Consider the following 69,542-nt stretch of genomic DNA (forward strand, 5'->3'; position numbering starts at 1 on the left):
TGAGAATCTAAGAGGCCCCATGAAATGAAAAATGCATGTCGTAATCTTGTGTCCTGGGGTTTATCGTTGCCAGCTGTTGCATGTACCATGTTTTTATGTCTTGTATAATTTTCTCTTCTGCCATGGTGTCATTTCACGAATGGCCCTGTTGGTCTATCCATCTGCCCTCCACTGTGGTCCAGAACTAAATATCTCAACAACTATTTCATGGATTGCTATGAAATTTGGTGCAAATACTCATGGTCTCCAAAGGATGAAGCCGAATAACATTGGCGATCCCCGTTGTCGCTCCTTCTGTCAGTAACGTGAGATTAACATTTGGGGTTTTGAGTGAAACCGTTGGACAGATTGCCAAGAAATCTGGTACAGCCATTCAAGGTCCCCAGAGGATAACACCAAATAACTTTGGCGATCACCAGACGCTTCTTCTGGCGGCACTGTGAGATTAAGATTTGTGGTTTTGATTGAAATGTCTTTCAACCGTTGGACGGATTGCCGAAAAATTTGGTTTAAACATTCATGGTCTCCAGAGGATGGAGCCAAATAACTTTAGGGTTCCCCGTACTTTCATCCACCTGCTAGCAAGGCTGTAGACCTTTTTTCTCAGTCTGTCCAGCTAAAGATGTCTTTGATAAACAGGAAAATGGAAGGACTTGTTTTTCATAAGCCTAGGGTTAGGGCAAAGCTTTTGTAACATTTTTAATTAAATGTTTTTGAGTAAATAAATTGTGAACCAGAATCTGATAACCAGAAAGATTATGTTCATTCTGCAAGAATTACCCTTAAGACCATTCATAATTGATAAGCTCAGCAAATTCTGAGTCTGTATCCAAATCCCACGATGCCTTCTGAAATCATTAAATCTCCAGTGTCACAACAATGTAAGAAACAGTGTTTTTGTTTTCTACTGAACTTTCGACCTCAGCGCCGCTCTGTAAGGAATCAACTCCTCTCACAGCATGGTTGTTCAGGCCGAATCTAGTGCAGTGCATTAAAGTATAGAAGGTTTCATGTGAAAAAAGGAGCGCTCATAGATTATTCAGGACTCTGCTTTGAACTTTGACCAATGCGTGCTGACTTTTTGTCACTTTTCCAACTCTATTTTCGCTTCTTCAGCTCTGCTGTTCTTTATAATAATGGATTATAAAAACCTCATTCAATACAGTTTAAAGCATTATAACCAAGATAAATAACCGCTAGATTCCAGGGTGAGGAAACGTGTTGTTTCTTTTGTGTAAGTTGTGTGACCCAATCCTTAACAATAGCTTCGATTTTCATGTTCTGATGTCAAGTAAAAGCCAAAGGCGACCTGGAATGGAAGAAATTCTTCTAAAGTTAAAATACACAGCAGTAAGTTAATGGGCTAAAAGATGCAAAACCGCTGATATGGTCCTTTCATTTAAAGGTGTACCCCTTTATATCTATATAGGTATATTTGTGAGCTCCTTATTGAGCCAATTAGAGTTTATATAATAAATTATTATTATAATATGAGGACATTTGTAGAAATTGGGCATATTTTTTTATAATTTACACAGAAAAACACAGAATTTAATCATGTGGGTGCGGGGGAGGGGGAGCCAGGATGAGCATCTTGTAATTTATCTTCCTCCCAAACACACAGATCAGTGATGTCTGAGAAGTACAGAAGAATAATTAATGTTAACTTCAACAAGGCCCATTAACGTCCTCTGAGGAACTGCAACATTAAGGCTATTGTGTTTTTGAGGTTTTCTTATAATAATCACACATCCACGCTTCATTAACGAGCTGCAGAGCCACACATATACAGTACACTTGTGTAATAGAACCACAATAGGCAACAGTCATGTGACTCTATGAGGCTGCACAGGTTACGCCCCCTTAACACAAACGGTCTTCGGCAGCGCCGGGGAGCGCTTTGAATGTGACGCGCTAATTTAACGCCGTAGCACACACCGGACGTATCACACCGACAATGATTATGAGGCCCCACCACCTCTCCTACATAGGAGCCACCTACACAGAGCTGTTTGTCACTATTGCTTTAAATAACGGAGGAGCAGCATGATGATCTCACTTCATGTTTTTACCCTTTTACTGATTATTTGATCTTATGAGTATAATGATGATAAGTTGAAAAGCTGTTAACCTCAAACTTTTAGCAGCAACCGGACAAAAAAACTCTCCCGTCTGACTTCCTGTTAGTCAACTCTCTCTCTCTCTCTCTGTCTGTCTCTCTCTGACTCTCTCTCTCTTTCTGTCTCTCTCTCTCTCTGTCTCTCTCTCTCTTTCTGTCTCTCTCTCTCTCTCTGTCTGTCTCTTTCTGTCTCTCTCTCTCTCTCTCTCTCTCTCTCTCTCTTTCTGTCTCTCTCTGTCTCTCTCTGACTCTCTCTCTCTCTCTCTCTCTCTCTGCCATTAAGGTGTCCGCTGGGAGTTTGGAGTTTGGATTGAAGCGAGAAACGATGAGTACAAATTGATTTCCTGTCACGAGATTGCACACCACAAGATGCACACAGATGCACATTCACACACCACATTTACTTCAAACGGCAGTACAAGTACGAGAACACAAACACTGTATGCATAAACATAATCACATCTTCTGTCACACACACACACACACACACACACACGGTGGCAGGCAGAGGGTGGTTTTGTTGGCTGAACATTAAAAATGCATCAGAAGCCAATTATCATCCGTCCGAGGCTCCGTGAGGGACGGAGAGAGACAAGAGGAGAGGAGGAAGTGATAATGTAAGAAAAGAAAAATGAGCTAAACATTAGCCGTGTAAGATGTACACAAATGTTACACAATGAATGCCAGTGTTTTTAGATGCTTGTTATGAACCGGTGCTGACATTTAACAGTTGAAAGTTGCAATCTGCTCAAAGAACAGCTGGTCTGAGTTTCAGTTTAGACCAGAGGTCCCTGAGCTGGAGGTCTGGCCCCCCTAAAGCTGAGTTTATGGTCGCCGTAGTGAATCACGGCCTACGCGTCGTCTACGAAAGCTCTGCAACTTTTGTGACTTCATGTTATTTTAAAGGCCCTATAGAGACGGGCGTTTAGCAGCTGCTAAAAATGCCGTGATGCACTGCATTGAATAATCGTTGTGCAATTCTCTTTTAATTTAAACTGTGTGAAAAAGTGTCTGATCCACTGGTCTATCTGTGAACATGGCCGAATGGAAGAAGCTGGTCATGTGACAGTAAAACTAAAGACAGATAACCCATGAGTAAAGCTCCACCGCTTCCTGTACGCAGATATACACCGAGGACAGCACACAGAGAGACAGAGAGACGGACGGACAGAGAGACGGTCTACCTGGACGTCATGGATCACCTGCTGATGTTGCTGCTGTTGCTGTGGAGCTCAGGTAGGACTCTGATTTAGAGAAGATGTGTTTTATTACAATATTACTGTTTTATCTTTGAATCAGAGAAGAAACACACACACACAAACACACACATGCTCAAACACATTCACAGACACACTCACACACACACACACACGTACATACACACACACACATGCTCAAACATACACACACACACACACACATACTCAAACACACACTCGCTCTCACACACACGTACACACACACACACACACACATGCTCAAACACACACTCTCTCACACACACGTACACACACACACACACATGCTCAAACACACTCACACACTCTCTCACACTCACACACGCACACACTCACACACACACACTCACACACACACACTCACACTCACACACTCTCTCACACACACACACATAGAAGAAGCCAGTAACTCAAAAATGTTATTGCAATTCCACAAAACAGTTCAAACAATGGAGTGAGGTCGAATGTTCACGTTTGTCAAGGTTATTGCGATCAAATAAAAAGAGTCAAAATGATTCCGTGATGAATTAAAGTCGTTCATTATTGACTGCATGAACTACCAGCTGCCATGTTCAAATAAAACAGCTCAAAAGTTTCCTGAACTTTGTAAAATCATACACATTCAAGTTAAAATCCCCCAAATTGTAATGGAATCATAAGTTATTGATCATATCTTTGGTCCATTAATATTTGTGCAGTCGATGGTGTCGTCCACCACAGACTCAGACTCAGGAAACGATGCAGCGTGTGATCAGTGAGGCGCTGATCTGATATCAGCCTCACTGTTTCCTGTTCACTCACACGCATCAGAGATGTTGGGATCTGACAGAAGCCTGTTTGTTTATTAGCAAGTATGAACATTAAGTTATTGACATTAATATAACTATTAGTATCAATAGGATTATTAACATATATTAATAATAACGGGGCACCAGCCTGGGATCAGTGGATTAAACAGTCAAAGTACTATTCTACATTCAGACAGTGAAGGTTTGAATCACATCACACTAATATTACAACACACAACATAATCACAGAAACTGCTCCTAAAATATAACAGTTACTTTATTTAACAATACTCATTAAAACCCATAATATAAATCAACAAACATCTATTATACAACTACACGCATACTAATATATAAGGACAGGTTTAAAGAGTCTAAAGGAGACAAGGACAGGTTTGAATACTTACAGAAACACTTGTGAGATTTGTTCAGATGGGTAAATATTGTGTAAATGTTGCTGGTTAATAGTAAATGAAGATGGCACACAGCTCAAATTGAAAGTTGTCGGGTTCGCCTGAAAAATAAGCAATTCTTTTTTTTTTCTTCTTTTTTTTATGAGGCCCTGGCTAGCCTACAAACTCTCCCAAATCACAGCACAACAGGTCAGGAGTCTCTGCACATTTTGACCTTGATAGAGTAAAGAATACAACAGTTATAGAGGTTTCAATACAGAGAATTCAGGCGAGGCCATCATTTTGGAACCAGCTGTTCCATTGTACTTTTATATACTATATAACTATATATTTCACTTGATTTATCAATAATATTGTTCAAACATCCAAATCCAGCAGTTTGGCATCAATTTGAGAGCCAGGGTCCTCAGAGCCTGTAAACCATGGATCCATTCTGTGTGTGAGTGGTGCTTTCTGGGCCTATGATTGGTCAAATTCAGACTATGACACCGTTTTAGAAATGTCAGAGTCTCAGGGAGACACTGGGCGTAAGCTGGTGTTGATTGACAGAATCGTTAGCCAGTAAAAATCCAAGATTCGCCTTCATGCGCCGTGCGTAAAACTGATTCGCCGAAAACTCAAATCCCTACCCCCCGGTCCCCCAGGCTTGTTTTAATCCCCTTTCACCAGGAAACAGTTAAGAAAACACCGGATTTAAATAGCAACACTGTAGTTTAGCCGTGAACGTATTATTGAACCTTTTTCTTTCTGATTCTTCTCAAAGTAAGGAGCTTTCACGGTTGTTCTGCTGTTGAGTGGCTTGGTGATGTGTTGCTTGTTGGCTTGGATCTCTGTAAAGCTTTCACGGAGAGGAATTCTGAAGATATCTCTGGATTCGTGGTCGAATTCTCTTACTGTTGGACGTATTGGTCAGCCACGCTAGTTGTTAGCTCTTTGTGCGAAGCTCGCCGACTCATGGCGAAGAATACGTGATATTGTGGAAAACCTTCTTAGTTAGTTATAGTATAATGGTGTATGATTGTGTTTGCAGTGTGTAAAATGGTTTACATGATTAAGTTGCTCAGGATTTCTTTGTTAATTCGGTATATAGCATGTGTGTAGCATTAATGATATTTATTCATGAAAAGTCCATTCTACGAGATTCGGAACCGAGCAAAGCCCAAATGGGGCTCGCTCGGGTCCAGACAGATAAAGAGTCTCAGCACAGGTTCAGCCATGAGGCAAGAGATGCTACACAACTGTGCTGTAAATTGTGGATTTATAATACCTTTACTTATAACAACTAATATGTGTCAATTTCTCCAGGACTCCAGGCTGAAGGAAATCACACATCAACAGGTAAACAGAGAAAGAAAAGAGAAAGAAAGAACCAGCATTCATGTGTTAGTTTATATTTTATTAATTAAATTCATTTCTTTTACTGACAACTCTCTTGTTTCTGTTCAGAAGCTGTCAGGTTGGTGGAAGGAGACAGTCGCTGTGCAGGAACACTGGAGGTGAAACATGAAGGAGACTGGAGACCAGCAGATGACTATGACTGGACCCTGACGACAGCAGCTGTAGTCTGTAGAGATCTGGACTGTGGCTCTGCTGTTTCTATCAGACAGAGAGAGGAGTCCTCAGAGAGACCTGTGTGGATGATCAACCCTGACTGTGTTCAGTCTGGATCTGCTCTGAAGGATTGTGTATCATCAGATTCCTCTTCCTACATCCTGGATCTCACCTGCTCAGGTAAGCCCATGAGTGACATCATCAGTGACATCATCTCTGACAGTAATGTCTGCAGGTGGACACACACATGCAGCAGCTAGAATGGCAGCAGACTTGTCTTTCATCTTCTATCATCTCTCCAGACTCGGTCAGGCTGGTGAACGGGACTAGTCTGTGCTCAGGCAGACTGGAGGTGAAGTCTAACCAGTCTAACCAGTCTAACCAGACTAACCAGTCTAACCAGACTAACCAGTGGTGGTCCTCAGTGTGTGAAGAGGACTTTGACCAGCAGGATGCAGAGGTGGTCTGTAGGGAGCTTGACTGTGGCGCTCCTTCAGTCCTCCAGGGGGCGCTCTATGGAGAAGTGGAGGCTCCGATGTGGACCAAAGAGTTCCAGTGTGGAGGCAATGAGTCTGCTCTGCTGGACTGTAGAAGCTCAGGCTCAGATAGAAACACCTGCTCACCTGGTAAAGCTGTTGGACTCACCTGCTCAGGTAGAAGAGGAGCTGCAGCTTTGATCTGGTTCATTTCTGTTCGACTGAAACTCACTTTGTTCTTTTACTGACGACTCTCTTGTTTCTGTTCAGAGCCTGTCAGGTTGGTGGGAGGAGACAGTCGCTGTGCAGGAACACTGGAGGTGAAACAAGGAGACTGGAGACCAGTAGGTGACCGTTACTGGAGCCTGAAGACAGCAGCTGTTGCCTGTAGAGAGCTGGACTGTGGCTCTGCTGTTTATATCAGACGGAGAGATGAGTCCTCAGGAAGATCTGTGTGGAGGATCTACTCTGACTGTGTTCAGTCTGGATCTGCTCTGAGAGAGTGTGTAACATCACATTACTCTCTCTACATCGTGGATCTCATCTGCTCAGGTAAGCCCATCAGTGACATCATCTATGACATCATCTCTGACAGCAATGTCTCCAGTATGTTCCTTCCTCTGTCACAGTGACAGTCAGTGGGTTCCCATTGGACTGAACTGTAAAGTTATCCAGGACAACGACATCCTGAAGTGTAGAGAGGTGGGCTTGTTTCTGGAAGCTTCAAACCTCCATAGACTGCTGAGCTCCACCTGAGAGGACTCACCTGTCTGTCTGTCTGTCAGACCTGTGACATCACGTCCTTATTCAGGGTCCATCTTGTTCAACGGAGGGTAAATGTGAACTTTGATCATCTCTCTGTGTTTACAGACCTGCTGCTTCAGCCAATCATCACTGTGTCCTCCATGTACACAGCCCCCTGCTCCGAGGCCCAGCAGCAGGAGGAGCCCCCTGCTGGGGGGGTGCTCAGGAGCTCCAACTTCACCATCCTCTGCTCCATCCAGCCACAGTACCCAGGAGGCTCCTTCCAGCTCACCTTCACCTCCTCCAACTCATCACACAACTACACCCAGCCAGCTGTCAATCACTCTGCCCACTTCCTGTTTCCTGCTGCAGAGTCCGCCCACCAAGGAAGCTACAGCTGTGTTTATCAGCTCTATGTTTTTAAACATAACTTCTCCTCTGAGAGCCGTCTGCTCTCCATCTCTGTCTTAGGTAAGCTGACTGTTTACATGCAGGTTTAGTGAAGATGATTGGTCCAACGTCTGTTGTTCCAACAGTGAATATGAAGTAAACATGAAGAGTAGTCAGTGAGTGTAGATTCAATTGCATTTGATTTCAGGGTCAATGGGAGCTGTTGGACTCATGATGGTGTGTGATGTGATGACTGTCCATGTGTTTGATCAGATCCAACACCTCTTCCTCCATAGACTGCTGAGCTCCACCTGAGAGGACACGTCTGTCTGTCTGTCTGTCAGACCTGTGACATCACGTCCTTATTCAGGGTCCATCTTGTTCAACGGAGGGTAAACATGAACTTTCATCATCTCTCTGTGTTTACAGACCTGCTGCTTCAGCCAATCATCTCTGTGTCCTCCTCAATGTACGGGGTCTCTGAGGCCCAGCAGCAGGGGGCTCCGGTGCTCAGGCGCTCCACCTTCACCATCCTCTGCTCCATCCAGCCACAGTACCCAGGAGGCTCCTTCCAGCTCACCTCCACCTCCTCAGCACACAACTACACCCAGCCAGCTGTCAATCACTCTGGCCACTTCCTGTTTCCTGCTGCAGAGCCCGCCCACCAAGGAAGCTACAGCTGTGTTTATCACGTCTGTGTTCTTTCTCATAACTTCTCCTCTGAGAGCCGTCTGCTCTCCATCACTGTCTTAGGTAAGCTGACTGTTTACATGCAGGTTTGAAGATGATCAGCTGACCACAGAGTCCATGTTGTTGTGTTCTGTTGTGCTCTGGTGATGAAAACGGGACGTAGGAGATGACATCATTGTAACAATGTAACAAAAACACAAACCTTCATTCTGACTAGCTCTATAACGAATAAAGAATTTAAACTCTGTATGAAAAGTGACATCATCTGTCTTTAGACCGTCGAGTTCATGGAAACTACCATCATGTTGGTCTCTTTTAACCACGACCATGATTGTTCCAAGGCAGCGACATCTGGTACTGAAAAGTGAAGCCAAAGCTTCATGTGTTAAAGCTGCATTCTCTCTAGTGACCACCAGGGGGCGACTCCTCTGGTTGTATAGAAGTCTATGAGAAAATGACTCTACTTCTCTCTTGATTTATTACCTCAGTAAACATTGTAAACATGAGTTTATGGTCTCAATCTCTAGTTTCAAGTCTTCTTCAATACAGCATGATGTTCATTTAGTAAATGATGGTCCATTTAGAGTCAAACAGACCATAAAGCAGGGGATGCTTTAGGGGTGGGGCTTCACAGTGATTGACAGGTCTCTACCAGAGACGTATACGGCGTCTCTATGTCACTCCTCCTGAGTCCAGATATGGTCACTTCCTGTTCACTGGTTGTAAAAACAAAGATGGCGACGGCCACAGTCCACAAACCAATGAGTGACGTCTTGACGACTCCGTCCTCTTCTTCTATAGCGTCTGTGGTTCAAACAGTGAACAGGAAGTAAACATGAAGAGTAATACGTGTCAGTGATTGTAGATTTCGGGGTCAATGGGAGCTGTTGGCCTCATGATGTCGTGTGATGATGACTGTCCATGTGTTTGTTCAGATCCAACTCCTCTGATCATCAAAGCGGTCGTCCTGCCGCTGGCTCTGCTGTTGGTGAACGTTGCCCTTTACGTCTACTGTAAGGTACGGACACACGTCTGTTGTTTAGACCAGCCACTGACATGAAGCTCTCGCTCTGTGTTCAGTGAACTGAAGACAGGACTGTGCTGTCATGTCTCTGCAGGCCAACAGGGGGCGGATGCCGTGCAGACAGGAGAACACTGAGCTGGTTCATTATAACCTGGGTGTTCCTGCAGCTGAAGAAGAAGAAGAAGAAGAAGGAGCTCAGGGAGCAGAGTAGCTCCTCCAAGGAGCTCATCTCACATCCAGATGATTTCTACCACACAACCACCACCAGCTCCCTTTGATACGCATGTTCCCTTAACCCAGAAGGCTGAATATGATCTCACATTATTATGGTCTGTCTGACTCTCAACAATGTGTTGGTCTCTCCACACGTTCTGACTTCCTGTCTGTGGCTCTCAGCTCCAAGCCCATTGGTTCCTGCTGAAGACGTGAATGTTTAAAATCACCTCACAGATATAAAGTTTCATTTAAAAGTAGACTTGAGATCAGGTTTACCAGAGTCCAAGCAGGAAGCAAAGACTATGAGGAACAATGTTAATGTGAGGTATTAGAATACACATGAAACATTGACTTCTATCTTCTACATTCTGCAGAACGAGACTCAATGTTCACAATCTGCTGTTTGTCCTTTAAAACATAGAATGAGCTTCATGACTTGACTTCAGCGCTCCTTGTGGTTCAACTACTCTTTTATTGTAGTGAGCAACATTATGGCAGCAGGACAACATTTAGCTTAAATATAATCATTATGATACAAATAGGAACAACAGCACGTCTGTGATCAGCTCCTAAAAAGTCTTCATTTGTGATTCAGAAATTGTACTACGTTGCTCATCATTGTACTTCATGATTTTACTTTTAAGGCTTTTCTTATTTCATAAGAATGTTGTTATGAAGGATTTTGCATATTTTTTATAATCAAGTATTTTGCTTACATCATAAGAACATTGTAATTATTGATTTTGCTTGTTTTTTATAATTAAGGATTTGGGATATTTCAAGAATTAAAAAAATGTTTAACTCTGTAAATTGACTTAATTTTGTAACAAAGGAATTGAAATAAAAACTATAATAAAGGATTTTGCTTAAATCAAGAGCGTTTCGCTTGATGTTGTAATAATGAAATTACCTTTTTCATTCAAATGCAACTTTTCTTTTACTTTATCAATTTACATTATTATTTAATTAAGGATTTTCATTAATAAGAATTTTGTAAATATGGATTTTTACTTATTTTTATTATCAGGATTTTGCATATTTCGTATGAATTTATTATAATTCTGTAAATAACGATTTCATTCCTTTCATAAGAACATTGCTTATTGTGTGTGCTCTATATGTTCACTGCACACACACTTCACACTCTGAATACTTCATCTGACTCAATGACAGAAAGTCACTTTTCTCAACATTTTACACTTTCATTGTGTTTATTACATTCCACTTGAGTACTAAAGCATTCCCATCAAAATATGGTTTAAGTACTGAAAGTAAAAGTATTCGTTATGCAGAATGATAACATATTATCTTTGTGTTATAATTATTGATGCAACAACGTGTTCATCACTTCCATGTTGCAGCAGGTGAAAGTGGAGCCACAGACTTCATATAAGACATGGACGTAGGGTGGTTTGTGGATGTTTTGAAGACTCCAGTTCAGCATTTTGTCCGTCTCCATCTTGGGTTTTTGCAACCAGTGAACAGGAAGTGACCATATGTGGACTAAGGAGGAGTGACGTAGAGACGCCGTGTACGTCTCTGGTAGAGACCTGTCAATCACTGTGTTTACACAATGTTTACTGAGGTAATAAATCAAGAGAGAAGTAGTTATGTTCTCATAGACTTCTATGCAGCACGGCTCTGCAGCAGACGACTCCATCAATTCTACGTTATTCATCAGAACGTTATCAATGAGAAGAGATGAGAATTGGAAATGATAACTTTGTTAATTCGAGGCTCGCAAACCAACAACATCAGTAACATCTGCTTCAAAGGGACTTCAGAAATGTTTGTCTTCAAAGGATTCAGCCTGTGTGTGTGTGTGTGTGTGTGTGTGTGTGTACTATTACACATTGATTGTTCAAGTCTTTATCTGCTATCAGCCTGACGACCCGCGGGGTTTCTCTTATTTCCGAGGCTCAGAATCTATTTGAGGCGTCTCTTTATCTCCACACATGCGCGACGAAAGCTTCTGTCAGAAAAAGCTAATTTATTTCAAATCTCTCCACAAATAAAGCGTTTCACTTTAACCAGATTCAGTAAAGAAACATGACATTGTGAGCTCCTCAGAGAAACTGTGACGTCATGAGTGATTCATCTGAGACCAACAGTCATGTGACCACAAACCAGAGACACTTTGACTGAACTTCAGGAAGTGAACACGGAGCAGAGCGGATGTGAATAACTTCATAGAACATGAAGAGACTCCATTTCCTCCATCGGTAACACTCGTGGACACTTAGATTCCATTGTTTTCCAATTTCTGTAAAATACGTTATCAAAGCAATTCAACATGCATTTGTTTTTATGATTGATGTCGTTGTAACTGTGTTGTTCTGCACTAAAGACACACGTTTGAATTATCTCCATGTCTCCATGATTGTTCTGTTTCCATAGAGATACAAGACTTTTATATATTACAGTGAAAATCAAGGCCACAGGGAGACGAATGAGACAGAGAGAATAAATAAAAACCCTGAAACTGTGTGAATGAACCGCTGGAAAGAGAGGAACACTGATCACGTGGCTCCATCTAGTGATGGTTGTGTGTAACGACACAAAGAGAGCAAGACGTTTAATTACTGGTGTTTGGCTCCTTCACGTTATTTTACTTTTTGTGCTACTTTATCCTTCTACTGCCCCACATCTCAGAGGCCAATGTTGTACTTTTTACTTCCTTCCTTCTTCTCCTCCTCCTCCTTCCTCCTCCTTCCTCCCCCCTTGTATTTGTTACATTTTTTTAATTATATATAACAAATTCAAGATTTAATTTAAGAGTTTTCAACGAACTGGCAGTGAAATAAACCCTTTAGAGAGCGTAGGGCAAAACGCGCATTGTCTTGTTTTTGTCCTAACTGAGGTGCCGTTTCCTTGTAAACAAGCGACACGGCGATTGGCGCCAATTCTCTAAAACAACCCGCCTCCTCCTTCATTTTCTCTGAGCCCATTGGTTGACCAGACAGTTCCGTCACATGAACCCGGAAGACAACAAGCTCCTCCGTAATTCACCCAGCGCTTCTCCTCTGCGTCTCTTTCGTACGTTTTGAACCGTTTTTTAATGTAATGATCTTTATGAACAGACGGTTTACTAACCAGAGAGCCTGAAGACACGAGTGGACATTTATTAAAGGTTCTATGAAGGTTCGTCTGCAGCCGTTTAGCTCAAACGTTAGCCCGGAAGTAGAGACTCTACGTCCGTTTGGTAAGTTGAGAGGATGTTTCTCTCTTTGTGTACATTAGTGTACTCTAGTGTACTGTAGTGTACTTTAGTGTGCTGTAGTTTGCGTTTCACCAAACAGTTAACAACTTTAACCAGAACAGAAGGTAGACAGACTCTTCCTTCGTCCTCCTCCTCCTCCTCCTCATTCTTCTTATTTTCCTCTTCCTCCTTCCTCCTCCGTAGCCCAGTTTGAAGCTTGAATGTAATGCTAAGCTAAAGTTAGCCCCATAGACAGACGATGATAAACGAGGTCAGACCTTCGATCAGCAGGTGGTGGATTGTAACTAAGTACATTTAAAGTTACTCAAGTACTTGAGTACACATTCAAGGTACTTGTACTTTACTCGGGTAACAGTATTTTTCTCGTGTCTCTCAGGCCGTCTGTAGATGAACCTCCTTCCTTCTCCTCCTCCGTCTGTAGATGAACCTCCTTCCTTCTCCTCCTCAGTCTGTAGATGAACCTCCTTCCTCCTCCGTCTGTAGATGAACCTCCTTCCTCCTCCTCCGTCTGTAGATGAACCTCCTTCCTCCTCCTCCGTCTGTAGATGAACCTCCTTCCTCCTCCTCCGTCTGTAGATGAACCTCCTTCTCCTCCATCTGTAGATGAACCTCCTTCCTCCTCCTCCGTCTGTAGATGAACCTCCTTCCTCCTCCGTCTGTAGATGAACCTCCTTCCTCCTCCTCCGTCTGTAGATGAACCTCCTTCCTCCTCCTCCGTCTGTAGATGAACCTCCTTCCTCCTCCTCCGTCTGTAGATGAACCTCCTTCCTTCTCCTCCGTCTGTAGATGAACCTCCTTCCTTCTCCTCCGTCTGTAGATGAACCTCCTTCCTCCTCCTCCGTCTGTAGATGAACCTCCTTCCTCCTCCGTCTGTAGATGAACCTCCTTCCTCCTCCTCCGTCTGTAGATGAACCTCCTTCCTTCTCCTCCTCCGTCTGTAGATGAACCTCCTTCCTCCTCCTCCGTCTGTAGATGAACCTCCTTCCTCCTCCTCCGTCTGTAGATGAAGCTGTGACCTCTGACCTCCGGTGAAGACATCATGGCGTCTCCCAGCAGCTCGTCTCTGCTCGTCTTCAAGCGTCTCTCTGTCCGTCTGGTGGACTGTCTGAAGACACCAGCCGAACCCAGACCAGCTGAACCCAGACCAGCCGAACCCAGACCAGCTGAACCCAGACCAGCTGAACCCAGACCAGCCGAACCCAGACCAGCTGAACCCAGACCAGCCGAACCCAGACCAGCTGAACCCAGACCAGCTGAACCCAGACCAGCCGAACCCAGACCAGCCGAACCCAGACCAGCCGAACCCAGACCAGCCGAACCCAGACCAGCCGAACCCAGACCAGCCGACCCCAGACCAGCTGAACCCAGACCAGCTGAACCCAGACCAGCCGACCCCAGACCAGCTGAACCCAGACCAGCTGAACCCAGACCAGCTGTGAGGCCGGAGCCGGCAGGTGAGCGTAAACACGTCACACATTGACCTGCAGTCAACCATCATCAGTCACACCTGCTCTCTGTCACACGGGGGCAGGTTGTTGTGGTTTCTCCTGCTCTCTGTGATCTGGATGAATATATTTGAGTGAACAACAATACTCGTGTGTTTTAGTGCTTCTACTTTACTTTACTCGACTTAAACACGACGTGTTTACGATCCAATCATCCACGTGTGATGATTCAAGATTTACTTTATTAATGTTCACTGAGTGAGTTTAAAGGAAACAGATGCAGAGCTATCCTAACGTCAGCCTCCTCCTTCTGCTTCCCCCTCCTCCTCCTCCCTCCCTCCACATAAAGCCGTCAGTAGAACTTTGATGGTTGACGGTATATTTTGTTCCTTTGACATCATTTCTTGCATGTGAAATTCTTTTTAATAATCCAGTGTATGAGTTGTGCTTCATGAATCCTCTTTCCTTTCCTTTCCTTCACTCAGGCTCCTCGGTCGACCCCTCTGTCCTCGCTCTGAGGGGTCTCTCCCTCCGCCTGGTGGACTGCATGAAACCTCCAGGACTCAACGGGCAGCAGAGTCCCGTCGGCATCAAGGTGGAGCTCAAGGAGGAGGTGGGCGACTACTTCGAGAACCCAGAGCCGGACCGGTACGCGGACTGGTCCGACACCGGAGCGCCGATCAACCTGTTTAAAGTGGAGGTGGAGGACTCCGAAGACCCCGGCTGGGGGGGCACCAGAACCAAAGGAACAGATGAACTGCAGCAGAGTCGCGTGGCTTCAGAGGGGACCCTGTTCGTGTTTCAGGAGGACCGGGTGGCGTGGCTCATACGGGACTACCAGCTACCAGAGTCGCTCGGGGATCCGGAGGAACGTCGGCAGGAAGCAGAATCGCAAAACGTCTCCACGCCGGAGGAACAGGAAGCTGAAGCTGTAGAAGCCTCCGAGCCGGGAGGTGGAGGTAAACGTTTCTACTTATGGACGAGAAAATATTGACTTTTGACAAGCTGGAAGTTTATTTCTGCCTTTTATTAACTGAGTTGAACTCTTCTCCGGCCATCTAAAGATCGAAACACACATCCCGGCTCAGTGTGGTAGAAATGAGACTTTTAACTTTGTGTTTTTTTGCTTTTCCGTGTCTTGACCCGACCGATGATAACAAAGCGACGGGGAACAAACGGGAAGCTGCGTCCGAACGCCGACGTCTCCTCTGTGAGGATTGTGGGAAATCCTTCGCAAAGAGGAGCAACCTCACCAGACACCAGTCGCACCACTGCGGCGCGAAAAGAGGTACGACGAGTCGGGCGGAGCGGGAGACGTATTCACGCAACGATCGCAGAGACACTGTTAAATTTAACTGTGCGTTGCGTTTCCTTTCTCTCTCTCGCAGAGAAGAACCAGAAGGAAGCAGCGTCCGAGCGCCGACATCTCCCCTGCGAGGATTGCGGGAGATCCTTCTCGAAGAGGAGCCACCTCATCAGACACCAGCTGCACCACTGCGGAGCGTCGACGTGTACGGCGAGCCCGCCAGAGTCGGAACAGGCGGAGCAGGAGACGTGTTCCTGCAGCGAGTGCAGCCTGACTTTCCGCACCGAGCGCCACTTGAGGCTGCACGTGCGCCGCGAGCACCACGACGGCAGAGAAACACCCGAGGAGGCTCCGCGAGAGAGACGTCACGCCTGCGAGCAGTGCGACAAGAGCTTCTACTTGCTGCACACCCTCCGGCAGCACCTCCTCACCCACACGGGGGAGAGGTGTCACAGCTGCGAGGTGTGCGGGAAGCAGTTTGGGAGGGAGGGCACTCTGAAGCTGCATCAGCTCACCCACACGGGGGAGAAAGCGTTCACGTGCGAGCAGTGCGGCAAGAGCTGCGCCAGGAAGGGGGACCTCAAAATCCACATGCTCAGCCACTCCGAGGAGAGACCGCACGGCTGCAGCCGCTGCGCCAAAAGCTTCAAGCATCTGGCAAAACTGAAGCAGCACGAGCGGGTTCACACGGGCGAGAAGCCGTACCAGTGCGAGCTGTGCCCGAAGCGCTTCAGGGTCCAGATGTCCCTGGCGGCGCACCTGTACACCCACTCGGGGGAGAAACCCTTCAAGTGCAACATGTGCCCCAAGGCCTTCAGCGGCAGGAACAACTTGAAGAAGCACAAGATGATACACACGGGGGAGAAACCGTACCGCTGCTCATACTGCGCCAAGGGCTGCCGGCTCCTGCAGCACCTGATCGTCCACGAGCGCGGCCACACGGGCGAGAGGCCGTACACGTGCGACACGTGCGGGAAGGGTTACACCAACCAGTCGGCGTTGAAAACGCACCGGTCCACGCACGAGGAAAGACCGCCGAGCCGGGACGCCGCCGAGCCCGCGGTGCCGGCCGGTCCCGAGACGCCGGAGAAACCGCACCGCTGCTCCCAGTGCAGCAAGTCCTTCACCCAGGCCGTGAGCCTGAAGAAACACTGGCTGATCCACTCGGGGGAGAAACCGTACGACTGTATAGAGTGCGGGAAGCAGTTCAACGACAAGAGCAACCTCGCCAAACACGCGCGCATCCACACGGGAGAGAAGCCGTTTAAGTGTGAACACTGTCAGAAGGGCTTCAGGCTGCTGCAGCACCTCTCGAGCCACCGACTCACACACAACAAGAAACAGTAGAGACCGTGGATCTCAGGTTCTGGTTCTGGATCCTCTTGTCCACGTGACGTAGACATTGAACCTCTTGGTCTAAAATCTCTGTCTAAAGATGAAGCCACTACCAACAACAAAACACAATACACCAACAGACGCCTCTGAAACTCAAATGTCCGGCATAAACTTAGTTTTTTTGGTATATTGAGATGTAACGTGTGGATATCGGTGAGGTGGGGCGGCTGCGCAACAGCGCCCAACCCAGCAACAGCCTGTTTTAGGGTTCAGGGTTGGTTTAGTTGTTTTATTCTTGTGTAGAATGAACCTTACATTGGTGAGCTTTAGAGGTGCTGAGAGGCAGATTGGTTTGTTTTGGGACAGAGGGCTAGCTTATCTTCTCCGGTCTTCATGCTAAGCTAATGGTTCCTTGTAGACCAGCTGCTTTAATCAAACAACAAAGAGATCTGTATCTGTTAATATGGATCATCAATGAATTCATGTTTGTTTTGTCATTTCTCCTTCTATTGTGTATTTTTCAGTACAGATTGACTCAAAACAATCGGGAGCGAGTTGAACTTTTTAGAAATTATAGACAAAAATATGTTAAAAAGCCAAAAAGATTATTTCATTAAGTCTTTAGATCTCTACAAAGGTTTGCTAGTTTGTTTTGTCGATTTCTTTTGTAACAAAATTAATAATTTAACACACAAAAAAACCTTTTTGGTGTTGATAATGTGAGTCAAACATTAATTAAACACATTCACCTGCCTGCTGCTGATTGGCAAACGATGGAATATATATATTTATGAAACATATTCACACGTTTCAGCCTCTCTGTGTTCACTTCCTGAAGTTCAGTCAAAGTGTCTCTGATTAGTTGTCACATGACTGTTGGTCTCAGATTACATTACATTTACAGGAGCAATTCTTCCTCTAGTGGAGCCTGAGCCGGGGATCGAACCGCCGATCCTCTGGTTGAAGGACGGCCCTGCTGTCCATCACAGAAACCATCAGTCATGACTTCATAGTTTCACTGAGGAGCTCACAATGTAATGTTTCTACACAATCATGTTAAAGTGAACGCTTTATTAGAGGAGAGATTTATAATGAGAACATGAAAAATAAAATGTTTTGATGAAACATGATCACACGTGTTCTAGTTTTTGTGATTGTTTAAAGAAAACGTGCTTTTCAATCTGTTGGTTTTAGTGATTCTTTGTTTGATTATTGCTTTTATATCATTTTTATTAACAGCAATAGTCTCCAAACTTTCTCCTGAAGGGATATTTTATAGATATTTCATATTATCTTCAACACATAACTCATAAACACTACAACTGTCACAAACGGTGAACACAACAACTGCAGGAAGTTTGTGTCAAACGAGCGATTTGGATGAATTCTCATCAGATTGTTTCCTGTTATTTTTATGACTTTTTAATACAATTCTCTGCTTTAAGTGTGTTTTTTTTCAATCAAACATTCTTTAATTGACGCTCTGTTCTTCTATCAGCTGTTTGGTCCTTTAACCTCTCCGGCCCGCTGCACGGTGCAGCTTTAAACACCGTCGGGGCCGCTAGGCGGCGCTGCTGCTGCTGCGTTCTGCTCAGCGAGCTCCAGCTTCGTCACATCTCAACCAATCGCTTGGAGTTGGCCTGAGGTCCAGACCTCCTCGGGATGCTGTGAAGACTTTGATCTTAACGTTTGAGCAGAATAACGTGACCGCGATGAGAATGTGAGATATAAATACTATATTTCAGCTTTAATGATGATGTTTCTTCTCGTGTGTATTTATTAAGTTTCTGTCCTTCCGACCCCGCGCTTCATCACGATGCTTCGTATACAAGTGAAGTAATTATTAAGTAAGTATTTGTCGTCAGAGGCTCGTGACTGTTTGCTTTGAGGGAACATCTGTATCATCTGCCGGTAAACCTGCGGTGAGCGAGCTGTGTGTTTGAGAACACGCAGTACAAATACACAAACACGACTTTGACCCGATGAGTCACGGCGCGTCAGGTTGAACTCGGGAGGCTTCAAATGAGGCGACGGCGACGCCGGAGGAGCATTCAGCAGCCGGAGAACGAAGAGCAGCAAGATGCAGAGACTCAACCTCCTCGTCTGTGTTGGTGTGATGTGTGCGGCTTCATCTCTGGTGAGTTTAAATACGTCCAAACATCTCACGAGTTACTCAGAAATCTGACGCATCTCGTTGAAAAATGTGCTTTTTATTTCACAAAGCTGAATCTGTTTTTGTGTGATTTAAACTTTAATATTATTAACCTGCTCTGTGTCACTTGATTTAATCGTTTAGCTGTTTTTAATAAATAAATTACCCAATAAATGATTAAATATGCCTTTAAATGTACCAGAAATACTAAAAATAGTCATTAATGAATCTATAATGTATTTACCTTTGTAGTAATTCCCCTATTTATATCATCTATTTTATTTATTTATTTATTTATTTTTGTTAAATTGTAAATGTATTTAACTTTTAATAGATTTTTTAATTAATTAATTTTTAAATATGTATTAATTATTTATCTGCAATATTATTCATAGTGATAATAATATTAAACATTGTGGTTTTCACATTAAATCATTTTATTTCTCTGTAATTTAATTTATTAGTATAAACAACATATTTTCAACCCGGTTCTTAATATATCATAGATGCAATCAAATTATAAATATATTATTATATAACGTTAGTAACTTAAACACAAGTCATCTCTAAATATAAAAGTGTTTAAATGATATTTATACACATGACGCTGCATTTAGCAGCAAGTAGGTTTATTTACTCCTTAAAACCAGATTCATATACTGAGTCACAGCAGGTCAAATATATATATTAATATATATTAATATGTGTTTATTCACTGTTATTACTCTCATAAAGCTGCTAGCATTGAACCACTGCAGTGTAACGTGTTCGTCCTTCTGATCCGTTTCTTTTGCTCACGGTCCTCCGAAACTAAAGCAAACTAAACGGAGAAGAATCCTGAACTAAAGTCTCTGTTGTGTTGGTCTCTGTTGGTCTCAGGCCGCCGTGTTGGACCCCAGAGGAGCCCGGCCGGTGGAGCAGGGCACCAGGTCGGATAAATGTGCCCCCGAGAAGGAGTGGCCTTTCTGCACAGACGACCAATGGGTGAGCGCTCCGTCACAGACCTGGTCCTCTGGTTTCTGTTCTGCTTCCACCTGCAGCCGGAAAGACTCATTGTTAGAATATTCATAGCCTTATAATAATATTTGTGACTAAGCGTCTCCCCCCCCCATCAGGGCCCTAAGTGTCCGTCGGGCTGCAGGATCCAGGGTCTGTTGGACCACTTTGACCACAGTGCTCTGAAGAAGATCGAGAAGATCCGCAGCCTCCTGGATCAGAACAAGGCCAAGCACCGCTCCACCGACCAGGTGTCCAAGCAGACCTACGACTACCTGAAGGACAAGCTCACCATCGACGCCGGTCAGTCGTCTTCTTCTCTTCCCAACGTAGAAACCTTCCTTCTCCTCCACGCCGTTAATTAACCCTCTAAACCCCAAAACACGCCGGCACGATGGAAAAGCATGTTTTCTTGAAACAAAAATCACCAAAACTGCACCGTTCATCACAGCCAGAGGCTATAAAAGAAGAAGAGAGAGGAGGAGAGAGGAGGGAGGAGGAGGAGAGGAGGAGACAGGAGGGGAGAGGAGGGGAGAGGAGAGGAGGGGAGGGGAGGAGAGAGAGGAGGGAGGAGGGGGGAGAGGAGAGGCTGGAAACATGTGAATAGTTTAATATATAAAACACGTGGAGCCTCCATTTTTTTCCCAACGTTGGTCAAACTTGTGGAAACTTAGAAACTTGTTGGATGTCGGGGGGGAAATGAACATTATGTTTAATTTACACGGAGGCTTCTTACTAGAATCGATATGACATGTGAAGTTAACATCAAGTGCTCCGTCTGCAGGGAACGATAACAACTACTACAACCTGGCCCAGACTCTGCGTCAGAGAATCACAGACATGAAGATCAAGATCGACCGGCAGCTGGGGATCCTGGGAGCCCTGAAGGACCGGGTCAAAGACCAGGTGGTGGAGATGCAGAGGCTGGAGGTACGGAGACACGGAAGGGACAAAAAACACGTGTTGACACTCAGCTAACACTGTAATAACTGAGATTTACGGCTTTTAGGTTATTTTACCTCAAAACGTCGTTGCACCTCAAACATTTCACGGTTAAAAACGTTTTTTATTTGATGTTTTTTATGATTCTTGTAACTGTTTTGTGAAGTGTTAGTGCTTGTTTTCTTTTAACGATAAATGAAATATACCGGATAATTTATAGTCCATTAGTTACAGACCATAGTTAATCTCCGTAAATCAACACAACAAACCTCGTTCGCTTCAGCAGGAGATGAGCTGTAGCTGTAGTTGTTTGTTTTAGCTTCAGCTAAAGTTAGCCGCAGCTCTCTCACCAGCAGAGAGTACAGCTAGTAAAGAAAGGCAAATTTCTCCTAAAATATACATTTCTATGGCAGAATGTTGTTTTATACAGTGAAACCAACGTTATTTAACGTGTGAACAAACCCGTTAACCAAACGCTCTGTCTCCTCTGTCAGGTGGATATCGACATTAAGCTCCGTTCCTGCAAAGGATCCTGTCAGAGCTACACCAAGTACGAGGTGGACCACGAGAGCTACGAGGCAGTGCAGAAACAGGTGCGAACACACACACACACACACACACACACACACACACACACACACACACACACACACACACACACACACACACACACACACACACACACACACACACACACACAACGTAGGAACATTACCTGAAGTTCGACTCGACGAACCACATTTAGTTCCTGGCCCCCCAACATTGTGATATCTCATGCTTCATGTCTTGTATTCCACTGGTTTTAACCACAAATAAACCAAATTAAGGAAGTAATAATGCAATTTCACTGCACAATTTTGAAATTAAAAGCTTAAGTGAGACAATTTTATGCAAAAAAACATCTGCCAAAGGTAGATTAAAAGATGTCGTTGTATAGTTTTTTAAAAAGTCAGAATCTGTACTTGTTTTATTCACTTGTTTTCTTATAAGTTGTGTTTTGAGAGACGCTTCGTCAGGTTTCTCCCACTCGCAGATGGATTTCTCGCCCAGTTTTAATAAATCATGTTTTGCATTATCCACTTTCTCTCCCCGTGTCCAGGTCAACCAGCTGGACTCCCAGTCGGCCCAGGACTTCGAGTCCGTGGGGACGCTGTACGTGATGAAGAGCAGGCCGCTGAAGGCCACCGTCGTGAACAACCTCCAGAAGTCCAAGGACCTGGACGGCGGACAGCAGAGAGAAAACATGTTCCCCGATGTGAGGATCTCTTTGTGTAATGTCATGAAAACCTCATCTTTCCTTTCCCACGTTAGCTCTCACTAACGTGATACCTGCCGTGAATTATGGGTAATAGCTTCCACTGAACCGACGTCTGCAAGAGTTAGCGGGAATGCAGCGTCTTCCCTTTTCCTCTTTGAGATCTTTTGGGACATAAATGAACTGAAGCTGTCACACCTTAAGCTTGATAATGTGCGGTCTACCACCGAGGGAAGGGAGGGCGATCTCTATTATCTTATGATCTCATTGTTTCTGTTGCTATCGACCAAAGTGATCATGAAGGGAGGCACCTTTTTATTCAGACGGGTCCCACATCACCTAGCTAGTAACGTCTGTTACTGCTATCTGAAGCCACTTCTCCAGGTCTTCCTCCCATCATCACTTAAGATTCGACCATAGACGGTATTTAAGAAGTGGACGTAGTCACCGTGATGTCATTCATTGGTTTGTGGACGGTTGTTTTGAAGCCTCTAGTTTCGCCGTCGCCATGTTGTTTCTTTTGCAACCAGTGAACAGGAAGTGACCATATTTGGACTGTGGAGGAGTGACGTAGAGACGCCGTATACGTCTCTGGTAGAGACCTGTCAATCACTGTGTAGCCCCGCCCCTAAAGCATCCCCTGCTTTATGATCTGTGTGACTCTAAATGGACCATCATTTACTAAATGAACATCATGCTGTATTGAAGAAGACTTGAAACTAGAGATTGAGACCATAAACTCATGTTTACAATGTTTACTGAGGTAATAAATCAAGAGAGAAGTAGAGTCATTTTCTCATAGACTTCTATACAACCAGAGGAGTCGCCCCCTGGTGGACACTAGAGAGGGATCTTGAATGCGTCCAAAAAACACAGTGGACCCAGTACTCACACAAATATAACATGGATATCAACACTATTTTCACACCGTTTTTTAAAAACACACGCGTGCTTAAGTTCTTCTTCTTTGTTCTCAGGTGCAGATGGTCGAGTTGATGCTCGAGCAGGAGGGCTCCATCTCATCCCCAGCAACCATCTCCAAGGTCTCAGGTACTTCGTACTCTCAGTCTACACCCCCAACTTCCTCCTCCTCCTCCTCCTCCTCCTCTTCCTCATCATCATCTAAATCCATCACCGAGCTCGGGGGCGATTTCTTTGACATGGGCGGCGGCGGCGGCGGCGGCGGCGGCGGCCATACCAGCACAAGCCGCGTGTCCACCGAAACCATCACCTGCACCAGGAGCGTCAGGAAGACCATCGTCCACACGAAGGACGGGCCAGTGGAGAAGACGGAGGAGGTGATAGAGGGAGGCCCTGAGTGCCAAGCCATGAAGGACAGCACCAAGGGAGGGATGGGCTCTTTGTTCCCTAGCTTAACATCCTCCTCCTCCTCCTCCTCTTCCTCCTCTTCTTCTTTGACCAAGACCGTCCACAGCGGTGGCACCAAGGGAAGCAACTTAGATCTGGGGAATCCATTTGGCGATGACCTCGGCCTTTTCGGGGCAGCCGATGCCGACGATGACCTCCCCGATTTCCACGCCCGGAGTGTGAAGAGCACGCGTATCGAGCGTCACGCCGATTATGTAGGAAAAGGTACCGAAACATCCGACCTGCAGTGAAAATCTTCACGGCCCAGAACGGCACACTCAGCTAGACGGCGTGCGTTAGCATCAGCTAGCTAGCCTTATGTACCAAAAAACAGGAAGTGAACACAGTAATTGCCATTGTTTGTTGCTAGAGCTTAAAGATGTTCACAATCAGTATTGTTAGTTGAGGTGTTTTGGGTCATTGAGTAGAAATAAGACAATTATGAACTTTAATGCTGCGTTCACACAAAGCAGATTTCCGAGTTACTTGCAGGAGTTTGATCGCGGCATCATTTGTGTTTATTTGCGTCATTCGTCCTAGTCACGCTGTAGACGTTCCATCCATCACGGCTGAAACAACCACTATTTCTGCTTTTTACATGTTGTGGAAGTCCCAGATATCCAGGAAACTAAACGTCGTCTTGTCTGGGTTCACAACATCATCCGGAGGCGCTCTGTAAATTTGATCGAGTTGTGTTCATTTTAATTTGCAAGACACACGTCAGCTGGTTTACTACAGCTATATGAACCCAAAATCAACAGATTTAGCTGTGATTTAAATGCAATAAACAAATAAAAGTGATATAATATAACAACAAAATAACAACAGAAAGATGTCGATTTGTAAAAAGTCAGAATTCAGATAGAATTCAGTTCTATCCGCAAGACGACAAGCAAATAAGTTTTAAAATACTTTCTGAATGGAGCTCGGCCTGATCGGTGCTAGGCTATGCTAACATTGTAACTGCTCCATCATCACTCTAAATAAGACAGTTTTGTCCGGCCTCTCTAGTAATATTAAGTATCAAAGATCTGGGTGAACACCTACGGCGACATTTATTTTTTTCCATTTCTGATTAAACAATGTCAAGACGTCAGTGATGACAGGAGGAGAATCTCAATGCTGATTGGCTTTAACGAATGAGGCGAATTTTGTGTATTCGTGTTATTCGCCTCAATTGCGCCGCCCGCCGCGATTTTGCGTCCATTCGCTGCTATTCACGTCTTTCATTTGATTTGTATGTAATCTCGTAGCGTGTTAAACCTTCGTTGCGTTTTGTGTGAACACAGCATAAGCAGCATAAAAAACATTGTAATAATCTGGAGAGGAATTCTTAGTCCAGGTGATATTTCAAATGCAGACGTAATAAAAGTACATTTAAATTGTTTCTGCTTGTTACCGTAGCCACACGCGAGGTCACAAGCTAACAGATGGAAAGTAGCCATTAGCCTTTTGAGATTTTTGTATGTTGATCTTTGACAAATACATTTAATAAATTTAACATTTAAGACCAAATTTGCCAAACAGAATTCCACTCACAACAAGAGTCATCAAACAACAATGCGTTTCCCTGGAAAGTGACCGTTGGCGCTTTCATCACCGCAGTAGCATTTCAGCATAGCGAGTCCCAAGCTAACTAGTGGTCCGCGGTGTGCCCCCCCTCTCTGTCCGCAGATTGTGTCGAGGCCCACCAGAACCACCTGAAAGGGGAAGCGAATGGCCTGTTTAAGATCAAACCCGGCGGCACGGACTCCACACGAGTAGTGGAGGTTTACTGCCAGCAGGAGGGGCTAATGGGCGGGTGGTTGTTAGTCCAGCAAAGAGAGAGCGGCGAGATCGGCTTCAACCGCTCCTGGGCCGAGTACCGCGACGGCTTCGGCTCGGTCGACGCCGGGGGCAAGGGGGAGTTCTGGCTGGGCAACCAGAACCTCCACCTTTTGACGAATCAGGGCGAGAGCATGCTGAAGGTAGAGGTGGAGGATTGGGAAGGGGGCGTGGCCGGTGCCGAGTACACGATCGGGCTTGGCCCGGAGGAGGAGGGGTACCCGCTGCACGTGTCCGGGTACACCGGGGATGCCGGCGACGCCCTGGCGACGCCCAACTCCAACACGCCGTCCCACGCGGGCATGAAATTCAGCACCTTCGACAGAGACAACGACAAGTGGGAGGAGAGTTGTGCGGAGATTTACGGGGGCGGGTGGTGGTACAACAACTGCCAGTCGGCCAACCTGAACGGGATTTATTATAGAGGCACGTACGAGCCGGAGAAAAACACGCCGTACGAGGTCGAAAACGGAGTCGTGTGGGTGACGTATAAACCGGCCAATTACAGCCTGAAAACCGTCAGGATGTTTATCCGACCGGCTGCTTTTTAATAGGAAAGTACGATCCAAAAAAAAAAAAAAAAAAAAAACTCAAAGTTGCTTTCAGACCTTCAGACTGTCGATCTTGTTCGTAAATCATTCTGAGATTTCAAAACTCAAACAGCGTCGGTGTGTCGCCATGTGTGTGTTTTTGTTGTGTAAATGTCACTGACCTGTTTATCTCACCAGTGTTCTTGGAACGAGACCTGAAGTTGCCAAACTTGTGTACGGAGCAACGACTGAACTTTACTCACTCAATAAAGATTCAATGTTCACTTCAGCCGCTGTGGTTTGTGCCGTTATTTAAGTCCAAATAAACTAAAAGATAAACACCAGATCATTGATCTCTTTATGTTAGAAATGTTTTTATTAAAAGACAATTGAAATGTGTTATTACAAAGTAAAAAAAAACATTAAAATATAAAACATATTAGAAAGGTTGCCTTCCTACATGTGACTATAGAATCAATCATATTTAATGGAAAGTGACTGTAAAAATGATTCGCCCCATTTAAAGTTTTTGATGTTTTATACATACAAAAAACAATGTTTTTGAACATCAGAAAAAGACACTTTAATATCAACATAAAAACTTCCTTATTGTGAACAACTTGACATCTAAACATATAAATACATTTCAGTTTGACATATTCAGCCTTTAAAATGGTCAGAATTACCACCATGTCTGCAGATAATCAAATACAAACTTACTTCATATTTATTATTTATGACAGAAATGAGGATAGTTCTCATTTATTTTGGATGGTTTAATAATGTTTGAATTTCACTGTGACTGAAATCTTCCTGTGAATAGAATCATAATATAAATTAAAATAAATTCTTATAAATGAGTTTCATGCATCATATTTACCATAAAACTGTATTTTTGAAAAGAGCATTTTATATTCAGCAGCATACATTTGTCCCAACATGGAAAAAAAGGTTTGTTATTGCAACCAGTTTCTATTATTGCACATTTTAACACATTTATGTGACGTGTTTGAGATATATTTGGAATAAACTATGACATTGATTCATGTTTAGTTTGTCGTTTGGTTGAATGTTTTAGTTTTGTTATAAATTCAGAGAAACCTCAGCCCCCCTGTTGACGCTCTATTCATGTTTCCTGTTTAAATACGCAGATTACATACAGCAGCATTTCCCTTTATATTCCTTTTTATTGTATCCACATTATTAAATAAAACAAACGACTTGCTACACAGAGGACCAGGAGCCCTGAGGGTCCGGGGTTAATCCGGCCTGGTTTTTAAGGCAGTCTGAGAGTTCCTTTCTAAAAATCCCAAGTAGATGAAGGATTCATCCCATGTTGACGAGAAGAAATCATTAAAAGCAGTTGGAGAGACGGATGTAAGAGGATTTCTTTAGCCCAGAACGTTTGTCAAATCAAAGTATTTTAGGTGTTTGTGTGACATCAGAGAATCTTGTTTGAAATGCAACAAATCGTCGTGTTTTTAAGCAATAAAACCTCAACATGAGACCGTTGTCCTCTCTGAAACAACTCACCCGCTATCTCTGCAACGCCGCTGTTTGATTTAGAGCTCGGTTTAAAGTGGACTGACCTCAGTTCTGTTTGTTTGCTCGTTTGTCTGCAGTTTGTTCGGGGCTGAAGCAGCAGAATCAAGATGGCCGACAGCCCTCCGGTCACAGCCAGACGCACAGGAAGCAACGCTGTCGAGCGACGGCGGGCGTTCCTCTGTGTTCAGACGACGACTGGGTGAGAAACGTGCAAAACACTCGGCGGAATTTACAGAACTTTAAACTTTAAACTTTGAACCCACACTCTCAGATACACAAGTTACTGCTACTACTACTGAAGAACTAGAGTAATACCACAGTAATACTACTGAAGAACTAGAGTAATACTACACTACTACTACTGAAGATCTAGAGTAATACCACAGTAATACTGCTTAGCCATATCAACCTAAAGATGATGGTATGTCAGTGTTGTGTTAGCATATTGTGCTAACCTCAACAAACCTGTTAATGCAGCTTTAAGAAGATTAGAAGTCAACTCAACGTTTGGATTCAGTACTGCTCGATACTTTCAGAGAGACGGCCGCGCTTTGCTGGGCTCTTCAGTTGGATCATTTTTAAACTCTAGCATACTCTTGCTAGTTTCTCAACATTACCAATCCTAGCATTAACCCAAGCCAAGATCTCTTCCTGAACCTAACCAAGTAGTTTTGTTGCCCGAACCGAAAGTTGTTTTTTTTAAAATTCACAACATGTTAGGTTTAGTGTGGCCCGTCTGAAGCATCAGAATGGTGGAGGTATAACCACTGAGAACGCCCATTCAATCGGCTGGTAGCATTCTAAATGGCCGCTCCCACACACTAGTAAACCCTTTGCGCTCCTCTCCGGAAGGTTTCTAAATGCCCCTCTGGCTGCAGACTCCGGGGTTTGATCTCGCAGACGGAGAGCAAGGTGGAGAGGAGACTGAGGAAGGTGTGTGAGACGGCAAAGATGTACGAAGACGCGGCTGAGAAGTCCATGACGGCGATGACGCACATCTACGGCCACAACCGGAGAGTCCTCGTCTACAGACACAGTAAGACTGACTTTGTTCATGTATTCTGGAAGACGGGTCGACTAAAGTAATGCTGGCTGATAAACACGGTGTTCGTCTCCAGTGTCGGAGCTGAAGTTGGTGGAACACTCTGAAGGGTTGACGAGGAACCTCACGTCCCTACGGAGACGGTCGTCCCGGCTGTCGCTGCGTCTCCAGGAGCTGAGCGCCGGCGTCCAGAAACAAATGGAGGACATGTATCGAACAGAGGTGAGACCAGACGAGAGGTCGTTTCGTCCCTCGGCTCTACGGAGCGTTTTAGCATCTTTCGACTTTTTGTTTTGGTTTATAGGCGGCGTTACTGCTCCGGTTCACCTCGGCCCAACACACACCGCCTGCTCAGCAGCTAACAGCAGAAGCTCACATTTAGAGACGAGCTGGTGAACATAGTGGAGCGTTGAGCAGCTGGAGAGACAGATATTTCCCCTCAGGAGGTGGTGGAGACCAAAAACAGAGCTAAAAGAGAGAGTATTGGACTTACATTTATCAGACAACACAAACTCAAAGCAATACTACTGAGGAGCTTATTTATTTCCAATAATAAGTCCACCACCGTAGCCCTACAGGGGATTCATAATATGAGTGTTGTTGTACGTCTCCAGGTGGACGTTGACATGAAGCTGCGAGCCTGCTACGGGTCCTGCCGGTCGGTGTTACCGCTCAGCGTCGATCACCTCGGCGATCGAACGCTTCGGACCGACGTGGAGCAGGTGGACGAGACTCTCGGCCGGAGGAGGAAGGCCGCTCCGCCTCCCGAAGACATCCCACACCTGAAGCTGCAGCCTGCAGACGTAGGCCCGGCTCCGCCCCCAGAGTACAGGACCATCCCGGCGGTCCGGAGAGAACTGTTGACCCAGTTTGAGGACATCGGACAGAACCGGGTCGTTGTGGAGGAGCTGCTGGAGGCAGAGCTGAGGCAGGCTTGACGGCTTCACGGTGGAAGTAAAGAATGTTTCTTTTAAAGGTCCTGTTCCAATAAACACAGTCACTGTTTCTAGTTCTGTTTGTTTGCAGCACCACGCTCCCTTTAACGTGCACACTCTCCATCACAGCCACAATGTCACGACCTTCAACTGGTTCTGTTTTACCTGAAACACCTCAAACAGGTTTTACCCTCATTTTAACATTAAATATCAACATATATATTTATCTGGTTCTGCTCACTATGATTTATTTATTTACTTTGCTATTTTTGATATATCTGTATTCATTAATGACTATTTATGTCATACTATACTATATAATAGTAGTATTTTTATTACTGTTGATATACATTATACTGTAACATATGTTGTATACATACTATACTATATTATTATTATTATCACATATTACTGTAGTACCTTAGTGTATTCTATACCGCTATACCATGTAAATATGTATAATGTTAACCACGTCATATACAATATTATTCTTTTTTGCTTTATTAATACAGACAACACAAGTATCATGACTTAATCACAGTACACATTATTCTGGTGTACACTGTGTACATCAATACTAGTTTTGTATACCTTTTATTTGATGAATTCTTATTTTTATTTTTACATTTCTATTTACATATTTCTTATTTCTGTGAAGCTGCTCTGGGGATCAATAAAGGTTTATTGTATCTTCTATGATCTTATCTTATATCTTAAATGATATTAATTATCTTTGAATATATTATCTTAAATGCTCTTATCCTAAATTAAATAATATTATATTAGCTTGAATTGTATTATCTAATGTTGAATGCTCTTAAAAACTATTTATTTGTATTATTCACAGATTAATAAAAGACATAATTCTGCTCCCTCTGCTCACTCTTGTCCTATTTTGCTTTATTCTTATAAAGTAGTTTCTTGTCGAAAGCCTCCATTAATCAGCACTCGTGTGGTTCTTACTTGTCTTGAAACTACATTTTCTCTTTGCATATTTCTCCATGATACGTTTTCATGAATTGACAGGCTGGAGCAAGAAGGAGCTTCATCAGGGACGTAACGACGACGAAACGTCTTCTACGGTCAATAACGTGCAGTGAAACAACAAAAGGACCAAACAGGAAGTACGTTCCTCAATGTGTTTATTGAGTAGTGAAGGACAGCATCTCGTCCTAGTCGTGCACACTGAAGACGACACACATTCACTCACAACCAGTTTCTCTTTTCTCTGACGTCAAACCATTTCTCATTTCCCTTTCTTCTGAAGTTAAAACGCTGCGTTACTTTGTTAAAACAGTTGTGTGTAAATGTGCGTGTCCATCAACACAAAGGTTACAGCTGAAATAAAGGACACACGTGAATATTAGTCGAACGCTACAAAGAGTTTTGAAGCTTTTTTTGTGGCTCCAGTTTGGCCCCCAATTTACTTTGGTGTCTTTTATTTTGGCGGTTTCCTGTATGTGTGTGTGCGTGCTATCCGACACGATTAGCTCGGGACAAAGTACGGCCTGATCTTCATGCTCATGGCCTTCAGCGAATACCAGCTCCCCTTCCAGTTCATCCACACCATGCCGTCGTCGGTGCCGTGCTTGGCCATTTGGCGCGTGTAGGCTCCGCCCATGTAGTATCGGCCGTTGGGATTGGCCGAGTGGCAGCGGTTGTACCACCAGCCGCCGCCGTCCTCCCTGGCGCACTGTTTGGAGGGATCCCCGGGGATCCTGGTTCAGGGAAACGGGGACAGAGAAAAGTGTTTAAAATATATGAAAAACCAGAGGGAGTGATGCAGGAATTTATTGTCGAGTTGGGGGAAATTTTAACGTGTGAATTTCTGCAGATGACCAATGGCAAAGTATCTTGATAGAGGAATTAAGCCTTTTTTAGCGAAAGAATGCTCCACACAAGAGAAATAGTTGTTAAATGAAAGGAGTCCGTGGTACAAATATGCAACTGTGTGAACTTGGCAATGACGTGTTATACGTTAGCAACAACTAGCTGTTGATTTCTTCAAACCCCACGATGGTGTATCTTTTAGAGTTAGTCAGCCGTGAGAATGTTTAGTTCACGTGAGCCTGGATAGCCGGTTCGTTTGGACTTGTTGGTGAACTGAACGGCCAGTGTTTTGGGGTTTAGTCACCAGCAGCAGGACACTCACCAGTTGTCGTTGTCTCTGTCGTAGGTGCTGAACATCATGCTGTTGTGAATGGTCATCGTGCGGTTTTCACCGAACAGTTCTGTGGAACCCTCCAGTAAAGAGTTGCCAGCGTTGCCGGAATAGCCGTTGACCGCCAGCAGGTAGTTGGCCGTCTCTGTCATGACGGTGAACTGGTGATACTGGGCATGGACCTACACGAAAGGTTGAGGAGTCGGAATCAAATTATCCAAAATACTAAATATGTTAGTTTAGCGTAAATACATTAGCAATAATGAAATATCGGTTAATATTAGAACTAAGACTTTTATTGCCACTATTCAATAACGTCTTTATTACTTTCTTACGACATAAAATACTGACTCTTTGATTTTATGTTGTTAGTTACAACTTGCAATACCATAACTCTTGTTCACAACATGTTACCACATACTGTACAGTGAGATTTACATTCATCTTTTCATTATGCTATACTGTGACTGTTTTTACATATTTCAACATGCTATGCTATGCTAGGACATTTCTTATAACATTTTTGTGACATAGTGATTCATTTCACTGAAACTCATTTTTCATTTAGTTGTGGAATTAAACCCTCGAGGAGAACTGACTCAGAAAAAAAACAGTCACCAAATTCCTATTTTTTTTTTTTGTCCTTAAAATTGCTTTTTTTTATCCGTCTAAAATCAAAAATATTTCTACTTAACTATCAGAAAAGATAAAGAAAAGTAGCAAATTCCAAAATTGTATAACCAAAAAAACTGAGAAAGTTTGGAATTTTTGCTTAAAAAATGACAAAAACCATTCCGAAAATATTTGCAGATAAACTTTCTTTTGATCACTTAATAATCTCTACTGTAAATAGACGTGTAGAGGACTCACTTTGGTTCCTGTCCAGTCCTCCATCTCAATGAGAACCTCAGTGGGGCCCATCTTGGTTAATTGACTAATATGATCATTGCCCAGCCAGTGTTCACCTGTCAGGTGACGGAGGAGAAAAGTACGCCAGTCAACCACAAATTACAGGAATGATGCTGGACATGAATATGTTGGTAACTGCAACTTATTTGGTGCTTATATTTTGCTGTCAAATAAATGTAGTGGAGTACAAAGTACAACACAATATAATAAATGTAGTGAAGTAGTCTTACAAAATAATCAAGCAAAGTACAACTACCTAACTAAATTGTACTCAAGTACCGTTCTTGAGTAAATGTACTCAGTTACTTCCCAACAATGGCTTCCACTCCCTCCAGCACCCTCTAGTGGTTTACGTTAAAAGTCTAACCTGGAGTCTCGCAGCGACCCTTGCCAGCATCGAAGGCGGTGTTGCCGAAACCGCGCCGATATTCGTCCCAGCGTCGGCCGAAGTCGACACTGCCATCAAGCCTGCTCTGGATGACAACCCATCCTGGGGGGGGGGGAGAAGGTCTCTTTTAAACACAGATTCCTCAAACAAAGGCCCAAAATATCCAAAGTATTAACAAACTAATCAGAAATGAAAGTTTAGGTGGCCTAACTGAGTTCTACTCTCACCTCCGTTCTGAGTGGTCTGATCACAGAAGACCTTGTATGGAGGTAACAAGGGGTCGGGCTGGATGAAGTACATCTGGGAGTCTTTTCCTCCACGACGATAGATGTCCTCACACTCCTTACCTGAATCACACAAGAGAACAAGTTCAGTTACTTTTGTGTTCTATCAAAAACTACAAGATTGGCGGTAGCCATCTTGGTTTTTGGTCATCGCATCTTGTTTTTTTCACAGGAAGTGATCATATCTGGACTGAGGAGGAGTGACGTAGAGACGCCGTATACGTCTCTGGTAGAGACCTGTCAATCACTGTGTAGCCCCGCCCCTAAAGCATCCCCTGCTTTATGGTCTGTGTGACTCTAAATGGACCATCATTTACTAAATGAACATCATGCTGTATTGAAGAAGACTTGAAACTAGAGATTGAGACCATAAACTCATGTTTACAATGTTTACTGAGGTAATAAATCAAGAGAGAAGTAGAGTCATTTTCTCATAGACTTCTATACAACCAGAAGAGTCGCCCCCTGGTGGACACTAGAGAGAGCTTCACTTTTCAGACCCAGAAGTTGTCGCCTGCGTATGTTGAACATTGCGACCTCTAGGGGTCACCACACTTACCAGACACCACCGGTATGGGACAGGTGGTCTTGCACGGTTCATTGCACTCCACTCTCTGGCCCTGGATGGCCTTCTCCAGCTTCTGGATCTTCAGCCTGATCTTGTCCAGGACCCCCTGCAGCCACACAGCACACAGTGCATTACATCAGGGGGTGTTGGTTTCACTAGATTAGTATATTGTATACATTCATTTTTGTTTCAGTCTTTCTCTGCAATAGATTCAAGCTCATCATCTATTTCTCTCCAAGATGATGCTTTACTTACAGCTAAAAACAAGAAACATTTCTTAATACATGAATGAGAGTGTCAGCTGATATTTACCTGTAGCACTCTGATGCTGGAGGGGAAGGTGGTGTCCACCGTCTCCTTGATGTAGGCGTGTTGTTCCTCCACCCGATCAGTGTACTGACTAACCACCCTGCTGTTGTCTGAGAGGCAGAGAAACAACATATTATGGGAAGGTTTCAGAGAAAGAAGGAACAATGTTAAAAATCTCTTTTGTTGTGCCTGTAAAACACTATTTGCACGTTTTTTCTCTTCACTGTATTTGTCGTTTTTGCCACAATGCTTTCACACAACACAAGTTCACCTTATCACTACGATGAGCATTCATTTAATGATAGAACTCACAACTTTCTGTGTATTAACATGTTTTACATTTAATACGTTTTAAACAACAACTACTACTCTCCTCTAAATATATTCTACTCTACCGCGATGCACTCTTTTGTAATAACTGCCTGAGATTGATTGACTCTGACGTGAACAACAGGAAAACAAAGTGGATCAAATACTTTGCTAAACAGTCGTCGTTCATGTATTCATATAAAGTGACGTAACTACTACCTCAAACAGAAACATCATCATTACAGATTTACCCAAAGAAGAAGAAGAAAACGTTCAGAAGAGCTCTTGAAGGCTCTCGTTTTATTGTAAACTATCAAAAAGATCACGAAGGCGTCCTGATTGGTTGAGCCTTCTGCACTTCGTAAACCATAATTTACCGACATTATCCGGCTGATCTCGAGTCAGACTCACCGCCGACGACCCTCTGCCTCTCCCTCAGAGAGTTGGAAATGCTGTTGACGTAGTTGAAGATGGTGTTGGAGGATCGGGACAACTCCTCCACCTGAGGCTTGAGTTCATTGATGCTCTGTGGAAAGAAATGGATGCAACAGGAAGTCAATCCACAATATGACAGCAAATGAATTCCATCTAATCTCACATTTTGAGTTAGAGCAATTTTGTCCTCCCATATTCCCTCATTGCTGAGATAAATAAAAGATAAAGTTCACTTTTTACCGTCTTGACGTTCCTCTCTTGCTTCAGCAGCACGGTCTTCAGCTCGCAGCCAGTGGGACACAAAACACCCTGATGGACGAGAGAAGCTCTGGTTAGGTGTCTGAATCAGTGACTGTGGGGGGGGGGGGGGGGGCATTGACTTCCTTCTATCCATGAACAGATTTATGGATTGGCAGATATCAAACCTGCTCCAGACACGTGAATCAATCTCAATATAATGTTTTAGTGGTCCAAACAAATGGCTTTTTCTGACATTGGAGTTTTGAGATTTGGGGAATTTGTTTCTTCAAATAAACGCCCCAAGAAGAAAGAAGAAAGAGATACGAACGTGCATCATAATCATCTCGACCAAAACAACAACGTGTAGTATTTTGAATACCAAAGTTTCTGCCTTTTGTTTTTTAGTTGTTATCCTGAAATGAACTGTAAACCTGGAACAACGGCGTCTACAAACGTGCGCTAATACTTTTGACATCGTCCATCAGAAACGTGACACAGACATGTGGAATGGGTGGAATGGGTGGAATGGGTGGTTTGGTGGGTGGGTGGGTGGAATGGGTGGAATGGGTGGAATGGGTGGGTGGGTGGGTGATCGTGTGCTGCGTCCTCCTACCATCTCCTCCGCGGCGTGCATGCATCCTCCTTCATCCGGCTGCTTCTCCTTCTCCTGCAGCTGCTGTCCTCCGACTGGAGCTGGGGTGGGCCGGCCGCGATACCTGGGACGAAAAAAGCAAACGGACGCTTCACCAAAAGAAAAATAATAATAATAATAATAACCGACTGGATCTGCAACAATGGAGCATATTTTATAAAATGACCACATATTCATTTTGAAAAACTATAGCTGCTAAAAAAGTGTATTGAAGTAAATATCACAATATTTGCTTCTGAAATGAAGTATAAAGTACTATCAAATGGAAATACTCAAGTACAGTATTGTGTAAATCAATTTGGTTTCCACCACTGTATTTATCTGACAGCTGTGGTTTTCAATATTTTAAGTCATATACTCATCTTCTAAATGCAGTTATAGATGAAATCATATAAAAGTATATTAAACACATTCATATTAGTTTAACCATTAAAATGAAACATTAATGCATCAGGAATGATAATCCAATAATATATTCATTAGGTCAGGTGTTCGTGTTTGAACGCACCTGCCGCCGCTGCTGATAGGGGGCGGGGCATAGCGGTTGCGGGTGTAGCTGTCCCCGCCCCTTGTCAGCGGACGGTGCCCACGAGCGTCTACGGTCCCGGCTTTGGTCTGAGGGGAGACGAGAGGGAACAGCACGTGAGGAAGGAATACAAAATACCAAAATAAATGTAATCCACGATACAAATCAAGCATTCTCTACTCACTGATTCATTCTTTGCAGGTGATGCCTTGTTGTCCAAAGATAAAAGAAAAATATTGCGACATATTAGAAGATTAAAATCCATTTTTCTTTAAAAGCTGCATTTGTTTGAGGACACTCTGTAATATGAATGCATTATTACTGTAATGTAATCTGGTGATGAAGATAAAGATGTGACATCTAACATGATGCACAGTGTCATAAATACACTTTAATACAATGACATCACAAAATAAGCGGCTGAAAGTGTAAAATGCCTTTTTTATATTTAGGAATGATTTATATTGAATCTGCTCTTAACAGAATATCTGACATTAAGGGGAGAAGCTCTAAGAACATGAACAGATATCACCATGATTATACTTACACGAAGACATTTTGTATTAAATTACAATCTGAAGTGTTAAATATGCAAATGAGGCGTTATGTAATGGTAATTTATGAGAAATCTACAGACGGAAATATAGAAGAATTAGTAAAATAAATGTTTTCTTTCCACTAATCTGAAAGAAAACGTGTTTTCACCTTAAAAATATTAATAATACACAATTAACAACATCATACAGGTCAGGAAGAGACAGTGAATTCATACAGTTTGTCATATTTTATGTTGAAGGAGTTTACATTACATATAAAAGGTGCTTTGGCCTTTTTTAGATTGTATTCGGTGAGTAAAGATTCAGTTAGAGATCATATCATTCATTTAAAAAATGAAATAACTTGGTTTGATTCATTGAAATATGTTTTAAACGATGATTCCACTCTAGGGTAACATTTAAATATTGTGATTAAAGGTCAAAGTTGAAGGAAGTCGTTGCAGTGAAGCACTCACCGTATCGTAGTCGTCATATTCCAGATTGTCTTGAGCCCAGACGGCGGACAGACACAGACACACACACACACACAGCAGCGTCCTCATCGTGATGAAGTTAACTCTTCCTCGTCTTCAGTGCGCCTTCACTCCTCCTCTCTGGCCCTGACATCTGATTCCTCCCGCTATTTATCCTGCGGCTCCACTTCTTATCGATCTGCTGCAGAGAAAAAACCAGAACAGTCAACATCAGCCGGGGACAGTTTACCCAAACCTGAGTCACCTGCTGCTCCCGGTCAGCCTGCTGGCGGAGGAAGCAAAGGGCAGAAGGACTGAAGCTCCACTGATGAGTCTGTTGGTGTGAGTCAGACACAACGTGTCCAACAGTACAGCTGTTCACTTGTGTTACTCATCTTTAAACTTCTACATGTACCACCTCAGTGTAGAAATACTCTTTTACCGGAAAACTCCTGCGTTTGACATTCTACTTGAGTAAAAGTACCTGCAGTATAAATCAGATACATTTTTTATCTCATGTACACAAAATAATATACAATATTTGTGCTATAAAATGTAATTAACGAGTAAATACAGCAGTATAATATTTCCCCTTTGAAAATGTAGTACCTCAGAAATGTTATAAAACTGCTAGATAGAGATACTACTGTATATTCTGAGACATTGAAAGTATTTTAATATTAGTAAATCATTGATATTGTTAATTAATCATTATTTGTAATGATTTTAGTAACATTCCTGTCGCATTGCTTGAACATGTTTGTTCACATTCTGGTTCTTGTTTGAATGAAATGTTCAAATTGTTTCTATTCTTTGCTTCGTCATCACAAATATCCCATAATAATGAAAACAACGTTTGTGTGCAATAAAAGATATGAATCAATCAACTGAGACCGTGACCTTTGATTAGAATATTTAACTTCAACGATCAGAATAAGAGTGAAACGTGTTTAAAGTTCATCTCCACTTTCTGGATTTCACAATCTGACAAACTTGTTCTAATAGTGACGATCGAGGACACGTCCTCTGTGTTTATTCAGATTTACTTATTATTTCATCTGCAACAGTAATCTTACAGTTAGAGATTTAAACGTGTCTCTAAGTGGAGTCAAGTAGTTTTAAACAAAGTATATTATTATATTATTAGGACTGCATGTTGGGAATGACTGAGTTACTCCATGACACAGTCAGCATGTGTCAGTATGTGAACAAACACTGACTTTAGTCTGATTCATGATGAATATTTCTCCTGAAACATATTTTAATTATTAGAGTCTCTGTTTAGATGCACTGAACACTGTTTCTGAGAGGAATAATTCTCCTCACAGTCAAAGCTGTTTTTGTTTTTTTCAGTTTGGTGACATTAGAACGATTGAGCAACAGTCCAGACGGGTACGCGGTGCAGCGTGATGAACTCAGTGTTGACCTTCTGTACACAACGTTGTGTGTTTTTGTGCTGTGTCCTAAATGAAACTTCAAACACGAGCTGCCTCTTTGAAAACTAGAAACTAGGAATAAAACTTGACTTTTTATCTCATCTCAGACAAGAATAAATATGTAAACATAGAGGTTTTTTTAATGTATGTATTTTTTTATTTTATTTGCGTTGTAATTTGAGGGCGAACACACACACTACACATTCAAAAGAAGAATGAATCAAACACCTTTACTCCTGCTTTCATTCATACTAACACAGCTACGTGTGCATCGATAGCTTTAATGATTTGAGGATCTCAATCCTTGGATTGGATTGACTTCGTCCAACAGGAGGTCATGCGTGTCGACACAGATACGAGATGGACCACAGGGAGTTCAGATGGATAGACCTGGACCAGATCTTGGCAGGTGGACTCGAAACCTTTGACGCATCTGTTCAAAAACGAAGTGAAACTCCAGCTGTTGGATCCGGCCGGTTTCACATCATCTTGGCACAAATGAAAGGGAGAGTCTTGTTGCAGGAGGTGTTGATCCACTTCTTGAGCACTGAAACACACAAAGATGATCAGAAAATATTGACTTCAAGCTGCACGTGCAAAGAAAACGTTCACCGACGTACGGTTGGCATGAATTAATGTTTTTTGAAGGTGAAAGTCAATTTAGTATTTAGTCGTGTTAGCACGCTGGATTTTTTTTGCGAAACAGAAAATGACGCACTAACGTCCGTTTAGAGTCAAACAGACCATAAAGCAGGGGATGCTTTAGGGGCGGGGCTACACGGTGATTGACAGGTCTCTACCAGAGACGTATACGGCGTCTCTACGTCACTCCTCAGTCCAGATGTGGTCACTTCCTGTTTGCTGGTTGCAAAAAAAACAAGATGGCGGCTGCTAAATTGCTGAACTCGAGGCTTGAAAACACCGGTTCTGCCAAGAGAAGTCAACGCTTCATGTGTTAAAGCTGCATTCTCTCTAGTGTCCACCAGGGGGCGACTCCTCTGGTTGTATAGAAGTCTATGAGAAAATGACTCTACTTCTCTCTTGATTTATTACCTCAGTAAACATTGTAAACATGAGTTTATGGTCTCAATCTCTAGTTTCAAGTCTTCTTCAATACAGCATGATGTTCATTTAGTAAATGATGGTCCATTTAGAGTCAAACAGACCATAAAGCAGGGGATGCTTTAGGGCGGGGCTACACAGTGATTGACAGGTCTCTACCAGAGACGTATACGCACTTCAACCAAAATGTACCGAGAGACTACAGGACGATATGATGAGAGGAAACAGCTGATTGTCTCTCATCATATACATTGATGCAAAAACACAATCTTCAAAAAGCAGAGCTCGGGTGGGATTTCCCAGGGTTGAGATATGTTTGCGTAGTTCATTACATCCATAATTCATCTGCAGACAGCGCTCGGTTTCATTCATCTGGTGCATCTGGAAGCCTCTGGCCCAGTTTTCATACTCAAACTTGTAGCCGTCACTCCACAGCCAAACAGCCAGCTGTGGATACGAAGACACAAACAAACAGACGTACAGTAAATGGAAAAAAATAAACTTAAAGTTTGTATTTTGTAGTTTTGCCATTTAGAAAAAATTCATTCTCCAACAAAAGACTTCCTTACATGAATGGCGTTGTTGCCGCCGATCCAGGTCAGGGGGAAATTGTAGGTGCCATCTTTGGTCAAAGACCGGAGGAAGTGGTCCTCCTCATAGCTGTGGACGGACGCCAGGTTGCCCCCTACAAACAGACAGTAATTCTGGAGAGGGGGGAGGAGAGACAGAGAGACAGAGAGACAGAGAGAGAGAGAGAGAGAGAGAGAGAGAGAGAGAGATTTCACACATTTGGTTTGGTTTGATTGGAAACGTGTGAGCGGTGTCGGTCCTCACCTCGGCTTCAATCCAAGTCTTGTTGCTGTTGATGAAGATGTAACAGTGGTCTTCAAAGTGGTCTTCAAAGTGGGACCAGCCGTACGGGCAGTAGTGATCTACACAAGAAAAGAAAAAACACATTTCTAATATTGTACTCACACTCACAATAAGTCTTTTAATAACACAATCTCCAGTTTGATTTTGAAGCTTTGAAGCATCTCTTGTTCTTTTACTGTAAACTGATTGATGTCATTGCATCATGAATATTAATATTCATAAAACAAACAATGAAACAATCTCTGTGACGATGCTATCAGACTTTGTACTGTTGTCAATAACACGGCCAACAGATGGCGCCAAACTCCATGTGAAATTTACTCAAGTGTAGATAAACTCCTGTCTCTCTTAATCATGTAGAAAAATGAATATATATATATATATAAATATATATAAATACACACAAACAAACAAGCTAAACATATATGCGAGATGCTTTCAACACAATAAAAGACCCTCAGTTGATATGAGAGGACACAAATGTTCAACACTAGAAAACAAATACTGCTTTACAAGTAAAAAACTCAAAAAGTACAGAAGTATTAACGTTAAAGTCAGTCTGAGGACTGATATATTATATTACTATAAACTATATATTTTTATTTTATATTATTTGTATTCTAATTGAAAATGTTTGTACTAAATCATATTATATTAAATCGTATTAAATTAAATCGATTTCAATAAATTTGAATTAAATTTGAATTTGAATAAATTTGAATTAAATTTGAATTTGAATAAATTTGAATACATTTAATTAAATTAACTTAACTTAAATCATGATAAACTAAATGACGAGATGTTCAGGTAGGATACCATATATTTAAAAAAATTAAGCTGAACATGGAAAACTAACATCTAAATACCTCAAACGTGTACTGAAGTGCAGTACTTGAGTAGATGTACTAGTTCCCGTGAGCGTCGCACTGCGGGACGTCCTGACCGTAGCCGGCGGGTTTGTGTTCTCGTACCTTTCATCATCATTTGGGTCGTGGTGTTGAGCGGGGCGGCCTGGCTGAGGGTCAGGAAGAAGCCGAGTACCAGAGACACGCTGAGGGCCTTCATGGTGGTGAGGATGAGGATGATGATGATGATGAAGAGGGAGGGTCGACTGTCAAAACACAGCAGCAAAAACTCTATTGAATAGAAGCAGTTACCTCTTTAATAGCCGAGGGTTTAACGTATTATTTATATGTATTATACATGAGGTACAGGAGGGAATCACTTTGTGTATGTCAGAAGGAAACACTCGTTATTCTACTACATGTATTTCCTTTTCCTGTATTTAAACCTCGCTGAGATTAAAATAACTCTTTGATTATTTTATTTGTAAGAACTCCGGCATAAAACTGTCACACACGACACAAGAGTGTCACAAACAAATATGTATAAACAGGTTTGAATAAAACAAAATCTATAAATACTGCAGCATAGTAACGCAGAGTTAATAAAGTACAATACTAGCCGGCAGTATTTCCCCCCGAAGACAAATTCCTTTTGATTTTCTGCACATGCATGTACACAACTTTGCAAGTTATACACAAAAAACACATGATATGATGTAATATTATAGATTAAACTAAACAGCAGGACATAAAGCAGTTAAAATAATATATATATATATACATATAAATGCATGCACACAGAGGAGCACATCAAATGAATGCATGAATGCATGAATAAAGTTTACCTGTCTCAGGATCAGCCGCTGTGTGTTGAGACGTCTCTGCTGCGTCGGCCTTTTTATCCTGCAGATCAGACGCGTCTGCTGAGTCATCGTTTTAGTTTCCCACGCAGATCTGAGGTCAGACTTTACCGGAGCAGACGTCTCCTCAGTCATGCATTGTATGTGTGTGTGATGTTATCACAGAGTTTCATGTTTCATCTTTTTATTACTCGGTCGGTCTCGTCTGCTTTTGCATTGTTTCCAATCTGGGTTGCAGATTGTTGTTTGACACCGATGGAGACTTGGCTGCATCACTTCATATCACATCCTCCAGCTCGAGCAACACAAGCTGTGTGTTGTTGTTTAAGGATCACAGCTAAACCCTCAGAAGGGGCGGGTTCAGTATCACCGCAGTAACCAAAGCCCCCCCACCTCAAAGAGAAGTCCAGATGGACACGGAGATCATTTTCCTCTATCTTTTCAAATTAAATTCTGTCCACATGAGCGGTCAGATGTGTATAAATCAAGACATAACTAGCTATAGCATGCTCAGAATCTTCTTCTCTGGACATGTGAGCGTTGTGGAGCCGTTGATTTGCGTTCTAGATATTTTACTAAACGAAAGGTGTTTGAGGAAAACATCCATTTTGAAAACTATTATTATTTTATATGGTCTCCAAACAGCATAATTGCTAAATGTTTCGATTGTACACAAACCCTATAGTGTGAGACTTTTGAGACCTTAAACATAATAGCACCCATGCAATGAGCCTTTATATGATTAAATAAAGATAATTAAGGCCTCGTCTACACATTTACAGATGTTTTAAACGCATGTTGTCCTCTATACACGTTGTCCTCTATACATGTTGTCCTCTATACATGTTGTCCTCTATACATGTTGTCCTCTATACATGTCGTCCTCTATCTATACATGTCCTCTATACATGTCATCCTCTATCTATACATGTCGTCCTCTATCTCTACATGTCGTCCTCTATCTATACATGTCGTCCTCTATCTATACATGTCCTCTATACATGTCCTCTATACATGTCCTCTATACATGTCGTCTTCTATCTATACATGTTGGCCTCTATACATGTCGTCCTCTATCTATACAAGTTGTCCTCTATCTATACATGTCCTCTATACATGTCGTCTTCTATCTATACATGTCGGCCTCTATACATGTCGGCCTCTATACATGTCGTCCTCTATGTCGGCCTCTATACATGTCGGCCTCTATGTTGCCCTCTACACATGTCGTCCTCTATACATGTCGGCCTCTATGTCGGCCTCTATACATGTCGTCCTCTACACATGTCGGCCTCTATGTCGTCCTCTACACGTCGTCCTCTATACATGTCGGCCTCTATACATGTCGTCCTCTACACATGTCGGCCTCTATGTCGTCCTCTACACGTCGTCCTCTATACATGTCGGCCTCTATGTCGGCCTCTATACATGTCGTCTTCTATACATGTCGGCCTCTACACATGTCCTCTATACATGTTGTCCTCTATACATGTCGGCCTCTATACATGTCCTCTATACATGTTGTCCTCTATACATGTCGGCCTCTATACATGTCGGCCTCTATACATGTCGTCCTCTATACATGTTGGCCTCTATACATGTCGGCCTCTATACATGTCGGCCTCTATACATGTTGTCCTCTATACATGTCGGCCTCTATACATGTCCTCTATACATGTCGTCCTCTATACATGTCGGCCTCTATACATGTCGGCCTCTATACATGTCGGCCTCTATACATGTCGGCCTCTATACATGTCGGCCTCTATACATGTCGGCCTCTATACATGTCGGCCTCTATACATGTCGGCCTCTATACATGTCGTCCTCTATACATGTCGGCCTCTATACATGTCGGCCTCTATACATGTTGTCCTCTATACATGTTGTCCTCTATACATGTCGCCCCCTTCTCAGAACCCAGATTGTGGAAGGGAAGAAGCTTTTCACTGTTTGTTCTTCAGAGGGCATCGTGAGAGCCAAAGGCCAGACTTTTAAATCAGATTGATCAGATGTTTACAGTTAACTTCTGCTCTAAATTGTGTCATCGTGGAGTTGTAGTCTGTATCCTGTTTTAATGGGCGTATCAGCCACCTTGTGACAGCGATTAAAGGATTTAAAGTATTATCAGCTCTTCTGTCATTCATACGTTCCTTTTTCTTCCGCTTTTAAAGGACCGTGGAGTTCTTCATGTATGTGAACATTGACGTCTCTCTGAATGGGGTCGAAGGGGAAGTGTTGGCTGGAGCAGAAACCAGAGCCTGAGCAGACGTCCCTGTGGTCACGGTCCTGAACGTACAGCGGTGACAGTGTGATGTAACAGAAAGCACATGCAAGATAATACAACAATGAGTCATAATCAATAAGGAGTTCAACGTAATTCTTCAAATAGACATCACACTTTAGCACAAAAGTCATTCTCTTTTAACGATTGCTCATCTGATATTTCCTCATTCTGATGTCATTGGACCGTATAGAAGTTAAAGAATATGCAAAAGATCTTTTCATGCACTGGTGCATTTTCACAAACACACAGGATTTCATGCTCACTACCTCTTTTCAGGCTTCCAGCTGTCAGCCTCAACTTTCTACTTCCTCTCCTAACAGCCGTGAAGCTACTTCACTCCTTCTCTTGTCTTTTCTCATCTTAGAGAATCAGTAAAGCAAAGCTCACCTTCCTAGAACACAACATGAAAATTCATTTATTTAGTTTTTTAACATGCCGTCATGTCTGAAAGTTTGACTCGATTGTCATAATTTTTCCGTTATATGACAGCAGAAGTCGTCCGGTTGTTTCACAGATCATTTACAGAATGAAGGAAACACACGAGGGCTATAAAACACAGTGAACTCTGACACACACACAAATATATATACAGTATATATATATATATACAGTATATATATATATATATATATATATTATAATAAATATATAACTTATTTCTAACATGTAACAAAGAAGAAATAAATCTCAGTAAATAATAATGATAATGCTAATAATAACTTGTTTAGACCCTCACGCTCCACAAACGTGCCGTATGAGCATGAAGTTCATAAGAGTCAGAATAAAATGTTCAGGACTTCCTCTTTTGTTCCTCACTGAGTTTCTTTCACTCAGCGCGTCTCCTCTTGATGCCCGTTCACGTTGCTGCTCTGTTCACTACTTCATCCACTCGATCACTTTCCTTCCCAGCGGAATGGGACAGCCGAGCAACCTTCGCTCCACCTTCCTCCTTCTCCTCCTCTTCCTCGCCCCGGGCTGGGGTCAGAGGCCGTCCTGCGATCGCTGCGACCTGCGACTCTTCTGCAACTGCTCCCACGGCGGATTGACCCGTGTCCCCACGGTAACAGACGGCGCCCTGACTCTCGATCTGTCCTTCAACATCATCACCGCGGTGACGGGGGATGACCTGACGGGACACGCGAGACTGGGGTCTCTGAGTCTCCATGGTAACGTTGATTAACAGGCAGAAGGATAGATCAAAGGCTTTTCTGTAACATGAGGCATGAGCAGGAAATGTGAGATTCACTTCTTCACCGTAACACACTCATTGAGGAGTCACGACACGTGTTCTGTCAACATCTGTGTTTAAGTGGATTTCTGTATTAGTCAGACTTTATTTGTCAAGATTATATAATTATATATATATAAAATTATATATTAATATTTATGTATATATTGATATTTACATATATTTATTTATATTTATTGATATTTATGTATATTTATATGTATGTATATGTTGGAGGTTAGATTGTTTTGTCATTTACAATTAGTTTAACATTAATCTACAAATAAATTGATTTCTATTGATTAGCGTTAAATATAATATTTGCTATCTTTAACGCTAATATAATGAATAAAAGGTTTTGAGATGTATACATTACAATATAAATGACAAAACAATCTTACCTCCAAGCTCCATTCAGTAGCTGTTCTGGAGCTTTTGGTCATTTCACATGGTCTTCATCGGTCATGATGGAACTGAAGATGTTCACGCTCAGGACTTCTCGTCCATGTTTTGCCGTGCCTAAAGGTCAAGAATGAACTTTGAAACCGTAGCTTTTAAAGGAGGATTCAGGGGGATCTACTGGCAGCAATGTAATCTAACATTCATAAGTATGTTTTCATTAGCGTCTGATCACCTGGAACTAAGAATCCTTGTGGTTTCATTCGCTTAGAATGAGCCCGGCACATCTACATAGGGAGCGTAATTGACATTGGACAATGATGACATATGACTGAGTCACTCATCAGGACAGGGATTCTTTAGCCCTCCTCCTGCCGACTCTGCCATCTAGAGGCTGTCCAGGTTTTTAAAAGTAAACAGACTCACAGGTGGAGGAATAAAACACCGCTTGCACTCCTTAGCCACGAGGATCTTCTCTGCAAGGCATCACCGCAACAATAATAACGTTAATGAGAATTGATGATAATCAGTGGTCCACTGATTGAGCCCTGTGGAACCCCTAGAATGCCGGATGCTTTTACATGTCGATATTACTGTCCTCCAGGTAACAAACTAGCTGTGATCCATCCGACAGCGTTTGACTCTCTGTGGAGCCTGGAGGAGCTAGATCTGTCTGACAACCGGCTGACAGCTCTCAACCACAGATGGTTCAGCAAGCTAGGAGCTCTACAGGAGCTCAACCTGCTCCACAACCCCTACAGGTAAAGCACTCGGGTTACAGTTCAAAGACCGAGCAGTGACAACGCAAATCACATTTGATGTTCGTGGTTTGTGTGTCTCGTGTCCTCCAGCTGCCTGGGTTCTCCTCCAGTGTTTCAGAGGCTGGTCAGGCTGAGGAGGCTGGGGTTTGGAGGTCCTGCTCTGGAGGAGCTAAAGAGAGGAGATCTGTCTGGAGTCACTCAGCTGGAGGAGCTCACTGTGCACGCCAACAACCTGACGAGGTGAAGGACTGACACTGTTTGTGTGTGTTTGTGTTGTTGCACGAGAGTCAAATGTCCTAAAAAGGAAAAGAAATGTATGTATATATATATATATATATATATGTATATATATTACACTGGCAGACAGCACAGAACATTCGTGACTGTGTAGCCACTTCAAATATAATTTATTCTAATGTTTTATAAGAGAAAATACCAAAACATAAAATACCAAAACATGAGAAGAGCTGATGCAGCTGATTCTGGAGTTTGAAGAGTCAAATTTGGTGAGGTATGGATCCTCTCGGCCCTGTCATTTGTGATAACATCACATTATCCACATTAAGCAAATTGATTATGAATGCAGATGATTATGGAAAGTATAACGTATAAGCAAGATCAAATATAAGGTTGGTGTCAAAATATTAAAAGGGCATCGGCTCCATGCGGTGGGGCACCAGCATGCAGAAAGTACGCTAGAGGGAACCTCATCATGCTTTTTCCACTGGAGGAACATCCTAGAGGGAACCTCATCATGTTTTCTCCACTGAGCATCCTAGAGGGAACTCATGTTTCCTCCACTGAAAGGGCGTTTTAGTGGGCTTTTCATCAGGTTTTCTTCAATGGAAGGGTATCCTAGAGGGCTCTTTATCACATTTTCTCCATTGGATGGGCACTCTAAAGGGCACTTCATTGTGTTTTCTCTGATGGAAGGGCATCGTAGAGGGCCGTTTTTCATGTTTTATCAACCAAAGGGGCATCCAAGAGGGCACTTTCGCTGCGGTTGTAACTGTAAGGACCAAAGACTGCAGCACTGAATATTGAATCCACAGTCTGCCCTTCCCTTTAAAGGATCTTACTATTCCCCATCTTCCACTTAACCTCTCCTCTCTCTCTCTCTCTCTCTCTCTCTCTCTCTCTCTCTCTGCAGGTACGAAACCGGTACTCTAGCGGACGTTTGGCCGCTAGGTCGTGTCACATTGAGCCTCCACGGTCCATTTTTAACGAACATAGCCTTAGCCTCGGCTGTGCTCGGGGACGTGTCATACCCTGAGACGTGGCTTATTCTGGAAGATCTCCATCTGATGAGGAATCAGTCTATTCAGCCCTCCAGAGAGGTGGCCAGGAGGAGAGTCAGGTCTGTCCACAATCTCTTTTTCTTTAATACTCGCGTTCATGCAGAATTCCTAATGAAGCACTGATGAACACAATGATAGGGCTGAGAGGGCACTCGATGCTGTATTAGTGTGAAACTCTAAATAATAAGAAAGTGCCTGAACATAAGAGAAAAATAATAAAGAGACGTACCCCTTACTCCTCTACTTTCTCCATTTCAATGACTTGTTGTACATCGGTACTGTCACTATATCCTGACAGTATATGGGACAGACAATCTGTGAGAACAGTCAGGTTCCTCTGCCTTCTCTTAGTGCTCTTAATGGCACTTGGAATAGAGAATGTGAGACATGCAGTATTTAAATATAACATTTCAGTAAATTTGTAATACAAAAAACAATTGTCTTAATGAATGTAATCAACAGGGGAAGGTTAAAGGCGTTATACATTATATACATTTTTGGGGTGTAAAAATGTCAAATCGGTTTGGCAGACATACCAACCAGTCGCTCCTCTATGATGTCACTCTTCAGGAAAATGACCTTCCGCAACGTCTCTGTGTCCGATGAGGCCATTGTTGACTTCCTGGTGGCGGTGGATGGGGCGCCGCTCAACTCCTTGTCCATTGACGGCGCCACACTGACAGGCGATGGCAGGTAGGAAACCAGCACGGCAGCACGATCTGGCAAATTCAGTGACGCAAACTTCCCTGCTAGATTTAGAGACTTTTTGTCAAAAGTCATGAACGAGCTGCGAATGTACATACCTACTGGGTAGTTTAATGGTTTGTTGTTTCTCCGTTGGTGTTAGGTGGGAGCGAGCCAGATGGACCGACCATAAAAGCATTGACGAGTTCTTTATACGAAACGCCGTGGTGCTGAAAATCTTTCAGTTTGCCTCCCTTCTGCAGCTGCAGTTTCTGCTGCAGTACCCCAGGAAATTGTCCGTCATAAATAGTCAGGTAAGGACGGTGTTATCTGTCTAGTGCGATAGCTACATAAATCCACTACATAGCTGGAGCAAGGAGTCCCGATTGAAACTAGGAGTGTGGTTTTAAAGTCAGAACTTTTACCCTCAGGTGTTTGTGTTGCCCTGTCTCACGTCCCGCCTGCTCGTGAACCTGCAGTACCTGGACCTGTCCGACAACCTGCTGACTGACCTGACTCTGGTGGAGACACTGTGCGATGGAGACGGCACTCTGAAGGGCCTCCGAGTTTTGAACCTCAGCGGAAACGCTCTGAAGGTGCCATTGTGAAACTTGAAAAAAACGTCTTTATTTTTTGTGGATTTTCTGTTCATTTGTATCAGATGTTTACTTCCTAGCTACAAAGAAGTCCAGCCAGTGGAAACACAAGCAAACTCTGGTTGTACTTGAGAGACAATGTGTTGTTTAACCACAGAGGAGTAGTACTCCTACTGACTAGTAAACTGATCATCACAAGTAAAATCACTGAGGTGCCAATAAAGTATAAATCCAAGAATACGTTAAAAAAAGAGGCCCCAGGTTTGAAGAAGAATACCTGCTTCCTGAAGACTCGTCTGCCTCTGTCTTCTCTGCTGTCCAGTCTTTGTCCACGATGAGCCAGCAGGTGACAAAGCTCTCCAAACTGACCCACTTGGACATCAGCCGGAATGGATACAGCTCCATGCCCCAGGGCTGCTCCTGGCCCTCCACCCTGCGATACCTCAACATCTCCAGGGCCAAACTTACTACTATCACCCCCTGTCTACCTGCAACTCTGGAGGTACTGAAAGTGGACCATGTAGTAATCCTAACAGTCGACCTGACACACACACTGCAGCAAACAACACTTTTATCTTGTGCTTTATCACATACAGGTATTGGATCTGAGCAACAACGACCTCAAGGGCTTCATCCTGGTCCTGCCTGCCCTGAGAGAGCTCCACCTCTCTGGGAATAAGTTACTGAGGCTGCCCCCTGGATGGCTGTTCTCCAATCTGCAAACACTGACAATACAGGTAAGGACCAATCACTCAATCATACATTTCTTCTTCCAGTCCTCTTTGTATTCCCCCAGTGTGACCCCAGTGTGTTCTCCCACAGTCGAACACCCTGAACATGTTCGACCGGTCGGACCTCCAGTCGTACAGGCGGCTCCAGGACCTCCAGGCGGGTCAGAACAAATTTGTCTGCTCCTGTGACTTCGTCTACTTCCTCCAGTCGGCCGTTCAAGGAGGTGGAGGTGTGCATTTGACAGATGGAGAGGAGAGCTACGTCTGCGACTCTCCTCTCTACCTGCAGGGGGAACCGGTGGGTCGAGTCCAACTCTCAGTTGTCGTGTGCCACCGGGTTTTGTTTGTGTCCGTGAGCTGTGGGGCGGCGCTGGTTGTAGGGATACTGGTGTGTGTCCTGCTGTGGCGCCTCCATGTGTTCTGGTACCTCAAGATGACGTGGGTGTGGCTGAGGGCCAAGCGTAGCTCCCGGGGACGGCGGCAACGCAGAGATGGAGCGGGAACGGAGGAGTTGCTGTCCTACGACGCCTTTGTGTCCTACAGCGAGAGAGATGCGAGCTGGGTGGAGAACTTCTTGGTACCTGAGCTGGAGGAGCCAAGGTAATGTTGATCTATATCTTTAAAACATAGTAACGTTTTACCATTTGTTTATCCCTTTGTTAGTTAGCAAAAGCTCAAAAAGTACTTACCTTTCAGTGAACCTTGGTAAAAAAGTGAAGCACCACCATGTGGCATTTCTGAGGTACTTTGCTTTTTGGGTCTTACTCGTATATCTTACGATTGAGGTAAACTTGATTTAAAGTTAAAGTTTGGTACAAGACGATGAGCAGAGTCCACATACATTTTTAGTCACGAGGACTTTTGGAAATTTCAGATTTTTGGCAAATTACCATTCCAATAAATTTACTGCGATATTTACCAGATTAAAACATTACCTTCTCTCTGGTTTATACTCCAGGGAGAGCGATGAAGACTCTGTGAACCACAGCGCCCCCCGGCCTCTGACCCTGTGCCTCCACAAGCGGGACTTCCTTCCTGGACAGTGGATTGTGGACAACATCATGAGCGCCATGGAGCGCAGCCGGCGCACCGTCTTCATCCTCTCCGAGAATTTTGTCCAGTCGGACTGGTGCCGCTACGAGCTGGACTTCTCCCACTTCCAGCTGTTCGATGGCAGTGCCGGCGGAGACGCGGCCATCTTGGTCCTGCTTGAACCGCTGTCCAAGGACGACATCCCCAAACGCTTCTGCACACTGCGCAAACTCATGAGCTCCAACACCTACCTGGAGTGGCCTCAGGAGGAGGAGAGGAGTGGGGAGTTCTGGAGGAAACTCCGCCACGCTTTGAGAGGAGAGGAAGATGAGGATGACTGAGAGAGAAAGACAGAGTGGTCGGCTCTCATCAGATCATTCTGGTTTCTTCCACCCTTTGTAGATTTAAGGGTTTGATCAACTCAACTTTGTTCAAATAATAATGTAAAAGAAAACAGCTGATGAACGACGAAATAAAATTGTTTGCATAACATAGATCCCATTGTCTTCTTTTTAGTAATACATTCTTTTAATTAATAAAATCCTTTAAAACTTGTAATGCATTTAATATCTGTAACCTTAAAAAGATTGAGAAAAACTGACCTTTGCCTGAACTGCACAACAATCAACCACCCTTTATAATGATCTAAATCAATTAAAAGTTAGAATAGACCTTAAACTTGCATTAAAAGTAAAGGTGTATTGCAGCTTCATTTGTTGGTAGTGTGGTGAGATGGCCACTTGGGGAAGCTGTTGGCTTGTGATTGCTGCTACAACCTGAGGACGCAGTCAGAGGAGTGAAACTGATTTTGGGATTTTTCCAAAAAAGCTCTTTTATTGATTCTAAATGATGCAGAAGCAGGCCTAAACTCTCCCAAATCATATCACAACATGTCAGCAGTCCTTTTAAAAAAGAAATTGGCTTTGCTAAAGTGAAGTATGCCTGAGAAATCAAGGTCAGCTGAGGTCAGCCAACGTCAATTCTGATTTTGGAAGTAGCACAAATAGCTGTTTTATTGGACTTTTATATACTATATAACTCTATATTTCACTTCTTTTATCACTAATAGTGTTCAATCTATCTAATACAGCAGTTTGGCATCATTTGGAGAACTTTGGCTATATAAAAACCTGTAAAATATGGCTCATTTTCGTCAGAATTTGAGTTTTCCGTGATGTATATGTAACCTCACACAGCCTGCGATCGGCCGAATTGAGCAATTCTTACAGATTTGAACCCGCAGAGTCCGGGCATTGTAGTCATTCGTTCTTTGAGTTGTTTGACCGAATTTTAAGCCAATAAAATAATCGAAAACCGTGATCCGCCCCAATGGGTCAAACCCATTGGCCAAAACTAAAATAGGTCAAATGTTAGTTACCCTAAGTTAGATTGATCCCAATGTCTTCAGGAAACAGTTCAGAGCCGTCACAGGATGTTGATAGAACGGTAGGACCTGGGAAATATGTCTTTGTTTACATCAAAACAGCACAAAGGTAAGGAGTTTATGAAATATTAGCTGTGAAGCGGTTTGTTGTTCTGGTGCTTGTTTGCTCACAGCTCTGTGGTGGTTTCACGTAGATAAATAGTGAAGATATCTTTGGATTCAATGTGTTATTGGTGTGTTTTCTGCTATTTCGGTTTTCCGTATTAGCATTTAGCTTCTTCTTATTAGCGCCTACCGGAGTGTGTGGTCGGCTCAGCCATGGCGAAAACAGAGTGATATTGTGGACATTCTTTTAGTTGTTTATTTGAGTTTGTGTAGAATTGTGTTTGGAGTGTGTACACTGGCTTGCAGGATAGTACATACTGTTATTAGAAACATCTACTGTTGACCTGTCTGAAATTCTCAATGTCATATTCATACTTAAGTATGGTAACTGTTGTTACCAACTGGTGTTGGTTAAAATTAGATTTTTCTTTTTGGTATTTTTAACTTTTTTTTCCCATGTGTCTTTCAGCCTCCTGATGTATTGTTTGCATTATATTAAATGTCACTTGTTTGATTCTCTTCAAAATCTGTTTTCTGTCCTACATTTGTATTATTGTTGTTCCCAACAACCTTAACTTAAACAATGATGTTGGTCCTCACAGCTGTTTCAAATGCTGCAGCTTCTTAATTAAGACCTCAGTATTCAAACCACGCCTGTTGATCATCAAACAGTGTTTAAAGCTACAACAAATAACTTTCATGTTGTTGATTCTGGCGGTCCCTGTGGACACACGTGGTAGTTTTTCTGACTTTAAACTTGTGTTACAAGTGAGGAAGATGTTGTGCAGCTTCATGTGCTGGTAGTCTGGTAAAATGGCCACTTGGGGAAGCTGTTGGGTTTTAATTTCTGCCACAACCTGAGGACGTCATCAGTGGATGTGAAAGTGACTATTAAAGAACATTAAGTAGCAGAGGTCCTGATAAAATCAGCTGATAAAAGCAATAATCTGATACATTAAGTCAAATTTCTAATTATTTTACTAAATTTAAGGTTGTAACAAAATTTGCCTCGAGTGAAGTCCTGAGATTGAAATGCTTTGATGAAAGATAAAATAAGACATAAATACAAGTTATTCTTTGGGTTTTTAAATCTCAGCTGACTTTTTTTTAAAACTTACTGTAACTTATTCTTGTGAGCAGGTAAGTTTTTCAGGTGAATATTTGTTCTACTTTCCATTCTCTTCTACTGAAGCTTCTATTTCAGGTCAAAGCACTGGGACATTTCTGTAAAACAGAAAAGTAGTGTGACAGTACCTTTGAAGTATTTCTTTACCTGCACCAAAGACAACCTAACGCTGCTCTGTTGTAATTGCAGCACTATGAATAAAACATAATTCTTCAAACCTCTGTTTAGACTGAGGAGTGAAAGAATAGTGAACAATAACATAACCCCAACAGAATGTAGACGTCAATGACAGAAAACAGAGTTTAAGGAGAACTTAAAGTTTTAACAGAATACAAACAGAATACAATGGAAGGAGAGAATGAGGCCAAAATAGTAAACAAACCCCAAGAAATCAAGTGAAGAAAGAAACGAGGACGAAATAAAATGGCTGCTCAACTCTACAGCACTACCACCTCCACAAACAAGTTCAAAGCAGATAGATATAAGTACAGTATGCCAACAATCAAAATATACACAGAAATGAACCCAAAAGTACCCAAAACATGCGATTCAAGTTGTGATTTGAAACTAAGCTAAACAAAAAAATGACACAACAGCACCAAGGTCTGGAACAACAGAGTTTATGGATTGAAGAACCAGCTTTTCCAGGCACTTCATAGCAACCGAGGTAAGTGCCACTGGCCTGAAGTCCTTCAACCTGTATGAACGGTTTCTTTGGAACCGGTATTATAACAGGAGGACATCAAGGAACGTGAGACTATTTCCTGTTCAGCACAGGCCTTCAGGACTCTCGGTGACACTCCATCAGGTCCAGCAGCCTTGCATAGTTTAACCTGCTTCAGAGCTCATTCCACATCTTCACAGTGTGACTCGGTTGGCTCTTAGCCTCGTGATGTAAGTGGGCTGTAACAGGATTGCCAGGTGGTCGGACCTGCCAAAATGGGGTTTGGGGACAGCAGTATATGCCTTCTTTATGTTACTGTAGCAGTGGTCTAAAGTGCTGTTACCTCTTGTGGGGAAATTTACAAACTGGTGGAGTTTAGGCATCGTTTTCTTGAGATCACAATGATTGAAATCCCCCAGAACAACGACAGCAGCGTGCGGATACGTATTCTCATGTCTGCTGATCATATCGTGCAATTCCCTGAGTGCGTTTTCCTCATTGGCGCAGGGGGGCACATATACAGCACTCAAAATGATGCTCTGCAGTGTTCTTGGCAGATAAAATGGCCTGCACCTTAGTGTAATATATTCCACATCCTCGGAGCAGGACTGGGATATTACCTCCGTGTCAGTACACCAGGACTGTTTGACGAAGATCGCGGTTCCTCCCCCGCGGGTTTTGCCGCAGTCCGCGGCTTTGCGGTCGGCTCTGAAGGCTTTGTAGCCTCCCGGTGTTATGACCTCGTCAGGTGTCGTCTCTCCGAGCCATGTTTCACAGAAGCACAACACAGAACAGTCCTGAATATACCTTTGTGTAGCTATTCGGCACAGGAGCTCGTCCATCTTGTTTACTAGAGACTGTACGTTAGCAAAAAGTATGACCGGGAGGGCTAGCCTTGCTCTGCGAACCAGGTGCCGCTGGATGCTTCCTCGCCTAACGCCTTTACCTGGCGGTCTCTGGTTGATGGAGGAGCCCCAGGCTGCCGCCTGTCTCGGTGTAACTCCACCATGATGATGTATTTCCGGGAAGCTATCGAGCTTGCTAGGGTTGAAGAATCCCTTGTCACCAAGCTCCCCTAGCTGCAAGAAGGTCGCCCTGTCATACTTAATAATTAATGAGTGCTTGATCTTTCCAAAGTCTTCCCTCCTCAGGTCCAGTGCTTCCTGATACGAATCATCAGGGAATCTACTCTCCATCAGTTCTTTCAGACCTGGGAACTGCTTACGTAGTTTTTCATGAATTTCCTCAATGTTTCTGTCTTTGTTTTCCACTGCTGCTCTGACACTGGTTCCTCTCTGCTGTAGTACCTCTAAGACTGGTGTTGTGTCACGCTCACGTCTCTGTTGTGAGATATCTGATGGACTCTGGGTTTCCTGCATGCTTTTGTTTGATCTCTTGTTTCGTGGAAGACGTATCTTGAACACTTTTCCATCTAGGTTGTCAACTATTGCTGTGCAGTTATGGAGACAGTTTGGATTCTTATTGTCAGACAGAGTGAAGTTTCTAAGGTCATCGATGAAGCGACCGTCTCTTTTCAGAGCCTCTTCCACAGTCATCCCCTTCTCCCCATAGACACACAGATACTTGAACTGTTTAAATGCACTGCTTATAAAAAGCTTCTTTGTTTTGGTGTTTAGTCCTCCAGCTGTGTCAATGTAGAAGACAGAATACTTGTCTCTTGAATGCACCGTTCTGTGATGTTGGGCCTGTTCAACCTTTTTCTTTTTGAGAGATAAGATCAGAGTCTCATCTTTGCTGATACAAGAACAAGGGAAATGTGTCGCAACAGTAAATGCCTTATCCTCTTCACCCAACTGAATCACAATGTTTGCATCTGTAATCATCAGCTCCTGATATTTTTCACTTGATGTTATCGCCTCCAGCACTGTGCGAGGTTGATCACAGGTAATACTGTATTCCACGCGGTCGGTGGGACTGCTTTTCACGGTGAAACGATGTAAATGTCCGCCCTGCAGGAAACAGTGAGAAAACAACAGTTACAAATGTCCTTGTTGATGAAATACAAATGCAGACTTTTTGTGCATGCAGTGCATCACAGTGTACTCACCGTGGAGTCACCATCGTTCTCCTCCTTCACTCTCACTTGGCTCAGTGAAACAGTCTGCAAAATGAGAAAAGGATTTAGCTTCACTGCTACAAAGATTTGACCTAAAAGGGTTAACCTTAAGTTTTTGACCACCTCGTTTTATTTGCATTTCGCACTCATGCACAAGAACGCACATTTGCGTGTAAAGATGGGTGACGTGATGCAAAGTCCTACTCATGGTTTCAGGTTGTTTCAATGATAAACAGTTGGTGACAGTGTAACCTAAGAAAGGGCTACTTTCTGACAACTCTTGTTTTCTTGGCGTTGTCAGCAGCATACCCCAATCATTGAACACACCTTGTTGACTCTCCAAGCACACCCGAGGCAAATCACATAATCAAGAGAGATAAGCAGGATTGGACAGACTGATAAGCGCTCTGCTCTGGTGGGACAGTTGAGGCAGACAGTTGAGAAGAGGTCCTGGACTTGGACCTGGTATGGTGCGGTTGTGGAGGACAGCAGACCGACACCACTTGGGTTGTGTCAATGAGGCGTGTTACTAGTTAGCTAATGGAACGTTACAGTCAACCAGTTAACCTAGCTAACCAGTCAGCAAAAGAAAAACTGTTTCAAATAATTATGAATGTATGAAAGACAAATAACTTTTGATTTCACTTAAAATGATAATGTAGAAAAACAAAAAATTTAAATTTGTGACGCTGAGGTTGTTTTTTGAGACGGTTCGGGTAGGATGGTGAAAAAATGTAGTCGAGAGCACTAACGGGCTGGTGCGGCTCCTGCCAAGGTCTTTATAAAATGATGCATAGCATTCACACATACAAAGAAATCAGTTGGACAAGCTGTGGCTAATTGCATAGAAAGGACCATGTTAGAAAATCCATGTGAAGAGAACGGCCTTAGTTCACCAAACATTGCGGCTGCAAAACATACAGATTCAGTCAAAGATTATAAATGTTTGTTAAGTATTGATTACAGATAATTGTACCTGAGCTTCTACTTACACTTATCTTGCAATAGGACCTGATGTCCCCCGTTTCTTGCTTTTTGGGAGGCATTTTCACCTAAAATTACAATAATAGTTAGTGGACGTTAGTATGACATCTTTGAACAATCAACTGAAATTAGCTAACTAACATCCTACACCTAAAAAATAAATATATTATATGCACAGACACACATATATATATTTTCAAACTATAAAAATAAAATCTGGAAGTCTTACCTTGACTTTACTCTGAAAGACGGAACGCTGAGCTGAACACAGATTGGAAATGGCGGACTCTATGCTGACTGCAGGCGGCAACCTCCGGCTCTGCCGAGTGAAGCCGATGCACAAGTGTCTTAAAACATGCATTCTCTCTAATGTCCATCAGGGGGCGACTCCTCTGGTTGTATAGAAGTCTATGAGAAAATGACTCTACTTCTCTCTTGATTTATTACCTCAGTAAACATTGTAAACATGAGTTTATGGTCTCAATCTCTAGTTTCAAGTCTTCTTCAATACAGCATGATGTTCATTTAGTAAATGATGGTCCATTTAGAGTCACACAGACCATAAAGCAGGGGATGCTTTAGGGGCGGGGCTACACAGTGATTGACAGGTCTCTACCAGAGACGTACACGGCGTCTCTACGTCACTCCTCAGTCCAGATATGGTCACTTCCTGTTCACAGGTTGCAAAAAAAACGATGGCTAAGGCCGTAATCCAAGATGGCGACGGCAAAATCGTCGAAGTCGAGGGCTTCAGAACGCCGATCCACAAACCAATGTCTGACGTCAATATGACTACGTTTTTAATTCGTTATCCGTAACTGCTTCGAGTCTTCAATTAACCTAAGCTGCAACGATGACTAACGATGACAACGTCCACTTGTTAAATGCAGTCTATAGCTAACCCCTTAGTTTGTACTTTGGGCGGGGCTTAGTCACACACACACACACACAGAGGACACCGTGGAGTAAATGAAACAGACTTTGAATACCTTTTACATAAGGCATCAATGACTTTGCTTGTCGTCCTTACGTGCAATAAAATCCACCAGTGAGGGAGAAAACAGGAGCGATTTATCAAACACCTGCTGAAGAAAGAGAAAAACAAAGTCACTCCTTCATGAGCAGGACGATACAGAGAAGAGCGAAGACGTGGAGTAGACTGCCTACAACAGATAAAGATCAAATGAAGGAAGAACTGAGTGACCTGATCTGATAACTTCATGATCAAACCGTTCTCTATTTGATCATAATTAAAGATGTTGGATCTGTGCGATAAACCAGGAAATAGACATTATGGTGTTTTTATGAACAGCAACATAAAAGGTTGACCATAGAATGAAATGGTGGGAAACACACTTTCTTTCAGTTTCCTGTCTGCTTGATGTTAAGACGTAATAATAAGACGATATTTTAAAGAAATGATCTGAAAGTCTCTGTCAGTGTCTCAAGCTTACATTTATAAAACATAAAGCACTATTTACATGTGTAGGGATTATACAAAGAGGGTTGTTTTTAGAAGCAGGAGGTCTTAAAAATCGACATTTCATTTGCTGTCAAATCAAACAGTTTACAGGATATTCAACCTTCGTTTCCTTATAATGCATTTAATATTTGACTTTTTTATTTACAGGACTTGTTCAAAGCAATACAGTAGTCCGTGAATACGAGATATGAGTTCATTGTGTCCTCGGCATTATGGAGGGATTTTAATTAAACGTCTTTTTTTGATGAAATAAAAATGCAGACATTTTGTGCATGCAGTGCAATTAACCCCAAGAATTGCTCCCGTAGCTGTGCCTACGGTGTAGATAGAATCTGTGATAGAATCTGAATTGTAAGTCGCTTTGGATCAAAGCGTCTGCTAAATGACTGTAATGTAATATAAATATATTAATATAGTACGGCTATGATGTGTATACGGGTTTGACTCGATTCAAGATGTGAACAGAGACTTGAAGAGTCTACGATATGATAGCTTACCCAATGTTCTGCAGTTACGTAAAACAGATGCATTAGAGACAAATAATTGATGACTTTGTCATTACTTCATAGTCATTACTTGACAAATTCGTGCACAACCTTTTTAATTCATGGTTGAGTGGAGTGAAACTCAGACAGACAGTCTTATCAAGTGATGAATCTTTGGTGGTAGAGTAATTCATTAGTTGGCTGTAGATTTAGTCCCAGTTCATGCGAGTAATCTATGGTAAATGTATGATACGGCTCGGTAACGTTTAGTTTGTCATCTCAGTGGTGGTGTAACATACAGGATATACGCAGGTAGACGGCATAGTCCTACTTATATTTTAATCGGCCACCCACTTCTAAATCCTCTCTGATGAATGTCTTGTGAAAAAGATAAATACTTCAGAGGTAGAAACAATAAAAGAATCATAGCATACATGTCCTGAAAGAGCTGAACATTTTATATAGGTTCTGTAGCTGAAAGTATGCGCAAATATTTAGCAACCAAAAAAACGTACGGAAGAAATAGTTGAAGAAAAAAGATTGGGATGCTGCTGAATCAGCACAATGAAGGAATAACTGAGTGACCCGATCTGTTAATTTCACGATCAAACTGTTTTCTATTTGATCGTGAATTAAGATGTCTGGAATTAAAAGAATCTGGAAGTCTTACCTTGACTTTACTCGAGTGGCTCTGAAAGACGGAACGTTGTGCTGAACATATATAGGATATGGAGGACTCTACGCCGATACCTTAGTTGACACTTTGGGTGGAGAACAGTTCCACCCACACACACCCACACACAAACACACACAGTGATAAAATGAAACTTAAATATCTTTTACATGAGACATCAATGACTCTGCTTGTCGTCTTTTGTTCATTCTTCAAACCTCTGTTTAGACTGAGGAGTGAAAGAATAGTGAACAATAACATAACCCCAACAGAATGTAGACGTCAATGACATAAAACAGAGTTTGAGGAGAACTTAAAGTTTTAACATAATACAAACAGAATACAATGGAAGGAGAGAATGAGGCCAAAATAGTAAACAAACCCGAAAATCAAGTGAAGAAAGAAACAAGGATGAAATAAAATGGCTGCTCAACTCTATTTTGGGCGCGGCACAGTTCCACTTCCACACCCACACACACACACACACACACACACACACACACACAACAGAGGCCAACAGAAGACACAGTGAATCAAATGAAACTTAAATACCTTCTACATGAGACATCGATGACTGCTTGTCGTCTTTGTTCAGTACCAGTTCCACAACTGCTTTGCGTAGAGGAAGTTCCTGTGTATTTAGTTTTCTTGTGAACTCAACATGTCTTGTACATTCTAGACTTCGTTTCAGAAATAGTTTGAGGAGCAACAGATCATTAAAGTCACGGTTCTTTTCCTCTCAGACTCACGGATCAGATCAGCACCAAAGAAAAAACAGAACTTTTAGAGATGACCCGGTCACGTTGTTTTTGCCGCTGATACTAATTATTGATCATTGATCCATATTAATAGATACAGATCCCTTTGTTGTTTGTTTATACAGCTGGTCTACAAGGATCAGAGCTCCCAAACATCACTTCAACGCTCTGAAGTCAGAAAACCATCAAAAGTTCTAAATGTTATACTTTTACTTTGTCATAGTAATTTATAGTGTTTTTATAGCTTCACAAAACACACAATTCAAATTATTAGGGAATACAATATTGTATTTATATTGATACGTATAAATATTGTCAGTAGTTTTAATGATGTATTATAACTAAACCTCTAAATACACAAAAATTAACTTAAAGGCTGAACACCAAAATATGAAGCGATGACTAATAAACTGGTATTTTAAGAATTACAAGTTAATTCTGTTTCAAGGCCTCTTAAGACCTCAGTATTCAAACCACGCCTGTTGATCATCAAACAGTGTTTAAAGCTACAACAAATAACTTACATGTTGTTGATTTTGGCGGTCCCTGTGGACACTCGTGGTAGTTTTTCTGACTTTAAACTTGTGTTACAAGTGAGGAAGATGTTGTGCAGCTTCATGTGCTGGTAGTCTGGTAAAATGGCCACTTGGGGAAGCTGTTGGATTGTGATTTCTGCCACAACCTGAGGACGTCATCAGTGGATGTGAAAGTGACTCTTAAGACAACAATCACCTTCATTTCTGATTTAAAACATTTATTGTGCGGTTATTTTGCATATGAAGCAGCATATATATTTTCTATAATATTGCAGATTATCTGTTGTATGCAGATAGGATAACCTTCAACAGCAGCCCAACAACTACTAATGTCCTTAATGACGTTCATTTTAGGCGTTGTCTGTATAACAGCATTGCTCAGTGTTTCTTTAAAAATTTTACAATTTTTAGAGGAAATTGGAATCTTGTTATTAAAACATATTGACTTGTATACTACCAAGAAAAATATTATTGTTTAAATTAGATTTGTTCTGCAGTAGTGAAAAAGTGTTGAATTTGGTATGAAGGTTTAACAAAAATTGTTACAATAATATGAAAATTAAGTTACGGTACAACTTGAATGAGTTTCTATGAAGTCATTATTGCTAAATAAAAATATATGAAATACTAGGAATGACTGGCAGACCAGGCTGGTGGTTCCCATTTTCAAAAAGGGGGACCGGAGAGTGTGCTCGAATTATCGGGGTATCACACTACTCTGCCTCCCGGGGAAGGCTTATGCCAGGGTGCTAGAAAGGAGGTTTGTATTTGGCTGCTTAGCTTAGGTCTGATTATATAGTATATTGTATAACATTTAATTGTGTGTTGAGTGGTTGTGAGGGTGTTAATAGGTGACACCTGTTTTAAGTGTAGGCACGTTTGTTGTTAGGTAGTGGCTGAGGCTTTCAGTGTGGTTTCTAAAGAACTTCTATGAATTTTCGAGGGTGAATTTGTTAGATTGTAGACTAAGCACTCAATGGTTGAATATTAAATAGATACTATATGGTTGTAGTAGTCCAACACTAATAGTGGACTGTGAAAGGGACCTTTGTGCAGACACAGACTGCTTTTACCGTTTTATACAGCCATCGCTGAGAATATACAGATTATTCAAAATCATGTGTTACAACTGTCAGCTATTTGAATCTCTGAACAAAATCATAAACAAAAATGTAATTGAATTCTCAAATCAAAGTTAGTAATACACCATATTAGTAGAAGACATCACTCAATCTTTGTCTCTCACACACACACGTATCTCTTTCTACACTTGTACACAATGCATTCCCTAGCCCCTAACAATAACCATCACATCTAAATGCCTAACCCCAATACTAAACCTAACCTGAACCGAATTCTAAGCTTAACCTTAAAAACAAGTCTTAGCCTTCAAACAAACCTATTCAGTGGTGAGGACCGGCCAAAATGTCCTCACAATACAGGTGTTTTAGCCTGGTCCCCACAAAGATAGAAAAACAAGCCAGCACACACATAGCAAACAGGCTGCATCATGGCTGGGCGCCGCAGTTAGATTTAAATACACACCTCCTTGTCTATAGGTCATCTAAATGCTGTCAAATATTAATCTTGATGATTAATTGATGGTTTGTTAATGTTTTAATTGTATATATCACTATTTGTGTCTGTCTACAACAGCAGCAGCTGTCGATGAGCTAACACAGTGAGACAAGTCATAAGACCATGGACATGAGCAACCCTCACAATTACCTAAAGACAAAGAAAAAGGAAACACATTGAGATCAGAATTTGCACAAAACCAAACCACAACAAATGGCTGCCATTAAGGAATCAATGCTTTATTTTAGTGGTGAGTGTGTGTGTGAGTATTTAAGAGACGGTCCATAACAGTGAACAGACATGACAGATAGTAAATACAGAAAGAGAGAAGTAGCAGGCAAGTGACACTGCAAGAAATCAGTACTTTAAGAGCTGTGTTCCAAAACACTGCATATCCGTTTGAGGGAAAAAAACTAAATTAATGAGAAATGTTGTTGATCTAACGGTGTAAACCGACATTGATACATACCCAAGCCACATGTGTGAATATTTATCAAGACAAATGTAAAATGTTCCTTTTGTGTTGAATAAGGAATTTCTTTTTCTCTAATTTGAAAATGTACGTAGTTCCTTCAAATGGATGTGTATTTGTTTGAAATGGTTATTAACTCTCTTTAACTTATGCTCGCAATAAATTTCAAATCAAGATTACTGAGAAGGCAATTCCATCATATCAACTTTGAAACAACATTCATATTAGTGACGTTAAGGCTGAATCTCCAGCAAACAAGGCCCGGATCACTTTAAGAAACACAACCTGATGTTGTTGAAACAATCAATAGAGAGATTCTGAAGATTTAGCAGCACTATTTGATGCTTTAACAAAAGTCAGAGAATGTACTTTTAACAGACTGATAATCGGCACAATAAGGGAAACAACATGAACTCCTTTTTGGGACTCTGACAGCTTTCATTTTGATTTATTATTTTTTATTGAACATGCACTTATCATACTGTTTTTGTCTTGGCTATCTGTAAAAGAGAAGATTGTTAGCATTCACCATTGAAACCAATTGCTACAAACAGCCAAGAAATACAGAGATAACTATTAACTGCAGTAGTTGCACCCTGTGTTACAAAATAGACAGTATTAGCTTTTCAAAATAAACCTCCTTACTTGGATAGCTCAATGTTTACAGGTTTGGTCATTGTCCATTGGTTTTGATCAGAAATGTAATGCTAACAAGCTGTTTTTTGCTAACTGGCTAGCTTGATTATTTTCCCTCCACAGCATTATGACTTTCAGTTGACAAAAGAAATGACCAAACAAAAGTTGAAATGTAGATTTGTCCACTCACAACAGTCAGTATAAAAGGTATCAAATACCAACAATCATATTTTGATTCAACGTAACAGACAAAATGTAGAAAAAGAAGAAATATAATGGGCACTTAAGAACTTCAATGCACACGGTGGAACACAATCAAATGGCAAATTACAAAGATTAAAATGACAAAATAGATAAATAAATAAATAAATAGAAGTAATAACTTACATGAGGTTTACTATTTTATCAAGTGTGAATTTGATAGGACACCACAAGCATCTGTTAGCCAAAGATGTTTTATAACAATGTACGTTTAATCTAACTGAATGCTGATGTGAGTAACTTAAATGCTTTTTTTGCCTATTGAAATGCTTTGTATCACTATTATTACTATCGGGAAGTACTTTCTAAAAGTAAATGCAAAAGTAAAAGCAATGTCGCATTTCTCTTTTGTCCTTCACTGCACTTAACATTACTGTTAATCTTCTTAGGTGTGTGTGTGAACTGTTTGGTAAAATGGGAGCTTAGAGTTGAAATCTGTCGTGGTAAGTTTGATGTCAACAATCACATAACACAGAGGCATGCTTGTGTTATGAGCGATGGCAGAACTTGTGGAATCGTACAAGCACTTCTCGGAATTCTCAAAACATTCTAGAATCCTTGGCAATGTTGAAAAATGAATGAAAACATTCTAGAATTTAGTCCCCCGGCCTCTCGAGCAGAAACGGTGTGTAAAATTGTTACTGGTTCCAACATTTTACATGATATTATTAAAGGTATTCTCACAAATATATAGGATAGATTTATAGACCTTTTTTTCCCTCCTTGCAACAGATTTCTCAGGAAAAATATAAGAACACCCAAACCGAGCATAGGTAAGATGATGCTGCTTGTCATTGTCAATCAACCAATTGAAACAACCATCCAGACAATCAGAGTCAGAGTCAAGCAATCATTTCTAATGTTGAATCTATTGCCTAAGACATAAAGTATACTAGCATATAGCAAGAAACTAAATAAACATTCCTTATTCAGACAATGGACAAACAATGGACAACATGCTAAAAGTGGCCCATGTCTTAGTCTAATAATATTTTGAGTTAATCTTTACTCAACAATGTAGTCAATGTCAATTTAACTCGGCGAGGATCCCCTTCTTAAGCAGTTTGTTGGAGCATATTTACAGATTTACAGTTCACGCAGATTCACTGCTGGGAGTTTCCCAGTACAACTGCAGTCCTCTACTGCTGGACCAGTTTAAAGTTAAATGCTTTGCTCAAGGGCGCCCTGACAACCTCTCAAGTTGGTAGCTAATGTTAGCTTCCACATTGCACAAATTTAACATTATGGTTAAAAGGCGATACAGGAAGTCTGTGGTAATGACCTGGAGTAAGAAATTATGTCAAACTAAGACGTAGACCTCTTTTAGCTCACTGGCCATTATTTCAGAACATTACAAAACTTTTATCTTCCATTCAATTCTCTCCAAAACATCAGCCTTTATTCATACACTCACGACTTTTATACTTCTTCGATGCCTTTATCCATCATTCACTCCATTGTGGGTTTGGGAAGCAGTGGTTTCCAAAGATGTTTTCGTCATATCCTTATGCAACCTTTATTTGCTCTTCCTTTCTTTAAAGCCTTTTTTTTTGCATCCGCTCCTCCGATTTCAAATAATGCCAGGCTGGGAGAAAGAGGACTTCTAGAGTTTGAGATCAAGAATTAGTGGTTGCATAACTGTTCTTACTCCAGCCTTGCATCACTCCTCGGTCCCATTTTGCGATATTTCTCAAATTTGCATGCGGTCCAGCGAACTCTTGAATCCACCATCGTTGTATTCTCCCTGATCTGCTAATATTCTCGTCCTTCTTTAGACTTTAAGAGGATGTAGTTCGAAGGCCAATCTATGTCCTACCATTCTCTGTCATCCCAAGTTTCATTTTTTGACGATTACTATGATGATACTTTATCCAAACGTCGTCAAAACTAGATTCCAGTTTCATTGTGGTCTAATGATGTAATTATGGCTTTTCTTTCTTCTTTGTTTCCCCCTCTTTCCTCTCCATCCCTCCTTCCATCGTTGAAAGTAGAGGTTCATGCAATAATTCCTAGAATTTGACATCGTGCACCATATCTCTCTGCTCCAAAAACCGCTCCCTCCATATTTCTTTCCTTCCTCCACTCCATTTCTCCGTCCAAGCCTCCATCATTGCAGGTAGCGGTAGACTTTGAAGCAGTGGTTGCCAGAGTCAGCCACTACCACATGTCCATCAGAGGTCAGAGCCAGACCTTGGGGTCCGTACAGAGGGTCCGCTGACGTGTTGATGTAGGAGAGGAAGGAGCCACTGCCGTCAAACACCTGGAAGTGTTTCAACAAAGAGAGAACATGTGTTCTTAGTGTTGCAAACACTTCCAACACTCCCTGGAAGGGGCTTCTTGTAATCACAAGCTGGTTGTACCTGTATTCTACTGTTGCCCCAGTCAGCTACGATGATGTTCCCATTGACGTCCACAGCTACACCAGTGGGAGCGTTGAACTGGCCGTTTCCCTCACCGTTGGAGCCAAATTTCAACACCAGTTCCCCCTCAAGGGTAAAAACCTGTTCGGGACAAAGAAAGAGTAATATATCGTGATTCCACGGTGACAAGTCCTGTTGAAGTGTCCTTGAGCCACACATTAGATATCTACCTGGAACAAGTATTCAGTCAGCACGGCCTTACCTTGACAGAGTGGTTATGGAAGTCAGTCACGATGACCTCATTGTTATTGTTCACTGCTGCAAAGTGTGGACCTTCAGGACAGCAGCAAAGAAACAACAAAAACAGGTTGAGCTTTAAGTGCTTCTGCTAACACTTCAACTACTTTCAGTGCTTACACTTCAACTTCTTTAAGTACCTTAAATTTCAACTGCACAACAATCAGTTTTCAGTGCAAGGACAAATACATTTATTTGTTTATTATTAGCTTTCGCTACTAAAGAATTATTTTGTTTTTTGGAACAAACCCACGTTATAAATATACTGGTCTGCGTCAAATTATAAAGTAACTGCATGTGACGGTAACCTTGGTAATATGTGTGATTTAAATGATTTGGAAGATAATAATTAGGTCATGAAGCATCACAGACTAGCATGGTCTGTCTCTTGGAACAAACACTACCTGCAAATTGTTTGTCACCGTTGCCTCGACTACCAAACTTGGTGATGAGCTTGCCGGTCAGCTGGAAGATGAAGACAGTGCACGCTTTGTTGTCAACCACGATCACATGACCGTTCTGGTCCACGGATACGCCCTTTGGCCCCATGAGTCTCCCAGAGCCAAGCTTCGCCTGATGGATGCCAAATATGAACAATGACAAGGAAGAACCATTCAAAAAAACACAAGACATGTGAGTCCAACAATTAGTTTCTATGCATCAGAAAATCTTCCCAGCATTAAAATGTCCTTTAAAGGTAAAATGTGTTTTATATTTCTATACTGATGCTCAATGAAATGTTACAAAGAATGAAGAATCCTTTAAACTCACATTAATTCTTCATCCCTTCAAAGCTCAAAGCCACATCGGTGTACCTACCTTGTACTTGCCCTCGCTGTTGAAGATGCTGACCCACTTGTTGTCATAGTCGGCGATGATGATGTCCCCGCTGGGATGCACGGCCACGCCCGTGGGACGCTGCAGTTGCCCTGGTGACCGTCCCCGCATGCCAAAACGGCTCTTGAATTCCCCTTCGTTTGAAAAAATCTGAAGTGGGTAGACACTTGTGAGGACATAATGCATAACTTAACTTTTAAAATGTACCCTTCAATTTCAAAAACAAGTCGGAACCCTCCAACAGCTATTTGGAGAAGTGAAGACCGGGCGAAACGTGCTTTACCTGGACACACTGATTGTTGCTGTCAGCAATCAGTATCCTGCCACTGGAGGAGGCTGCCACTCCCTGAAGGTTGGTGAACTCTCCTTTGTTCCTCCCCTTCGTTCCTGGAGAGAGTAGCATCAAACACATGCAAATCCAAAACTGACAATAGGGCAGCCTGCAGTAAACTACAATTCCAAGCTTGAAAATGTAAACTTATGAATGTCATAGCTTTAATAAAAGCCTGAGTTTCCAAAGCTGTAATGTCGCACCGATCCGGAAGATGAGGTCGTCCTCGATGGGGTTCTGGGTCTTGCGTCGTGGGGTTCCCAGGGCGCTGCTGGCCCTCTTGGAGCCTTTTTTCTTCTGGCCGGGGGACTTCCCTCGTCTCTTTGCCCCCTCAGAGGAGCCCGTGGACGGGGTGGCGTAGGCTGCTGAGCTGGTTGCTGTGGTGGTGGAGGGGGACACCTGGAGATGGTAGTATGAATTTTCGTGTTTAGTTCATGTGCAGGTTAACTTGATAAACCTTTCCCAAGCTTGGCATAAAACCTTGTAACCTTGAAGAGACTCTGAACACTTTAAACCTTTGCAAACATTTGTGTGAAGTTGTTTTAAAGTCCTGTGGTTTGCATGACTGTTATCACTGCAAATATCGCATCTTGCCTTTCTTTTACACTGCAGTCTTCTCACCCTGCCTTCCAGTGTGGCAGCTATGAACATTTTGTCCGTCGAACAAAGTCAGACGATACTTTGTATGAACTAGTTTGCTTCAAGCCTTCCTTGGTCTTAACTGTACATGTCATTAGAGTATGACAGATCATTGGTTCTCCAAGTGTTGTTGGATAGTGAAGACAAAGCAACCCACATACACCCTCCACCCACCTCTACTTCCGCCTCTAAGAGCCTGTTGATCGTCAGTTTGAAGGGGCTTCCTTTGATGTGTTGATCGTACAGACGGAGAGCCAGCGAGAAGTCGCCCTCCTTCGGCACCGTGTACACAAACTCATAAGTCCCATTCTTGTGGTCCACTATTTCACCGTCCACTATGCTTCCATCTGGGGTGAAGACCTGGTTTAACACATGAGTAACATTCTGTTATTTCCTGTTGAAGTGTTCACAGAATCGCGCTACATTTAGG

At 42.4% G+C, this 69,542-nt stretch overlaps 7 protein-coding genes across 12 annotated transcripts in view; 3 read left to right on the plus strand and 4 right to left on the minus strand.

Annotated features, from left to right (window-relative positions):
• Positions 1-12,749: 12,749 nt before the first annotated feature.
• LOC306714783 (uncharacterized protein) lies at positions 12,750-18,031 on the plus strand. Of its 2 annotated transcripts, none has more exons than XM_079184914.1 (5): positions 12,750-12,851; positions 13,873-14,323; positions 14,800-15,273; positions 15,477-15,602; positions 15,703-18,031. In XM_079184914.1, the coding sequence occupies exons 2-5, from the start codon at positions 13,909-13,911 to the stop codon at positions 16,965-16,967; spliced, it is 2,280 nt and encodes a 759-aa protein (XP_079041040.1). In that variant the 5' UTR covers positions 12,750-12,851; positions 13,873-13,908; the 3' UTR covers positions 16,968-18,031. The 2 variants fall into 2 exon arrangements, with proteins under 2 accessions (XP_079041040.1, XP_079041041.1); XM_079184915.1 differs by having other exon boundaries at positions 15,708-18,031.
• Positions 18,032-19,027: 996 nt separating this feature from the next.
• Positions 19,028-26,294, plus strand: fga (fibrinogen alpha chain). The gene is made up of 8 exons (XM_079184916.1): positions 19,028-19,092; positions 19,987-20,091; positions 20,223-20,406; positions 20,888-21,033; positions 21,540-21,638; positions 22,145-22,300; positions 23,278-23,893; positions 25,343-26,294. The coding sequence occupies exons 1-8, from the start codon at positions 19,036-19,038 to the stop codon at positions 26,041-26,043; spliced, it is 2,064 nt and encodes a 687-aa protein (XP_079041042.1). The 5' UTR covers positions 19,028-19,035; the 3' UTR covers positions 26,044-26,294.
• Positions 26,295-30,676: 4,382 nt separating this feature from the next.
• Positions 30,677-37,472, minus strand: fgb (fibrinogen beta chain). Its single transcript, XM_079185174.1, has 13 exons — positions 37,338-37,472; positions 36,510-36,533; positions 36,308-36,414; positions 35,761-35,863; positions 35,148-35,216; positions 34,884-34,998; positions 34,167-34,273; positions 33,846-33,960; positions 33,230-33,349; positions 32,982-33,104; positions 32,576-32,670; positions 31,697-31,887; positions 30,677-31,262 (listed from the first exon to the last, which is right to left on the minus strand). The coding sequence occupies exons 1-13, from the start codon at positions 37,422-37,424 to the stop codon at positions 31,031-31,033; spliced, it is 1,488 nt and encodes a 495-aa protein (XP_079041300.1). The 5' UTR covers positions 37,425-37,472; the 3' UTR covers positions 30,677-31,030.
• A 1,452-nt stretch (positions 37,473-38,924) lies between these two features.
• eslec (eosinophil lineage-specific marker) lies at positions 38,925-41,811 on the minus strand. The gene is made up of 5 exons (XM_079185005.1): positions 41,677-41,811; positions 40,667-40,764; positions 40,402-40,536; positions 40,165-40,279; positions 38,925-39,317 (listed from the first exon to the last, which is right to left on the minus strand). The coding sequence occupies exons 1-5, from the start codon at positions 41,768-41,770 to the stop codon at positions 39,250-39,252; spliced, it is 510 nt and encodes a 169-aa protein (XP_079041131.1). The 5' UTR covers positions 41,771-41,811; the 3' UTR covers positions 38,925-39,249.
• Positions 41,812-45,577: 3,766 nt separating this feature from the next.
• Positions 45,578-51,899, plus strand: LOC306715012 (toll-like receptor 2 type-2). The gene is made up of 11 exons (XM_079185229.1): positions 45,578-45,863; positions 46,929-47,085; positions 47,176-47,325; positions 48,236-48,442; positions 48,954-49,076; positions 49,231-49,381; positions 49,499-49,663; positions 49,986-50,165; positions 50,260-50,400; positions 50,486-50,994; positions 51,353-51,899. Exons 1-11 carry the CDS (start codon positions 45,611-45,613, stop codon positions 51,765-51,767), a joined length of 2,451 nt encoding a protein of 816 aa, XP_079041355.1. The 5' UTR covers positions 45,578-45,610; the 3' UTR covers positions 51,768-51,899.
• Positions 51,900-52,751: 852 nt separating this feature from the next.
• LOC306714460 (uncharacterized protein) lies at positions 52,752-60,510 on the minus strand. Of its 5 annotated transcripts, none has more exons than XM_079184500.1 (6): positions 60,405-60,508; positions 58,797-58,848; positions 57,996-58,085; positions 57,775-57,834; positions 56,774-56,827; positions 52,752-56,675 (listed from the first exon to the last, which is right to left on the minus strand). In XM_079184500.1, the coding sequence occupies exons 4-6, from the start codon at positions 57,826-57,828 to the stop codon at positions 54,900-54,902; spliced, it is 1,884 nt and encodes a 627-aa protein (XP_079040626.1). In that variant the 5' UTR covers positions 57,829-57,834; positions 57,996-58,085; positions 58,797-58,848; positions 60,405-60,508; the 3' UTR covers positions 52,752-54,899. The 5 variants fall into 5 exon arrangements, with proteins under 5 accessions (XP_079040626.1, XP_079040624.1, XP_079040625.1 ...); XM_079184498.1 differs by having other exon boundaries at positions 58,797-58,851; positions 60,405-60,498; XM_079184499.1 differs by having other exon boundaries at positions 58,756-58,851; positions 60,405-60,498.
• Positions 60,511-66,755: 6,245 nt separating this feature from the next.
• Positions 66,756-69,542, minus strand: part of trim2b (tripartite motif containing 2b) — a gene marked incomplete at both ends in the record, with an annotated part of 5,236 nt that continues 2,449 nt past the window's right edge. The window contains 8 exons of the mRNA XM_079184959.1: positions 66,756-66,908; positions 67,009-67,149; positions 67,271-67,341; positions 67,710-67,878; positions 68,125-68,292; positions 68,426-68,529; positions 68,677-68,872; positions 69,287-69,472. Coding sequence (XP_079041085.1) covers positions 66,756-66,908; positions 67,009-67,149; positions 67,271-67,341; positions 67,710-67,878; positions 68,125-68,292; positions 68,426-68,529; positions 68,677-68,872; positions 69,287-69,472 — 1,188 coding nt within the window. The remainder of the gene's footprint in view (positions 66,909-67,008; positions 67,150-67,270; positions 67,342-67,709; positions 67,879-68,124; positions 68,293-68,425; positions 68,530-68,676; positions 68,873-69,286; positions 69,473-69,542) is intronic.

Source organism: Pholis gunnellus (genome assembly GCF_910591455.1).
Source record: "Pholis gunnellus genome assembly, chromosome: 23".
In the NCBI taxonomy this organism is placed as follows: Eukaryota; Metazoa; Chordata; class Actinopteri; order Perciformes; family Pholidae; genus Pholis; species Pholis gunnellus.

Coding starts and splice junctions, on each gene's coding strand:
- fgb (XM_079185174.1), bottom strand. CDS start 37,424: ATGAGGACGCTGCTGTGTGTGTGTGTGTGTCTGTGTCTGTCCGCCGTC. Junction 36,534..37,337: donor AATATGACGACTACGATACG/GTGAGTGCTTCA, acceptor TTGGACAACAAG/GCATCACCTGCAAAGAATGA. Junction 34,274..34,883: donor GAGGCAGAGGGTCGTCGGCG/GTGAGTCTGACT, acceptor TCTGCCTCTCAG/ACAACAGCAGGGTGGTTAGT.
- LOC306714783 (XM_079184914.1), top strand. CDS start 13,909: ATGGCGTCTCCCAGCAGCTCGTCTCTGCTCGTCTTCAAGCGTCTCTCT. Junction 14,324..14,799: donor TGTGAGGCCGGAGCCGGCAG/GTGAGCGTAAAC, acceptor TCCTTCACTCAG/GCTCCTCGGTCGACCCCTCT. Junction 15,274..15,476: donor CTCCGAGCCGGGAGGTGGAG/GTAAACGTTTCT, acceptor ATGATAACAAAG/CGACGGGGAACAAACGGGAA.
- LOC306715012 (XM_079185229.1), top strand. CDS start 45,611: ATGGGACAGCCGAGCAACCTTCGCTCCACCTTCCTCCTTCTCCTCCTC. Junction 47,086..47,175: donor CTGCTCCACAACCCCTACAG/GTAAAGCACTCG, acceptor CGTGTCCTCCAG/CTGCCTGGGTTCTCCTCCAG. Junction 50,401..50,485: donor TGCAAACACTGACAATACAG/GTAAGGACCAAT, acceptor GTTCTCCCACAG/TCGAACACCCTGAACATGTT.
- fga (XM_079184916.1), top strand. CDS start 19,036: ATGCAGAGACTCAACCTCCTCGTCTGTGTTGGTGTGATGTGTGCGGCT. Junction 19,093..19,986: donor TGTGTGCGGCTTCATCTCTG/GTGAGTTTAAAT, acceptor TGTTGGTCTCAG/GCCGCCGTGTTGGACCCCAG. Junction 20,407..20,887: donor CAAGCTCACCATCGACGCCG/GTCAGTCGTCTT, acceptor CTCCGTCTGCAG/GGAACGATAACAACTACTAC.
- eslec (XM_079185005.1), bottom strand. CDS start 41,770: ATGAAGGCCCTCAGCGTGTCTCTGGTACTCGGCTTCTTCCTGACCCTC. Junction 40,765..41,676: donor GACCCAAATGATGATGAAAG/GTACGAGAACAC, acceptor TTTCTTGTGTAG/ATCACTACTGCCCGTACGGC. Junction 40,280..40,401: donor GCGGCAACAACGCCATTCAT/GTAAGGAAGTCT, acceptor TCGTATCCACAG/CTGGCTGTTTGGCTGTGGAG.
- LOC306714460 (XM_079184497.1), bottom strand. CDS start 58,127: ATGCATGTTTTAAGACACTTGTGCATCGGCTTCACTCGGCAGAGCCGG. Junction 57,835..57,995: donor TCTTTCAGAGTAAAGTCAAG/GTAAGACTTCCA, acceptor TTGTAATTTTAG/GTGAAAATGCCTCCCAAAAA. Junction 56,828..57,774: donor GGTCCTATTGCAAGATAAGT/GTAAGTAGAAGC, acceptor CTCATTTTGCAG/ACTGTTTCACTGAGCCAAGT.